This window comes from Anguilla rostrata, chromosome 9, assembly GCF_018555375.3.
Source record: "Anguilla rostrata isolate EN2019 chromosome 9, ASM1855537v3, whole genome shotgun sequence".
Taxonomy (NCBI): Eukaryota; Metazoa; Chordata; class Actinopteri; order Anguilliformes; family Anguillidae; genus Anguilla; species Anguilla rostrata.
In genome coordinates this window covers 46,546,413-46,618,501 of record NC_057941.1, presented here as the reverse complement: position 1 = coordinate 46,618,501, position 72,089 = coordinate 46,546,413, and the positions used below count along the sequence as shown (strand labels likewise).

At 49.0% G+C, this 72,089-nt stretch overlaps 2 protein-coding genes across 2 annotated transcripts in view; one reads left to right on the top strand and one right to left on the bottom strand.

The window, feature by feature from the left end:
- The window catches only part of LOC135264310 (V-set and immunoglobulin domain-containing protein 10-like 2), a 14,561-nt gene extending 4,921 nt beyond the window's left edge, over positions 1–9,640 (top strand). The window contains exons 5-12 of the mRNA XM_064353175.1: positions 1–131; positions 831–1,091; positions 3,028–3,318; positions 4,185–4,505; positions 6,508–6,630; positions 7,499–7,523; positions 8,123–8,271; positions 9,037–9,640. The exon at positions 1–131 is cut by the window's left edge and continues 139 nt beyond it. Of these exons, the coding sequence (XP_064209245.1) occupies positions 1–131; positions 831–1,091; positions 3,028–3,318; positions 4,185–4,505; positions 6,508–6,630; positions 7,499–7,523; positions 8,123–8,271; positions 9,037–9,143 (1,408 nt within the window). The 3' untranslated portion in view covers positions 9,144–9,640. The remainder of the gene's footprint in view (positions 132–830; positions 1,092–3,027; positions 3,319–4,184; positions 4,506–6,507; positions 6,631–7,498; positions 7,524–8,122; positions 8,272–9,036) is intronic.
- Positions 9,641–15,526: 5,886 nt separating this feature from the next.
- On the bottom strand, positions 15,527–63,482 carry LOC135264309 (cell adhesion molecule-related/down-regulated by oncogenes-like). Its single transcript, XM_064353174.1, has 20 exons — positions 62,979–63,482; positions 38,278–38,398; positions 37,472–37,759; positions 35,491–35,637; positions 35,136–35,279; positions 34,232–34,522; positions 33,575–33,844; positions 31,905–32,243; positions 30,184–30,461; positions 28,407–28,581; positions 27,454–27,549; positions 24,450–24,656; positions 23,975–24,156; positions 23,112–23,217; positions 21,327–21,449; positions 20,821–21,024; positions 19,935–20,236; positions 19,399–19,478; positions 16,418–16,680; positions 15,527–15,678 (listed from the first exon to the last, which is right to left on the bottom strand). Exons 2-20 carry the CDS (start codon positions 38,345–38,347, stop codon positions 15,527–15,529), a joined length of 3,717 nt encoding a protein of 1,238 aa, XP_064209244.1. The 5' UTR covers positions 38,348–38,398; positions 62,979–63,482.
- Between the last annotated feature and the right edge of the window lie 8,607 nt (positions 63,483–72,089).

Below are 72,089 nucleotides of genomic sequence, written 5' to 3'. Positions count from 1 at the left end.
CGGGTGGGAACGGTCTCCGGGCAATGCCACCCTGATGCAGCCTGGCGCCAGGACCGCGAACCGCGCCACGTTCACCTGCCTGGGCACGCACGTGGCCCTGAACACCACCGCCAGCTGCAACGCGACTGCACGTGAGTCACGCAGCCCAGGAGCTACGCTACGATTAGACAATCCTTTATTATCCGTTTTACAGATAATGTGTTTCACATTAAGAACCCACTTTAGTCTCAACACAAATAACTCACCTACTACTACAGGCAATACATTACATTACATTACAGGCATTTAGCAGACGCTCTTATCCAGAGCGACTTACACAACTTTTTACATAGCATTTTACATTGTATCCATTTATACAGCTGGATATATACTGAAGCAATGCAGGTTAAGTACCTTGCTCAAGGGTACAACGGCAGTGTTCTTACCCGGGAATCGAACCCGTGACCTTTCGGTTACAAGCCCAGTTCCTTACCCACTGTGCTACACTCTGTCCATACGATTGCTAAAAATGTTGCAGTATGGTGGACAACATCATACATGACATGCCACCCCTCCTCCTTTTTTTAGCCTTTACTAGATAAAGTGAAGATGGAAGTAAAGTTGTTAACTGTTAAGTAATTTAACTGTCAAGGTTGACCACTGAAACCATGTTTCAGGAACCAGTGATATACTCCAAGCAATCAATCAAAGCAATCACAAGCTATCGCATTAAAATCAAAAGCAGCGTTTTTGTAATGTTCTGCAGGGTTATAGCATGTCTATGGTGTACGGCACAGAATTTGAAGGTGCTGATCATCTGTCCGGTGCGCCTGTTTTTCCCGCCTACTCAGTGCTGCCCCCTGGTGAGCCGCAGTGCTCCGCGTACGCCACGCGCAACAACATGTACCTGATGCTGTCCTGCTCCTGGGAGGGGGGCACCCCCCGCGCCCTCCTGTGGTGGGCGTCCAGCAACGGGGCGCCGGAGGGCAGCTCCGAGGAGAACGCCAACATCCTGGTCCTCCGGTCCAGCGCCACCTACAGCGGGAAGGCCTTCGCCTGCAACGCCAAGCACCCGCTGGCCAGCCCCAACAAACAGTGCACCTTGAAGCTGGGTGAGGCTCTTACATCACGTCACACATAGCGGACATCAGACCTGGAAACAAAGTTAAAGAGTCAGCAGTGGTTTTGTCCCAGGAGGTCATTGGTTCTCAACCCTGATCCATATACAATAAAATGTCCTGTGTTACTGTAATCGGTCTCTAACAGTGTTAATTCAACTCTTACTGTAACAGATAACATTTTGTCCCACTCATCAAGTTGAATAAACACTGTTAGAGTTGAATTTACACTGGACGTTTTACTGTGTATGGGCTGCTTTACTTATCAACTGAGTAACAACAAACAAAAACAACAGAATTTCAGCAGTAACTCACATGTGATATTTCACATCTTTATATAATTTCAGCTGCATAATTACAGATGTGGAGACTGAAGGAAACTTGCCCATGTAGCAAGGAGGAAACAGTAGATAAACATGCAAACGGTTTAAAAACTCCTGTGGCAAGCACGCCTGACTTCCCTCTGTTGACTTTTATTATGCAAAAACGCAAATCAACATTTCTATCAAGATTTTCCTTTATTCAATACCGTAAGGGAACCCTGTAAAAAATAATCTTACAAAATAACACAAATCAACAAAAATGTTGATATGCGTTATTGCATAATAAAAGACAACAGAGAAAACTTGAATTTGACGTAGGAATTTTCCATTCATATTGACATTTGAAAAATGAAATAACATGAATAATGAAGCACTTTAAGTTGAATCCTCACAGAGGATTGAGGTGATATGGTAAACGTATGGTGTTTAATGGTGCATACAGTACCATGGTCCCATGTGCAAACGCAGGTTGTACATTACAGCTGGACGGTGCTGAGCTACAAGTGTGAAGTGACCTGTGGACAGGACGCGCTATCATAAAAATAAAAAGAACTGTTACTCCACATCCAGTTTTCTGGAGAAGAGCCAGAATATCGCAATACAGTAAATGCGTCTGAATATGACGAAATGTAAACTTTCCTGTGCTACCCCAAAAAAACATTCCTTAAATATGCGGCCCATCAAGATATGGCTATAAACCCGGTGTGATTTGAGGATCGGTCCTGTTGCTAGGAGAGCGGGCATGTTTACCTAGCAGCAGATTGGCTTGAGGTAACCTAAGGCCAGAAGGAGCCACAGGGTCTGCATATTTTCCTTGTTACTCAGCACTTAATTTATCAATAAAGTGCTTTATTATTACACAGTTAGCCTCGCCCTGGTTTCTTGCACCTGAGTTGGTTTTTGATTGATAGATGAAAACACCTGAGAAAAACACACTAAAGGTACAGTGGAGCCATATTTTTGTTCTTTAGGGAGCTAATTTTCCAAGTGTACCCTGAAAGTACAATAACATTCTATTTGGATACCAATAAGTACCTTTTACAAGCAAAAAGGACACAAATGAATTATGGAATGCGGCTAGGGGTACAATTTTAAGTACCTATAGCAGGGCTGCCCAGTCCTGTTCCTGAAGATCTACTGTCCAATGGGATTTCACTCCAGCCTTAACAAAACACACCTCATTCAACAGCTAGGGATCTGGCTTGAGTTGCTAATCAGTAGCACCAGTTATGCTAAATTAGGACTGGAGTGAAAACCTACAGGATAGCAGATCTCCAGGAACAGGGTTGGGCAGCCCTGACCTATGGGGTACCACCCCAGTGACAAGCATTTGTACCTTTAAAAGCAATTTTTCATACCTTTTTACATTACATATTTACATAGCATTAACATTGCATTCATTCATACGGATGGATATACAACGGCAGTGTCCAAGCAGGGAATCAAACCTGTGACCTTTAGGTTACCAGACCAACGCCTTACCCATTACACTACAGCCCGCCCCTTTTATTCGAGGGTGCAGACCCCGCGGCTCTCTAAGACAGGGCCGAGGGCCCCTGGCGTGGGGTGGGATCGCCGGGGCTGACGGATTTAAACTTCCCTTCCAGAGGCTCCGGTCCTGGTGACCCAGCGCAGCGTGGTGTCCGTGTACGAGGGCAGCGACGTGCAGCTCGCCTGCGTCCTCAAGGCCAACTACCCGGCCACCGAGATCACCTGGTACAACAACCTGCGGGACCAGGTGTGGGACACGCCCAGGAAGTACCTGCTGCACAGCGAGGCCGCCTGGTCCAACCTGACGGTGCGCGAGGCCGACGGGCTGCGGGACAGCGGCCAGTACTGGTGCTCCGCCACCAACGCCCTCGGGGGGGCCGAGATTCCCATCATGCTCTACGTCAGGAGTACGAGACGCGCGCGCCGGACGCTAACAGAAATGCACAATTCATAGGATTATAAACAACATAGGCTGTAGAAAACATTGTTGATCATAAGAGAGTAGCTACAGTCATACACAGCTGGATAAGTCACAGAGAGAAGAGTAGCTCAGGAAGACCATAGACAAAAGAGTAGGATAGGTCAGAAAACAGCAACAGGGGTCATCAATGAGTAGCTTAATCGTAGATTAAGGATGAGTGTGAATTGTATTCAGAAACATAATATGTCAGTTACTAGGTTATGTTCTACATTAGTAAATGTGTAATAAGACATTTATAAACGTTAGTTCCACTGTAATTATCCTGTTGTAAAATGTATTTAACATTCTGTACACTTATAAGTAGTTATTAGTATGTGTTTTACATCACTAACTTTATCACAAACATGTATATTGCAAGTATTGCATTAACAATGTAATTAATATACATTCAAAGTTATTTACCCATATAATTAAAGTAGTATTAACACCTTCAATCTCAAGACACATCTTTTATTGAAGATATAATTTCGGAAAATATGATAAATGCAAAACCATTTCTAAGCCATCTGTGAACTCACATAGTATGTGCTGGAAAGAGCACAGAGCGCATTGTGGACATATTCTACCAGCAGTAATATAATGCTGAAAAAATAGTCTGGTTATACCACTTAGCAGAATCTTATCTTACGAAATGCAAGAGAGATACTGTTTGTTTAAATTTCGAAATACATTCTTTACCAACAGAAAACTGGACTGTAAGCCCACTGAGGCGTAGGTTTCATGGACAGAAATGATGGGATGTGCCTTCTAAGCTGAACTCACCTGAAGTTGTCTCGTTGTGTGTGGACCCAGAGTACCCAGCCCCGCCCAACGTGACCATCAGCAAGATCGTGTACAACAGCCGGCAGCGGACCGAGGTGGACCTGGAGTGGCAGACCCAGACCGAGGGGGACCTGACCGGGTTCTACGTGGAGCGGCAGCGGTCTCGAGCGCCGGGCGGAAAATCGGGCGGCGCCACCGCCGCCCCCGCGCTCTGGCAGACGGTGGCCGACCTCCAGCCGGACGCCCGCAGCCACACGTTCCCCGGCCTGGACCCCGCCGCCACCTACGCCTTCCGCATCACCGCCGTCAACCGCCGCACCGTCGGGCACCCGTCCGAGGTCAGGACCCCAGGTGAGAGAGGCGGGGGGTCGCGGGGGGGACAGCAACGTTTCGGTGGGAGGAGCAGACGCGGAACAGGGAGACGTGCTAGCGTAGCGGGCGTAGCTCGGCTAGTTCGCTAGTGAAGCGCAGTGAAGGTGCGGTAAAGCGAAGGTCTCGTAACAGGTTACCTTGACAACACCCTTTGGTGGCGTAACCCTCAAATTGAAACATAACAACGTTTCCATTGGCTAGGAGCGATTTTTGCCTTTAGCTGTAATGTGTTCGCCTAAGAAATCTATGGACGAGTGCGAGGCCCGGGTTCAAAACCCCACCTCAAACCCAGCCAAATCTCTAACTCTAACTTTGTCACTCTGACTCCAGACCAGCAGGCTGCACAGAACACAGAGGTGTTTAGAAACACATACGAGCACAGGTACAAAAACACACCTGCGGTGCGGGGAACAGCTAGCACCGTTGCCCGCACACGCGCGGAGAGACACGCGCGTGTGTTCCCCAAACACGCGGTTGGGATGAGGTAACTCGAAGTGAGTCATTCCCTCCAGCTGAGATTGGCGGTCGACCTGTTTTGTCACGGAGGAAGCAGCAGCTGGTTTCCTCATTTTATAGCTACGTGTATTATAGCTATTCGGAAGAGCATTAGCGTATGTCTCCAAGCAAAATTTAAACCAGTGAGAGAAGTGGCTTCAGGGCTGTGAGCTTTCACGGCTAACTTCCTGTTTTTCCAGCATGCTTCACTTTTATTTCAGTTCTTTCACATGGAGACGTTGAGAACTGAAGTAGATAAAGCTAAGTTTATGATTAGAATTAACTTTACGTGGAGAGAACTATTTATGACTCATTTGAAAGTACATGCTCTTGAAACATGATGCTTCTGAGTACAATCAAGTAAAATGAACCCACTGTGCTGTACATTAAGACTCTTTTGACCTGTATTGTCTAACACATGAGTTATTCTAGTCTTAATATGTTAAAGTGAATACTTCATCATTTCATAATGCATTGTGGTATGGTGAGGATAATGTTATTACTAACGACAAAATGAAAGCAAAGTGATCTCTGTCGTTTCCCATTTCAGAAGGATTATTGCAGCTGCTTTAAGAATCAGTGGTCTATTGATCGCCAGATTTCTAACTGTGATGTTTTTTTTCTGTTTTTCACTCCATTCAGGTGAAAAAGCACAGTCGACACAATCTGACACCCCCCCAAACCTAACCCCTCCCCCCACAAGCACACACCTCCACCTCATTTCATGCCACCTCTTAATTAACTGTGCCTTCGCTCCACCATGTCACGTGACCTCCCTCCCTGTCTCCTCTCACGATCTTCCTGTCCCCTGACCTTCATCTGACCTTTGACCTTTCCTGACAGTTGTTATTGCCATATGAAATATCAACCTTAATTACAGCGTAATATAGAGAACTGTAAACAGGGTCTTCGTACAATCTTTCCTCTTTAGAGTCTTCTCTTAGCCATTGTGCCTACCTGCTCTTGCTAAGCGGGAAGTGCTTATTGACAGTTTGGGCAACAGTCTCCTAGCACATATTGTGCTTCTGGTCACGTAATGGAGGAGAGCAATTTGTCTGTAGCCACATTCCTCAAAGGAGACAGACAGCACAGCAGCTAGAGGGAAAAAAGGGCTGCTTTGTCTTCGGGGAATGATTGACAGCACTGACAGAATGAGTCACCTAAAGAGGTGGTACCTTCGACAGACAGCCAGCAAAGGCTTGAACCTCCCAAAGATTCACAGAGCTAATAAATCAAAGCTCAGCAAAGGGGGGGGTGGGGGGTCAAGACCAGCACCAGAGCAGAATAGGAGGAGGGGCAGGGGAGGGGAGGAAACGAATGAAATTAATAGCTAGCTGCACAATGCCAGGATGACAGACCCGCCCAGCAGGGCTGTGATAAGCTAGCGAGCGAGCGTCGCTATGATAAGCTAGCGGCGAGCGAGCGCGCCCGTCGCCGAGCCGCGAGCCCGGAGGGGGTGGGCTGAAGTGGCTGTGCTCTCTTTCAGCGGACCCGCCCTTCAGCGCGTACCCGGCCGTCATCGGAGCCGCCATCGGGGGCATGATGGTGGCCATGATCGGCACCATGCTGCTGTTCGTCTACATCGTGAGGAACCGCAACAACAACAGACGTGAGTGTGGCCCCTCTCTCCCCCCCGCTCCTCCCGAGTCCCCGCCCCCTCCACCCCCCCACCCCCCACCCCCTTCACCCCCCCCCCTTACCCCCTCATAACCCCCCGCCCGCCCCGTCCCCCCGCGCCAACGCTGCTACCGTTCGGGTATGCCCCTACGGGCCTACGAGATCAGGGTTGGCACAGGAGCGGGGCGGACATGTCTACGCACGCTCCCAGCTCTCTGGAGCCACGCGATGATCGCCATGGTTGCGGTTTCACTGCACCTCAACGCTGGGCCGGATCGACAACAAAAAAAAACATCAAATTCAGACTGTCAACATTTTTACTCAAATCCCACTCAATCATGGGATTTTAGGGATTTTTAAAAATGCCAGTTAAGCGATCTCAGCCCAGAATAATTTGTATGGATCAAACATACAAATAATGATCTGCTTCAAAATATTATTAGAAATATATGCCAAATGCAAACACGGCTTTGCAAATTCAGTTTCGTAAATCAATAAACAATTTTTTAAATGTCTGTCAGACTGGTCTGGACTAATACGTGGGTGAAAAGTATTACAGTCTGGAATTTTTTTCCTATTCACATTCACACACAATGCTGCTATGCTATCAAACACTCATACTCCAAGGACAAATAAACCCATGTTAGCAGGAATAAAATAATTCTGTAGAGTTAAAGAGACACTCTGGGCTCTTGATGAAAGGATCTTAGACCGGTCAAATGTCTGGGTTCCTGAAAGAGTGATGCATTTTTAGTCAGTCATATGCAGAACTACAAAACAAAAACAATGCAAATTCTCAAAATTGGACATATGCATGTTGTACAAGATTGCACACCTATTGCTTATGCTTATTCTTTTAGGCCTTCACGACTTGATCTTTGGAATGTAAGTATGTTATTATTATTGTTATATGTTATTTATTTTTAACGATTATCTTGTTGTATTTCTTCTTTGATTAAATAAATATATAACTATCATAACACACTGATAGAATATAGTTGCTATCTTCAGTTAGTTACTATCTTCAGTTTTCTCTGCTTTTCCATTTTTGAAAAGGGAATATTCAATTTTATTCACTGCCTTTGCATGTAGTAACATTTGTATGTGATTAAATACCACAATCAGAACTTTCATGGAGGCAGTCTCTTAACAACAAATTCAGTTATTACAAGTGAACAGTAAGCGATGACTGCACACCAAGTCTGAAAAAGCACACTACCTTACCTGGCTTTTTGCAAACCTAAAGGTCCTTTGCTTGGAGCATGGCCACTTGTATTAGAATTAGAGATTTGTTAGTACAAAATGTAACAATGACATCAATAGAAAATACACAATAGCGAGAATGGGCCTGTAGATAGCCCACATTTATTTATAATCACACATACAGTATATGCAGGAATAGTCATAACAAACAAGAATGGTTGATTTTTAGAGTAAATTATACTCCACCCTGAGTTCCATCACAGATAAATACCTGCTTCCAGGCAACACAGCCAGTCCAGGGAGAACATCAACTTCCCGGAGGACGAGGCTGCTGGGGGGATAGAGGGAGATGAGGGTGCGGGGGAAGGGGGCCTCCCAGTGGCCGGGCAGAGCCCCCGAGCCACGAGACCCAGCTCTCACGCCAGCGCAGGTACGGAATCCACCTGCGTCTCTGACAGAACCCACCTGTGTGCCTAACAGAACCCGTCTGAATCCGTGACAGAACCCGTCTATGTCCCTGACAGAACCTGTCTCCATCCCCAGTAGAACCCGTTTAGAACTCTGACAGAACCTGTCTGCATCCCTGACTGAAACCATCTGTACCCCTGGCAGAACTTGTCTATAACTCCGACAGAACCCGTCTACGTCCCTGACTGGACCCGTCTGCACTCTTGACAGAACCTGCACCCCTGACTTTGACTCCACATCCTCTGATGTCCCCCCTACAGTCTTACCACATACAACCCTCATACAGTATCTGCCAACAAAGAGGTGATCTGACACCACCAGTTCAGTTCATTAATACATATGAGTCATCAAACTTAGCAGGAGTAGAGCTGTCATAAGCACATCAGACACATAATAATGAAACAAGGGTGTTCTGCCCATTTAGGTTTGTCATTTAAGTACAGTATGGAGAGTATCCAGTATCAATGTGTCAAGCCTGGACTTGATGGGTCTCTGCCTCTACCAGGCAAAGTGTTTCAAGAACTGACAACTCACTGTGTTAAAAAAACACATCCTGTTAACCGTGCCAGATTTACCTTTAGCTCGTTTCTACCCATGACTCCTGTTCTACTGACAGGATTCAACTTGGGAAATCTTTCATAGCTCACTTCATTAATTACTTTTTAAAATTTAAAACCGTCAAATCTACCTCAGTCTCCTTTGAGATGCACTCTGCTATCTTTTCCAGGACTAGCAGCGTCATCGGCAAGCCCCGCCTCCATTTCAGAAGGCCTGCCCCCTGGAGGTGGCGACGAACCCGTCAACGTCACCATTACCGTCACGGCTACCAGCTGAGGACCCGCCCCCTCACAGACTTGTGTTTGGTTTGGGAGGCTCAGAGGAGGACTGAATGAACATTGGTCCTGCAAAACATCCGTTTTACAGATTACACGCATTTCATTGGCTGTTTCCACAATGAAATGCCGGTCTCCCATCACACTACAACAATATATTTTCACTTCAGTTTGACTCATTTCTCTGAGAATTTCTAAATACAAATATATTTATTCACAAAATGAAAATAATGTTTTAGGGAAAAATTGGACAACACTAAAGTACACTAGCTCTTTTTTAATATGATTCTGTCACATTTCATATAACCCTTTTGTTCAGGACACCATTTCCATGGTAGGATTTCAGATAGCTACTTTGAATTGAATATGACACCTCTCTGAGCATTGGCTGTAACACTACAATGCACTTGCATAAGCCCAATTCAGCCTTGTCAATGGGGTGTGTAACGTGAGGAAACAGCTTATCTCGAGATGAAAGAGTTTTTGTTTTTGTTTTTTTTTTAAAATAAATGTGGAGTTTATCTAGGGGACGAATAAACCGTGTGATCTCTTTGATTTGTTTAAAGACGTGCCATGACCCTCTAAAATAAGACACGCGGGGGATAGGTGGGGAGGAAGAACCAGCCGAACCGGCAAACTCAACCTCCGGTTTGTTGACCTCTCCGATACGTCGTTTGCACCGGAACCCGACTCCCATTCTTACCGATACGCGTCTGTTGCGCGTGGGCTTTCGGGTCTGTTTTACAGGGGCACTGTGGGGGGGGGGGGTCGAGGGCTGGCACAAGAGATGTGTACGCATGCTCAGGTCTGCTAAGACCCTGACAAAGGCATCCGACTGTCCTGGAAAATGCAGAGTGAAGACTCCGGTGTTGAAAATGGAAGCTAACATCACAGCAGGTGACACAGAGGATGATTTATTAGGAATTTTATCCAAGCTGTTATAAGTGTACATCTTGACTGAACATAGTGGATGCAAGAGCAGTCCTCATTACCATAAGAACTGGGTCAATGTATTCAAAATACATTTCATATGCTGGTGAAATTTACTCCTGCAGATCCCTTGATATTTTCAATTAAACATATGCAATGTTGAAAAGAATTTCGTTCTGAATAATGGTGGAACTAGATTGTATTCAAATGTTCAACACTTTTCAGGATCTCCACAGGTGTCTAAAGGGTTAAACATATTTAAAATAGCATTTGATCCAGGTCTGTCAGAGAGAGGTCATAATGGAGGAAGACTGGATAAAGAACAACATAATGTCCAAATTTACATTTCAAACTTTTGCCTCACAATCAAACTTAAAACTTCAGTTTCACTTCATTTATGTACACCTGCTTCAGAAGTGATTACTTAACGTTATTACTCAACAGATTTCCTCAAGCAAGACTGTCTATATAGTATTGTTGGTTAGCAAGCTTGCAGAAACATGATGTTATTAGGACATAAGCTACATAGTTGGCTATTGGCTAACTATAAACATTGATTTAATCTTGACATACTGTAGGTAGGGAACAAAAGGGAACGCTTCCAACAGTGAGCTTCAAACAGTAGTTGCCGGGTGCACAGCCCTGGCATGGTGACCTCGTACCCCTTGAAAGCGTGAAGGTTCACGTCAATCATCATCATCATCACCACAGAGGGACGTCTTTCAAGACGCCAATGTCGACATCCTCAGAGCGAAGGGATACGGTGCATGACACCAAAATTATCCAGATATCACGGCCTCCTCGGTCAACAGACCCAAACCCAGTCAGGCGTTTTATGGGATATCCTGGAACCTCGCCCCAGACAGCGTTTTCCAATACCACCAATTACACGCAAGTTGAATGAGTTTCTCCTAAAAGAGTGCCGTCCTTCAGAATTCCAGGCACGGGGTGTATATCACAGGAAATCGCAGCCCTCACTGGCCACATTGGCCGTCACATGGTAGCCCAATGTCCAATCAAGTGACTTTATATTTGCATTCCTTTTGCTCACTCGCAAAGAGAGATAGAGATAGATATTGGTACACGTTTCTGAAAGCTGTTGTGTAACTGTTACGTATAGTCCTGGAATTATTAAAATGCCTCAAACCCGTGATAAAATAAATCCGTGTTTTATTACTGCATCTTATTTACATGAAGACCCAGTGAGGTACGCTCTGACCATTTCCATCAAAACTAGCACATCAGCTATTTCTCATTTTTCAAATGGATTTACGGTCAGACCATGGGTACGATGTAGAAGATTAACCGTCCTGTTGGTTTTCAACTCTTACAAAGCACACAGCAGCTAGAGAGTTGCTAATTAGCGGAGTCAGATGTGCCAAATTAGGGTTGAAATGAAAACCTACAGGATGGCAGATCTTCAGGAGCAGGATTGGTTACCACTGCACTAGAGTGAGGCGAAGAGCCTCCTCTTCATCTCTCTTTCCACAGGTTCATCAGTTCAACATTTGCTTTCAGACTCGGGGGGCAACGGCGGGAACACAATCCCGTCTCCTCTTGCTGGAACGAGAATGAAGAACTCCCATTTTAAATGGCCGTCATTACGGACCGACAAAGCCGCATCATTCATAAGAGCATCTGTGTGATGGCCCGTCGTTCCCGTGCCTGCTGGGAAATATGGAGAGAAAGAGAGGGAAGAATAGAGTGTGGGTGAAGAGGACTGACAAAGCGGGAGGAATGGTGTTAACAGGTCCATTCAGGGGAAGAATTTCGGGATGGACAAAGGGCCTGCTTGTTTCCTGTAAGTTCTTAATGAAGGGGGGGGTGGGTGGGGGGAGGGACACACAGAGGCAGAGATCACGCGGGGCAAGGGACACTCGGGGCTGACAGACGAGAGGAGAAGAATCAGATCTTTTAGAGACGGTCCTGATCGTATCTCCCCCCCCGTCACCGTCAGCAGCCACGGCCCTCTGTCATCGTCCCCGCCCCCCTTTCTTTAAAAAGTATTTTGGCACTTCTTTTCTGTGCCCGTCGTTTTTTTTTTCCCTCTTTCATTTCTTTTTCTTATTCCCCTCCTCCTTTCATTCCCCCCCTTGTCCGGTAGCTCCGTAATCCGAGCCATATCTAACGCACAAAGGTCTCCTTTTAAATCCCCTTAATCCTTCAGCGGCGGGACAGCAAACGCCCGGCCCTGACGCGTTCCTACCGGCGGCTATCGGCTGATCTCCCCCGCGGACGAGACCGCGGCCGCTGAACCTCCCCAAGCCGACGACAACAGACGAGGGCCGCGGATAATCTGGCATCTCAACGTCGCCCTGACGACGGCGCGGTGCAGCCCGGGAGGGGCGGGAACCGGTCGGCAGGGCTTCAGACAGACAGACAGGCGCCGAGCCAGCAGAACCGTGCTCTCCAAAGCCAACAGACAGACAGACGGGGAAACAGACAGCGAAATCTGGGACATCAGATCAGCGCCAGGCGAGCGGCTCAGCCAACAGACAGACATACAGACAGACAGACAGCGTGTCGCAAACAGACGGACGACAGACAGGCCGTGCTCCTGCCAAAACAGACAGACAGACAGACAGACAGGCGCTGCAAAGACAGGCAGGCAGGACAGATGCACAGAAGCCTTTGGCCAAACAACAAACAAAACAGACACATGCGGCAATGTCACACGATGAAAAGATGAACGTGACAGGCGAGTGACAGGCAGCAAGGCAGGGACGACCAGGAGCAGCTTGAGTATCACCGAGCAGCAGAACACTGGACAGACCAAAACACCAAAGAGACGGCACACCAGCCTGGCGTAGTCACACACTGACACCATACGCCGAGCATCACAGCAGCTTCCCGAACACGCTACAAGGCTCGAGTCAAACGCTTCACTTAAAATAATTCAGAAAGGTGGACAGTCCAGGGGTCAGAAAAGTAAAAGTCCCACAAACTCAGCCTGCTGATTTCACTAACTAGTTCTACCTCCTGGCTGAGGAATTGTGCTAATTAGCAAATCCAGGAACAAAATTACTGGGGAGGACTTTTTACTTTCGCATCCTGGATTTTCCACCTCTGAACATTTGACATCAGTAATATTCTTGCAGATTGCTGACAAGTTAAAAAGAAACAAATTTCCCACCAATACGCAGAACAATTCCCATTTCACGACTATTCATTTAGACTGGCGATAGTTTTTTTCTTGCTGAAAACCCTCAGGTCTCTGCAGAAGTGTTTTCAAACGCTACCGACATCCAAACGGAAGTATTTCACATTATGTACGTGAGCCAGGTCTGATCCACTACCGCGCTGAGCCAGTCCTCCCCCTGCCAATCTGATCTCTGCGATTTGGTAAACTCCAGCGACGGCGGCGTACAAAGCCCGACTTCAAAAGCAGCACGTTCGGGAAAACCCGACTGCCGCTCAAAAGGCCCCGGTGAAACCCGATAAGATTTCCTTCGCAGGATTGCATCTCCGGTCCTTTGAGCTCAACTGGAGCTCGCAGAATTGTTTGTTTACTCGTGAAAACCGGAACGATAGCTGTTGTTGCGTATATCTTGGATTCCTCCATTCACCTTGATTTTTTTGTTTGTTTTTTTTTTGGGGGGGATACAAAACTTCCTTTCAAGACAGTGATCCCACACCCTTTCCCTGGCATGATCTGAGTAAATCCTGTTCCAGCATGGCTCTGCACTTTACTCTCATCCACAAATCAGACCACGCAAGTCTTCGGAAACCCCTCCACAGACACACAGATCTGTTAAAAGCAGAGTGACAGATGTACAAACACCTACAAAAGTTACCACACAGGTATGCACGTTATGTTATGTTTACTATTTTATTACACTTAGTGCCATTTCCTTAAGCATAAATCATTTGGAGACAATGTCACATGTCGAAGCTAAGTGCTCCCCAAGAGATACAGTAAGTTATTACCATCGGAGACGTGACCTCAGCAGATCAGGACAACATTCATTGGATGAGGTCCTGATCTCCAGAGCTCCAACGCTCCAAGCAGGAACAAGCATGGCCGGGGTGAGGCTTCGGGGAACATTCAATGAGGGATGCTATTGGCCGCTTGTCTTGTCAATCATTTTAAGCTATTTGCTAGAGAGGAACTGATTGGTTTCACGGCAGTCAATAGTCTATAGTAAATACATGGCAGCTTCTCTCATGAAGCATATCCTGGAAGCCTCACTTGCCCCCGGGCCCCATCTGTATGCACAAAAGCCCAGCAGAGTTAAGAATCACGTCACATTTGCTGGGAGGGTCACCTCCATCGCCATTGGTCATAGCATAAGACGAACCAATCACAGCGAAGGTCACGAACATAGGCTTTTTACACAAACCAATTAAACATGGATTCTTAGCTGCTTCACTTCATTTCAAATGAGTAAATTCAATAAACAGACTGCCATGCAGGACTAGCATATGTTTCTGGGAAAGGTCACCAAACGAGGACAAACGAATAGAAGGCATCGTATCTTCCATAATTTCTCTTTATATTATTACAAAACTTTTTACATAAAAAGGGCTAAACTCCACACAGCGTGGAAAGCACAATAAAGGAAACAACAAAAATAAAAATAAAAAAGTATTTCTCATCAAAAAAAAGCATAAATAATATAAGACAAACTTTTTTTTTCTTAAAACAAGATACATTCATATGAAATAATATTTTACTACTACAAAAAATAAATAAGTTGTCTAAAGAGTTTTTTTGTTCTTTTTTTAGATCCTCATTTTCCCCCCGGTTTGTGGGCTGAGGTTGCAGTTCGCTCTCTCTCTCTCTCGTCCTTTCGTCCTCTTGTTCTCTCGTTCTCTCGTTCCCTCTCTCTCTCTCTCTCTCTCGGAGTGGCGTTCTCCTCCCAGCTCAGACCACAGGCAGCTTTGTGTCCTTTGTCACTCTGCCATAAATCGTCTCTGACTGCGCCGGGCCGGCCTTCTTCTTCCTCACTCGCGTCCGCTGCTCCTTGCCCTTTGCCTTCGCTCGCTCACAGCGTGTGTGTGTGTGTGTGTGTGTGTGTGCGTGTGTGTTTACTCACTTTTGAGTGATAAAGTGTGAATGTATACCCATGTACAGTACATGAGCATGTGTAAGGTGGGTGTGTGCGTGCATGTATGTATATGTGCTTGTGTGTCTATGTGTATGTGTGTGCATGGGTCTGTGTGTGTACATGCGCGCGTGTGTGTATGAGTGTGTGTGTGTGTGTGTGTGTGTGTATGTGTGGATGTATGTACGTGTGGATGTATGTGCATGTGTGTGTATGTGTGTGTGTGTGTACGTGCGTGTGTGTGTATGAGTGTGTGTGTGTTTTTGTGTAGTGTGGAGTAGTATTGTGTGTGTGTGTGTGTGTGTTGTATGTAGTGTGGTGTGTGTTGTGGGTTTGGGGGGGCGTGGGCATAGGTTTTGTAGAGGTGGTGTGTATGAGTGGGTGTGTGGGTGGTGATGCTGTGGTGACATCATGGCCGCTTTGGGTTTGCACAGTCCAGGTCCGACAGACTCAGCCGCTCCCAGCGGACACCCCGCCGCTTCAGTCCGTCACGACTCGCCTCCGCCCTCGCTCCTCCTGCTCCTCCTGCTCCTCCTCCTGCCTGCTGCGGCGGCTCCTCGTCTGCGGCACAGGGGGAGAGGAGGCGCACCCTCGTTACTCAGCTCTCCTCCTCGGTCCTCCTCGCGTTTGTCACACCGCCAATAAATCACTTCTGCCGCACCTCCTCACCTAGCGCCTCGGTCAGTAAATGGGACTACGGTGTTAATGGATTTCATCCCCGTTACTAAACACCATGTCCCTCCGTTTGTCGAATGAGTGACAAACATGCAAAAATAAAGATATTTATCAACAGACGATGATTACCGAAGCAGGCAAATAATATTTACCGAGAGCCTGCTGCTGTTGTGTTCAGATGGATAGCATAACCTGTTTGGGCCAGTTAGAGGAAGTTGCATAGTGCAAAGTCGCAGAAAAATTCTATGCAAACTATATTGAAGTTACTTAAATTAAATTGATAATTAAATCGGCGCACTCAGAATGATTTGAAATGAAACAATAGGAAGGAAAACGGCAGAAACCTCCAAACTTACAGAGTAACAGTGGTAACAATTTCCCCCACAATAAAAAAATAGATAAAAAATAAAAGCTGGCAGGAAAAAAGAAACTAATTACAGGCCCTATATAATTCTAATAATTATAGGTCTTATGATTTGTCTAAGAAGCAGAAATCAGGACATATCTGCAATCTGCTACACTGTGGGAAGCAGCACTGAAAAAGTTTTTAATACTGAATCACTGTACTGAAAAAACATTTTACTTCAGGGGTTGGGAGCCAATAGAAATCAGCCGATTAACACACCTCTTTCCTCTGATTGGTAGTGCTGACATTCCCCTGCTTGACAGCAGGAATGCTGGGAAAGGGGCAGGGCTTTGTCCTCTTCTGACTCCTCCCCTTGCTTGGCAGACTCCTCCCCCACGCACTGCTGGACGCTGGGGGTGTGGCAGCGCGGGGTCACGTGACCCAGGGGCACCATCTCCAACCCGTCTGGCTGGCAGGGCGCTCCGCGGTGCATCATGGGAAGGCTCCCGTTCGAAAAACTGGCGTTGGCCTTTGTGAAACACCTGAGAGGAAAAACAGATATTTTAACACTCCAGTCCAATGTTAATTCAACTCTAACACAGTGTATATGGGAACACTCGGGCCATAGTGGCCGATTTAACAGTGAGCATTTTACTGCTTAAAACTCATTTAAAATGTGCTGAGAATCAAATCCTCTGATTAGTCAACACACACTTTACCTTAAGATCCATTTTATGTAATTACACACCGGATACACAAAATTACCTCAAATTACACCAATAAATGCAGTCATCTTTCTCAAGGAATAAAGGACTTACTCCTTATCTATAAGATATTCATACCGAGTACATCAGTTTGTAATAATCAACGTTACTGTACATGCTAGTTAATATTACAGAGTACGTTGAAATCACTTGCACAGATGTTAGAACACATTAGTAAATGCGGAAATTAAGGGGTTAAAATTATGTACATCATTAAATATGAGCAAAAATAGATATTTTAATTTATAATCCAAGTCGCACACAGAAAACTTCAGATTTTAAACAGATTTATTAGATGATTTTCCACACAGTGTACGTGCAACAAATTTCTCAACAGGGCTTTGGTTCTTGCGGCCGCAGTTGACTGACACTTCAGTGGGACACTGCCACATCATCTGACATGGAATCCCATCAAAGTAGAGAGAGGAAGGAGAAGAAAAAAAAAACTAGCATTCCGAGCTAATCTGGGAAAGCACAATGGAACCTGGCGTGAGTCAGCCGAGTCTGTGTGAGTTCTCCACCGCACTCGACTGCGTTCAGCAGCTGGCAACAGCCAGCTGTTTCAAACACACACACACGCACACACGCACACACACAAACACTTACAGACAGGCCTCGAAAATTTTCCATTCATAAAAAAGGGAACATCTAAACCCAGAAGCAAGTTAGAGCCCCGCCCCCCTCTGGTCTAATCAAACATTCAGACACAACCCCCCACCCCCCCACCCCCTACCAAACTACTCCGTGAGGTAAATAAACACAGGGCTCGTTTAGGCCTCTGGCTGGCCGCACGCAGAGTAAACTGTTAGGGCCCGAACCACCAGAGTACATAAACAAGCCTGGCAGTCTGGAGAGAGAGACAGAGAGGGAGAGTGAAGAGGAAGAAGGGAGAGGGAAGAGAGAGGAGAGAGAGAGAGAGAGAGACAGAGAGAGGGGAGAGAGACAGGGAAGAGAGGGGAGAGAGAAGAGAGAGAGACAGAGAGGGAGAGTGAAAGACAGGGAAGAGAGGGGGAGAGGGGAGAGAGAGAGAGGGAGAGAGAGACAGAGAGGGAGAGAGAAAGACAGGGAAGAGAGGGGGAGAGGGGAGAGAGAGAAGGGAGAGACAGAGAGAGACAGGAGAGAGAGAGGGAGACAGAGACAGAGAGGGGGAAGTGGTAGAGGGGGAAGAGAAGAGGAGAGAAGTGAGGAGAAGAGGGAGAGAGACAAGAGGAGTAGAGGGGAAGAGAAAGGGAGAAGGGAGAGAAAAGAAAGAGGGAGAAAGTGGGAGGGGAGAGGAAGAAAAAAGCGAGAGGAAGTGGCGGGAAGGGGACCGGCTGACAGACTCGTGGCCCGGGACAGACGAGCCGTTCTGGGACGTGAGGAGAGAGGGGTCTGCCCAGCTCGTGGAACATGTTTGCTCAGCTGATGAATAACGAGCTGGTCACTGCGAGCGTGAAAACCCGGGATTCAGCACGGGAGCCGGTCATGCTTCGGACCGCGTTACGGCAGCCCTGTGACTGCGTAATTACACGCGTAAGTGCTGCGTAAACACCGATGTGCGCGTGCGTAATTACATTTAACGCACTTTTATTTACAGTGTCCGCAGCACTTGATTAAGTGCACTTACATAACGCTTCGTACAGTAGCCCTAATGTGTCGAGGAATAGGACCAACGCTGTGCAAAGTGGGAACCAAAATGATTTGAATTGCTGTGTGTGAAAGTGATATGTTGTTTCGTATGAACTTAAGATTCCTGTTAACGTCATGATTCCTGTTACCATATGACCATATATGAATTCATCCCCTTTTGGGAAGTCATTCACAATCAGAACCACACTGAATAATCAGAACTGCACTGCGTATAATCAGAACCACACAACACAATCAAAATCACTGTGCAATCAGAATCTCACTATATAATCAGAACCACACTACAATCAGAACCACACGGTCTATAATCAGAATCACACTGCACAATCAGAACCAAGCAATCAGAATTGCACCATGTAATCAGAACAACATTACAATCAGAAGCACCCAGTCTATAATCAGAATCACACTGCACAATCAGAACCAATGTGCAATCAGAATTGCACCATATAATCAGAACATTGCAATCAGAACCACACTACAATCAGGACTGTGTGCAAATCAATGGCAGACCACTGTACCCTGTAAAAAGCATACGTACATAAGGATGTCTCTTAGATGACTAATGCACCACCATTTTACATCACTCGGTCTAGAATGGTTAAAAAAGTTCTGTTTAACAATTCACCACGATAAAATAACCTTGTTAAATTTACAGGTGTAGTCTGTAGACTGCCTTTACTGTGTAAATACACGCTTGCTAAGAATGTCCAAGCAAAAAGTTTGGTGTCATTTCTTGGTGTCATTTTTCAGAGAAGAAGCCTAGAGTAGAATTTTTTTAAATGAAATGATGTGGAAGGTTTTTTCCCATAATGCAACATCATATCAAATGTGCAGTTTCATAATGCAGGTCCTCTCCCGTCTCACCTGTTATTGTTGCAGAAGTTCTGGCAGCTCATACAGTCAGAGGGATCTGATTGGGGTAACGCAGTGTACATTCCACCCCCCTGCCAATGAAAGGAAGGTAAAAATGGTTGGCAACACCCCTTTTCAAATTCTGGCCAATGAAGACACGTTATAATGAATGATACCCAAATTTGCTGAGTCCAGAAATATTAAACAAATGCTTTTGACACATGTCAAAAGAACACTGTTCTGCTCTATAACAACTGGAGTTAATGTAACAGAGGCAGTGCTTAATTGGACAGGTGTAAATATCAGCACAAAGTTTCCTGTTATACACATAGTACAATTTCCAGTGTTACAGTGTTAATTCAACTCAACCAAAGTACATATGAGTCCAGTAGTGATGTACTCCGTAAGAGTTGATTTAACACTGAATATTTTATTGTTATATAATAAGTTATATTTTCACATTTCCTCTCCGAACCCAACTCAGGGTGTGGGGGGGCCCAGGGGGGACCCCCAGCATAAAAGTGAAGCGGAGGAGGAGGGGGGCTCACGTTGTGAGGGTGGGGGTGCGGGTGGGGGTGCTCGTAGTCCACGGCCGCGTGGGGCAGGGCGCCGTCGTGGCCGTGGTTGTGGGCGGGGGCGTAGAGCCCGCCCGTCCCGTTGAGCAGCGCCAGGCCGTTGGGCAGCTTGTGGTGCAGGTGGGGGCAGCCGGGGGGCGCCATGCCGCCACCGCCGTGCCCGTACCCGCCGTGGACCCCCCCGTTGACCCGGCTGGTGCCCGGCAGGGTGGTGTACTCCAGGACGTGCCCGTTCATCTCCGCAGGCTGGTACAGGTACCCGGGGGGGTCGTACTCTGAGGGGGGGCAACAGAGGGGATGCTCAGATTGGGATTTGGAGTCGATTCCATTCAAATTCTGTCAATAGGGGACCGGAATCAAGTACATTACAGCTGTAAGCCTACATCAGGTCACTACTGTGCAAGGCAGTCAGGACAGCAGTGAAATGCTCAAAAATCCTTAATAACGCATCCGCTCACTCAGTGAATCCGACAGTTCAGCACTGTGAGCTCGATTAACTGAAACTAATTAACTGAAGGACAGAACTGGGACAGACCTGGGTCAGGTGCTTTATTTGAAATACGTCATCACTTTAGACATTGAAAATTTGTATGAATCTGCAGGTGCATTTTCAGTGTTTGTTCTGCCAAATAAAGAGCTACAGAATCTCAAATAATTACTTAACACGGGTCTGAACGAGTCATGAACATCATGGATAACTTTTAAAATCTAAACAAATTGTTCCGGCCCTCCAGAAATACTGATAGGTCTGCGACACTAACACGGCTCTGTGGAACACGCCCCCACCCGGAGGGGGGGCGGGACTAGGGATGGGGCAGGGGGCGTGGCATGGGGCAGGGGGCGGGGCCCCGCGGCTCACCCCGGGACTCACTGTGCAGCCCGCTCTGCTGGCGGTTCCTCCACAGGCACATGGCGATGAAGACGAGCAGGATGAGCACCATCACGCCCAAAACGCTGCCCACGATCAGGTACAGCAGGCCCCCCGGCGCCGAGGGGGGGTCCGGCGGGTAGGGCCCGGGGGGCGTGACCGGGCTCTGGGGGGGCGCGCCCGGAGCGAGGCGAGCTGGGGGAACAGGTGGGGGGGGGGGGAGGAGGCTTAAGACAACTCTAAACCCAGCAGAGAACGTTACGCTCACATAACAAGGCCTGTCTTACATGGCTCCCCGTGCAAGGAGATAAGCTTCACCAGCATGGAAAGAGATAAAGGTTCACCAAGATTTTCAACTCACACTGACACATTTGGGCCAGGATTCAAGTACATTCTGACAGTTGGGAGCTAATGGTTGCCATGGTTGTCTGTTTCCCTGGTCTGTTTTCTTTGGGGTTTTTTTTTTTAACCTGAAGCGAGCACCTCCTCTCTCTCACCTTTAGTCTCGCAGATCATGACGTTGCTGTACTCGCTCTCTCCTCCGTCGTTGAAGCACTGCATCTTGATGTCGTAGGAGGTCTCTGGCTGGAGCTGGCCAATCAGATGCCACTGCTTGATGCCTGTTGGAGGGGGGGGGGAGGAGGGGGGCATGGCAAAGTAGATTGTGACATCATCTCAACATTCCAAACCTGTCCCTTAACCATCCCATCCTGAATTTAACCGCTTACTGCTCTAGAGCAGTCACTCCCCCGATTACTCACTGTCTGTCTCTCTCTCCATCTCCCTCACTGTCTCTCTCCTTCTCTCTCTCGGTCTTTCTCTCTTCGTCTCCCTCTTTCTTTCTCTCTCCTTCTCTCTAAGTCTTTCTATGTCTCTCTCCATCTCTCTCTCAGTCTCTCTCTCTCCATCCCTCTCTCTCGCTCTCGCACCAGACGGCCTCCTTATATGGCCTCCGAGCGTTTGTCCTGGCCCGGTTCCAGCGGCGCCACTGAGCGCGCTCACATGCTCACACGCTCACACGCTCGCGCCGACACCGCGGCCCCTGAGACACACAGAACGGCGAGCGGCAGAACCGCTCCGAGCCGCCGCCGCCGACGAGCGCACCCAAACCGCCGCCGCCGCACGGCCCAGACACCAGCGGCCCGCAGCCACACACCCGCACGTCAGCGGGACCCCTTCAAGGTCACATGACACCTCCTCGCCCCTCCTCATCTCTTACTAGACCCGACACGTCCACTGCTGGACCTGAAACAGGCCCCTTTTTTATCTGCAGACACGCATTTAAAACCAGCGTTAGGATGTAAGCGCGGGGGACAGCTAGACAGCGGATGAGTCCTGTTATCCGTCTCCCGAATGTTTGCGTTAGAGAGCGCTCTGAGAAGCGCGATCCGGGGCTCAGCGAGCGCGGGACGATTAGAACGCTACGGGCTCATCCGCGGATTACACGCCACATCACCTGATTACGTCAGACCCGCCTCCCTTCCCCCGGCAACGCAGCCGCTGACTGATGTAGTACAGTAAGCCAGGGGGCTCAGCAGGTAACAAATCCCTCAACATGCACAACACACACACAGACTAACAGAGAGACACAGACAGAGAGACACGCACACACACGCACACATACATACATACACATACACACAAACACACACACACATATGCACAACACGCACACAGAAAAATGCAAACAGACAGACAGGCACAAACACACACATGCACACACATACACACACCACTACATAATTCAAAGGGTTCTGACATCACTTCCTGTAACTCATCTCCAGGAGATGCCCGTAACCCGTAGCTCCCTGACAGCGAGAGGGCGGAGCCCGGCTGGGAGGCAGTTCTTAGCATTCCTGCCGGAAACCCGAGCCCCTTCACCCACCCCAGTTTAGGGTTTCAGTTCAGGGGCCATCAGCGAGCCCACCGCTCATTAAAGACACATTCTACGCGGGCCTCATTTCCCCGGCAACAGCGGTTGCCGCACATCAATCGCCAGGGCGACCCCCTCACCCGCCCCGCCCCCCCTGCCCCACACGGACATCCATCCCGGCTGGGCTCGCCTGTGGGATTACCCCTGTTGCAACAAAAAAAAAAACGCACTCACCAAAAAAAAGAAAAAAAAACCCACAAAGATTTCTAAACACACCTGCTCTCCGCAAATTGTGCAAACGCCAATGACAGCCTCGCTAATTTTTTTGCGGCCCGCTAAAAAAAGCTGTCCCAATTCACAAGGGTGTCCCAGTGAACTCTGTCCCCCTCCGATTGTCGGAGAAGCTCACCTTCCACAACGTCCCTCTTGTAGTCGCTGTCGTTGTCGCTGTCCGTGGGCCTGTAGTAGATGTAGAATCCCTGGATGGGGGTGTTGTTGTTACTCGAGGGGGTGTACTGGGGGGAGAAGTGGGGGGGGGAGGGGGGAGTTTAGCCAAAAACCCATATCAGGTTACGGGATGATGAATAAGGGCTAGCATGCTATAATAGCGTGTGATAGTAACGATCACAGGACCAAGTATGAGGTCTGTGGGTAAACAGCATCAGAAGGGCTAAAGAATGCTAACTGCGGAGGCTGCGTTTAAGAGAGCCGATAAGGTATAAAAGTGCCTCCGCTTCCCCTGCTCTCCCGCGGGCTAAATTTAGCCCCGGCCGTGTCCGCCGCCGAGCCGGCTAATCTCCGCGGGACGCCACTGTAATCACTGCAGGCCGGAGCAATCGGGACGCCTAATTGGGCGCGATTTTTCCCCCCGGTCCGCGTGAGCGTGTTCTTAACGGTAGCGTAATCGACTGCATCATCGAGACCGGAATCAGACCGGCGTGGAAATAGAGTGGCTGGATAGAGCTGCCAGCCCGTCTGCCTGTGCTAAGCACAGACCTGGGACAAACAGGCACTTCCAACACTTTAACTGCCAGAAAAGTTCAAAATACTAAAAAATACTCCTGCTTTAGTTATTACTACATACGTACACTAATATGAAAGAATAACGTTCTGGATATTAGTGAAAATTAAGGTTTCTTTTAAAAGATTTGGTGCTCTGCAAGGATTTTACCAGCATCTAAAGGGATCAAATAACCTTATTCAAGCCTAGTACACAGCCCTCGTTTCCCCACCCCTGTCCACCTAGTGGCGGATGCTGGCATTGCAACTCACGGTCCACCGGAGCATGATCTGCGTGTCGCTGACCGCGTCCGTGGACGAGATGTGGGGGCCGGCCACGGGGCGGTTGGAGAAGGGCGGGCTGACCGCGGACACCGGGTACGGCCTGGAGGGGGTGCTGTGGGGGCTCTCGCCGTACATGTTCACTGCGATGACGCGGAACCGGTACGTGGAGCCTGCCGAGAGGGGGAGAGAGAGAGAGACAGAAACAGACAGAGAGAGAGTGAGAGAGAGAGAGGGAGAGAGAGAGAGAGAGACAGGGAGTGAGACAGAGAGAGAGAATGAGAGAGGGAGAGATGGAGATTGGAGCAGGAGATAGCAGGAGCAGGAGATGGGGGGCAGGAGCCAGGAGAGAGGGGTGGCTGTGTGGGCGGGAGGCAGGTCCAAGGCAGGGCGAGGGCCGGGAGAGGGGCGGTCGGTGGGCGGGGCCCAAAGGAGGGGCGGGGCCAGGAGGGCGGGGCCTTCTCACCTGGCTCCAGGTTGCGCACCTCCACAGACAGCTTGAGGGGGGAGATGTTGTCGGCGGCGGTGGCCCACTCTGCGCTCCGGCCCTGCCGCCGGTACTCCACGCGGAAGGCGGTGATGGGAGAGCCCCCATTGGCCCGGGGAATCCACGTGACGTACACCGAGCTCTCCGTCGCCATGGAGATCGTGGGCCGGTCAGGGGCCTCTGGAACTGGGGACAGAAGCATTTGGAATCTGAGCTTCTCACCCAGTGAGACACATAAAATCTGAACCAATCAGACACCGAGCTTCAAACTCATTGTGACACATAAAAACCAGAACCAATCAGAAACTGAGCTTCAGACTCATTGTGACACATCAAAACCAGAACCAATCAGAAACTGACCTTTCATCTAATCTAATCAAAGCCAATCAGGGCCCGACCTTCAACTCCATTGTGACATGTCAACCAAATCTATGGAAAGGCACCGTAGCATAAAAATCTTGGATATACTGTGTGTATACAGCATACACAATCCAGAAAGAGTTAAGACATTAAAAAATTCATATACATATTTGACCCAGGTCAGTTTGATGCTAGCTGAAGAGGCTATGTCTGCATTCCTTCCTGGCTATTTAAAGCAGCTGTGGTCCCTCTTTAAGTTGTTGAGGGTTTAAGGAAGTCTAGCGATGCGTTCAGTTTCTCCGCATCTCCCCCAGGACACCAATTCAAGTGTCACTTGCCTCTCATTTGCTCCATACAACAGGGAACATCTGTGACTTAAAGACAAAACTGCTCCCTTTTTTTGTTGCAGAAATACTGATATTGCATACATAAAGGACGACCCTCATGTAGTTTGATGACTTGCAGTCACAGACCAGAAATGTCTCCACCCCCATTGCTGCCTCTAATGGATAACAGTATCCGCTGTAACACTTATTCTCGCATACCTCGTGAAATAATAAGGGTTTGCTTTTTACTGAACGCCAGCAGCTGCCTGTCAGCCGAATCCTAAAATCGCCCTGAGTAATGTTCGAACCCGGGTATGCGGGAAAGAAAAATAATCACGCTAATTCCGTGTAGAAATCTCAATCTCACTGAGGCAAGGCCAGAGAAGAGAAGGCCGCATGCAGAACGGTATAGCGGTATAGCGGTATAGTACCGCGACACCGCGAGTTTACTTACTGTCCAAGCTCTGAGCCACAGAGAGGGGCAGGGAGAGAGAGTGTGAGAGGAAGAGAGAAAGGGTTAGTGAGAAGATTAGCAACACGGGCATCAAGATACCAGCCCACGACAAACACAGCCCAAACACACGATCACGCAGACAAACACACATTACAACAAAGAGACCAGCATGCACACAGTACTGGCACGAATCACGAAAACGCTGCATTTATAAACAGATTTTGATGATTAATGCAATATTTTTGACATAATAAATGGTATATGTAATAAAAGTAAAATCAACATAAATTAAAAATGAAGATATATTCAGCATTTGCGTTAAGCAAGTAATAATCATCACACTTTCCTATATGTATTATTCATACCTACATAATTGAGCAGCTGAATGTATCTTGTTGTTGGAAATGTTATAATCAGCTTGAGCATGTAGTTCTTCGTCCAATATTTTTCAACATAAATTGTAATAGTCAAGCAATATTTTAGCTTGTATGCTTTATTTAAAATTACTGATGGTCACATAATGTCGTTACCACTGGTGATGAAGAAGATAACTGTCTCAAATACATTTTTTTTCCCAGACAAAAATGGCTCAGAGAAACAATTGGCACAAATACACAAGGTTTTTAAGAGTGCTACTTATTCTTTAAGGACAGTGTTTCCATAGTCTGTGCCAGTACCGTACATCCTGTGTGCATGCACTTCCCCTTCCTACATGAGCACGTCGAATCATCTCTCTCTCTCGCTGCCCGGCCAGCCTAAGCGCGCACAAAAAAAACCCGAAGCGAAGCTTTCGCTCGGCGGAACATTCCGGCAGGGACGAGAGACGAAACAGACGCTGTCCAAACATTTCGCACCGTACCACCCGCCCGAGAGGAGCTGGCAGAGCCGACGGGGGACCCGGGGCCAAATTCCAGGGGAAGAAGCAAACTCCCTGGCACCTTAATATTTCATACAGGAACGCGCAGCTAGGCAACCGCTCATCTTAACCTTATTCTGTCAGCGCGACGTGATGTACGGGCGAGCGGCTGCACCTGGGGCGGCAGTGTAGGGTAGCTGTTACACCGCACACAAAAAAAATAGCCTGTCTTAACAAGTGTCCTAGTCTTGTAATGAGGCTTCAAATCTTTTTTTTTTTCCCCCCCTCTCAGGTAGAAAATATTAGCTTGTTTTAAGTTCCTTTTTTTTGCTTGACGAGCGATATTGTCTTACCCTGTCGGCAAATCTTGAAAAACAGTAAAAAATTGGCAATCTTTCTGTCTTATTTAGCAAAAAAGTAATAAGATATTAAGTCTAAACGTATAACTAAAATACTTGTTAAGAGTAGACTTATTTGTTGCTTTTGCAGTGTGGACAATCAGAAGGTTGTAGGCTCAAACTCCACGAAGGCGTGGTGAAGAGGAAGTTTCCGTGGAAACCTTAAGAAAGGTGCATACTTCAGGAAATACAATGCACCACAGCATAGAGAATATGAGCTGTACAAATCTGGATAAAGCCATCTCTCGAGCATGTAAGTAACATAATCACAGTATGACCTTTAACTAGGATTGTCCTACATGCAGTTTGGCTTATTGTGGTCTCGTTCCCATTAATACATCTCTTGAAGGTAGGAGGAAGCTGCCATTCACACTGATACAGCTTAAGACTGAGCCAAGATTGATCAGCTGACAGGGGTCTGGAAGGCACACTTTCTGCTCATTGGCTAATTTTCTTTCCCATGGCAACGCGTTGAATTTTCAGCAACACAAGCGTTTGACAAGGTTTACTATTAAAAGCTGAGAGGGGAATGACAGGAGTGGATTGTGGGAGGTAACGAGAGAGCTTTGTTGGGTAACCGGGTCCTTACCGGTGTCGTGCACAACCACCCCAAAGTGAGTGTTGGAGCTGTCCGGGAGGGACAAAATCGGGGGCTTGGAGGGGTTCTTGCTGGGGGAGATCCTCTCTGGGGAGAGACAGGGAGGCAGAGAGGGAGGGGGCACACAAGATTAGTTTGGAGTCCCGGAGACGAAAAAAAAAAAGACACCAACTCAGCCGTGATCTGTAAACACGCATTTGATTTAGACCCTGCAGGAATTTCGAACCTTCCGAAGCCGGCCGGCCGTCCCCCCGCCTCGAGCGCCGACCGCCGCGGACCGGCTCAAAGACGTTTAAAAACTGAAGCTACATAGCGGCCATTCTGGCTCATTCCGCAGGGCTGTCATTACATTATATTACATTACATTACATTACTGGCATTCAGCAGACGCTCTTATCCAGAGCGACTTACACTTTTCACATAGCATTTACATTGCATCCATTTATACAGCTGGATATACAGTATACTAAAGCAAAGCAGGTTAAGTACCTTGCTCAAGGCTACAACGGTAGTGTCCTACCCGGGAATCGAACCTGTGACCTTCAGGTTACAGGCGTGGCTCCTCACTCACTCACCCACTCACTCACTCACCCACCCACCCACCCACCCACTCACTCACTCACTCACTCACTCACCCACCCACCCACCCACCCACCCACCCACTCACTCACTCACTCACTCACTCACCCACCCACCCACCCATCCACCGACCCACCCACCCACTCACTCACTCACTCACTCACTCACTCACTCACTCACTCACTCACTCACTCACTCACTCACCCACCCACCCACCCACCCACCCACCCACCCACCCACCCACTCACTCACCCACTCACTCACTCACTCACTCACTCACTCACTCACTCACTCACCACCACCACCCACCCACTCACTCACTCACTCACTCACCCACCCACCCACTCACTCACTCACTCACTCACCCTTGCCCGTGCGGAAGGTGAGCATGGCGGGCTGTCCCTCGCCGGCTGAGCTGCGGGCCACCATCAGCACCTCGTACAGGCTGGAGGGCTCCAGCTCCGACAGGCGCAGCGTCTTCTCGCTGCCCGGCACGCGCACCGTGTGCCAGCCTCCCGCCACGTTGCCCGCGTCGTCCAGCTGGTGGGGCGTGGGACGGGGCCCAGGAAACAGCGAACGGGGAGGACAAAGGAGGGGAGCGTTAGAACCCCGTTGTTTGTCGCTGGCTCGGACGGAGGAGGCGTGCGAGGAGGCGGCGGCGTCCGGAAACAAAGGCCCGAGAGCGCCTGTGGCATTCCCCGGCCTTCCCCGGCCTTCCCGCACAATGGGGCCCGCTGTCCGAGCGGACCGTGAACGAGAATAATAACTTGGGTCACGCTCCACGCGCTTCTGGAGTAAACAGGCCTAGAGACAGCCAACTCCGCCCCCAGAGGACCCCCCCCCTCCCCCCCACCCCCAAAACTGCACCCCTCCCATTAATGACCAGACTGGACAAACCTTTTTTTTCCTCTGGGGTGCTCTCAGAAGTCACGCTGACCGATCGCTGCCCCCTGTTACATTATTACTCACCCGAAGACCGGAGCAACTTAAAGCGCAATTGTTCACATACTGCGCATTCTGGAGCGCGGCAGGACTCACGGCTTTTGGAATTTACGCCGGCGACGCGCCTCTAGCCCGCGGCAGAACAGCTATGTCCCACCTGGGATCTGAACCCGTGACCCTCTGTTTCATATTGCAGTGTAACTAATACGCCGCGCTCTGCCCTAAGGATCCATTTTTGTCTCCGAGTATGCCTTTTACAAGCACTGCTTCATTCACTGCAGCCCTCCTTTCCCCCTGTTTGTTTTCCGCCTATAACCTGACGGACTGTATTTTTTCACTTTTAAAGGCTAGATGTTTAACTGAAGCTATGCTCACGGTTACGCACTGTAGCTCCCTCTGCGCCACTATGCAGTTCCCATGCAACAATGTAGTCACTGTGCAACTCGCTTTTAAGGTCTAATGAATCAATTACAGTCGGAATATAAACTCTGCACATTTGAAAAGTATGTTTTTTTTACTCACCTAACGCCGTAAGGAAGTAACATTTTAACAGAATTCTTAACAATAGATTTGTTTAAACTAGATGAACTAGCAGGCTATTGTGGTTGGCTACTGTGTTTATATGCTTTTGCAAAATCAATGGGCTTTAAGCACTTTGCGAGATCAAAATCGTGGGGTGCACTGCCGACGTTAGCTTTGTGATTTCTGTTATTACGACATAATTATTTTGTCAGAGACGAATGGAAGTTGATTCTCACTGATGCGTACCATAAATATACAGAACACATTCAATTCATTTAGTGAGCCAGGACAGCTGGTCCTTTGCGAAAGCTGTTCTAATTCAACATTCAGTGCAATCGCATACAGACACTTCAACTGGCTTTAGTGATTGCATTTTTTACTTTTTTTGTGGTTTTTTCTTGTTTGCCTCATTTTGTACCAACCCCATTCCCCCCCCAAGACCCCACCTCCTTCAAAGCCTACTTCCACTTCAGCCCACTGCCCTAATTCAGCCCTACAGATGCACATTTACATTTAGACACTGAACAGACACAGCGATCAAGCATCAAACCCACAACCTCTTTAGTTATAAAGGCCAGTACTCTGACCATTATACTACACTGGGACCATAGGTAGACGGGCCAAGATTCAGCCACTCAAAAGCAGGTTTTAACAGATGAGCGCGCGTCTGTCGCTCACCTTGCGGTATTTCACGAAGTAGGCGTTGATGGGACTGCTCCAGTCCCTCCCCGGTCTCCACTCCAGGTCGTAAACGTCGGGCTTGTGTGTCTGGGGGGGGCTGGTGATGATCGGCGCCTCGGGAGGGGGCAGGTCGCTGGTTCTCTCGCTGGGCAGGGCGTGGCCCTCTCCCGGCTCCTCCTCTTGTAAAAACGGCTCCTCCCCCTCGTCATTCTGGATCGGGTGTATTGACAGCGTGGAGTCCGTCGAGGTGCCCGCAGAGGTGCTCTCCACAGGTTCTGTCGGCGAAAAACAGAGAAGAAGAAATCTTATTCGATTGGAGAGAAGTGAATCCAATTACTCAAATGTTTCAATCCAATTACTCTCCAGTAATTGGAATCAAAAGCTTAAACAAAAGCGCAGACAGCAACCAACTTTATTTCTTTCCAAATGCAACGACGCCGAAAAGCAAACATTCTCACTAGAGACGCATTACTCTCGTTTTTTTTTTTTTTTCATTTTTTAACCACAGTGGACCTTGGAAAAAAAAAAAAAACAGATGATGAATGTGAATGTAAGGAGATGTTTTTTTGTGTGTGCTCTGCGAACACTACTCCGGAAGAGTCTGCAGAAAATCTCCGGATTATGACGGAGTGCTCGGCGCAAGTCCCGCCAAGGTTATTCGTTCGGGGTCACGGAAACGGACCGCGAGCCCATGAATCAGCCCGCTTCCCAACTTCCCCGAATTTCCAGAGCGTAGGGGAGCACGACATTCGAGGAACGTAAAACATAAAATTTAAAAATCGTTAAAAAAAAAAAACCCGGGTTCATACGGCAGTGGACAGAGCATAATAACGCTTTTGTTTGCTTTTCTCATTATAAATACGCCAGAGCTGGAACGGTCCACCAGGGAAATTTTGCAAGATGGGAACTATATTATGTCTGACACTGGCTTGCTGGCAGTGGAGAAATGGAATTTTTCCGAGGCACTTAGGAGATAGTATACGTGCGGGCCTCACGGTGGGGGGGGATGGGGTAGGGGGTACTTATGGTTCCTTGCTGCAGTCTTACCAGCTACGAGCGCGAATATATAATTTTGTGCCGTAAGCGGACGGAAGAGGAGATCGGAGTGGCCAGGCCTTGCCGTTGGGTGCGAGAGCCCCGGGGCCCTGGTTTTTTGGTGCACGCCGCCGGTTTATTTTACAAAACAAACAGCCCCGGAGCCGGTAACTCTAAACCAGGCCTCGGGCCTACGTCCAGCTGCCACGCATTCCACACACCGGCCATTAAAATACCAGAGGGACCCAGACCGCTGCACAGCCTCCACCCCCACACACACACACACACACCACAACCTCTCCATCTCCAACTCCCTACGCACCCTCTTCCTCGCCCTTCACCTCCTCCTCCTCCTCCTCCTCCTCTCCTTCCTCCCCACCCTTCATCTCATCCTCCTCTCCTTCGCCTCCTGCCAAACTCGAGGCTCAGCTATTTTTTATTTTTTCCCCCACAGGGAGAAAGGTACGACAGGCACAAACAAGCTAAACATATTAGCCATTTAGCTGATATATTTATTATGTTAGCAACTAGCTAATTATATTAGCTAATTGTATTAACACGCTGCATCATTGCTGAATATTCAGTTAGCGCAAACGCTAACAGGGCCAGAAGGCTTAAAGGCAGCTTATTAGATAGACCAACAAATAATATAACTAATAAACGGCAGTTTGGAGCTGACTTACCAACGGTGAGGACTGCCTCGGCCTTCACGGAGCCCAGCTCGTTGGAGGCTTCGCAAATGTACTTCCCGGCATGGGCCGGGGTTACAGCCTGGATGTAGAGTGAGCTGCTCCCAGGCCGAGACATGGTGAGGTGGGGAGGGCTGTCACCGGGGGCCCTGGCTGCGGCCTGCGGGGGCTGGAGCAGGCGGGCGGGATGCGTGGCGATGGGGCCGGCGGCGTTGTACCAGCGGATAACCGGCAGGGGCTGGCCGCTGGCGTTACAGGACAGGAACACGTCGTCCCCCTCCTGAAAACTGCCGCTTAAAGGTGGGGACAGGATGACGGGTCTGGAACTTGGACCTGAGGGACCAACACAGATGGACAAACAGACACAGGGAGACACACCATTCAATTTATTTTACAAATTTTGGATGCTACTGCAGCAGGTCCTCAGTCAGATTAAAGATCTGAACCTCAGAACACGAGTTAATCACACAGTGAAATCAAAACAAAATAATTTTAATGAGAATCTGGCTTCAATATTGGTTACTAACTGAAAGGTTTATCATAGCTACAAAAAGAGACCAGCTGATTTTAAACCACTACAGCAATGTAAGTCATGATTCCTGATCTGTTTTAATACTCCTATGGCAGATTTCTCCTGTTTTATTTGAACAGTCTACATTTTTGTGCATTAAACATGGTAAAATAAGCACGGAGGAGTAGAGTCGGAGATGTAGAAACGAATGCACCGTCAAGTACACAAACGTTGGATAGCAACCAATACGGCGAACCTGGGTATATTTAGCTGGTTTTAATTACAAGGGCATGCCAGCGCTTTTCTACTGCATGGTAGGGGGAAAAAAAAGTAGCCCACAGACATGGGAAAAAAACAGCATGTTCTTTCCAGAATCTTCTATGATTAAGGGCCAGTTGACTGATTCCTTTATTTAATCACTTGCCAGATAAGGACAGCAGTTTGGGCTTAGCAGCGCAGATGGAGCTGATGTGTTAGTAAATCAAAGTGGGGTGGGGGGGTGGGGGGGTGCGTCTGATGTTGACAGCTGGGTGGTCTGTCCTCCATCATAACCTTGCAGAAACAGCTCCCAGCATTCCGCCGATCGAAGGCTTCTCCCGAAACGGAACGCACGGTGCGCGCTCTCATGGTCAGCGTCCGCACGCCCTCCCCCCCCCCTCCTCCCCTCACACCCTCCCCAACTCCCTCTCTGGCATTCAAAACAGAAATCCATGCCTGAGCTGGTCAGTATAGCTTCTCCTACACATGAAACATTAACCCTTGACTGTACTGACTGAACAGCTTAACTGTCTCTATAGGATGAGTGTTTCATCTTAGCTGAGAAGGGTTGGTGTTGGTGCAAGTGCTTGTTCCAGCTCAGCGCTAAAACACCTGACTCAACGAATCGACTAAACAGCCAATCACGGACTTCGATCGATGCCTTCGTTTGCCAGATTGGTAGCCTTTGTGCTGGACGGCAACAAAAGCCTGTACCCACACCAGCCCATTTCATGCAAGATTGAACACCACTAATTTAACTGGATGAGAAGACCCTATGGGCCTGGTGATAGACGAATGCCTGAGTACTGGAACGCTTCCAAATGAAAGGGGTCTCTCTCATTTGCACTTCCAGGTATCCATCCGGCACTGTCTTTGAACCGTTAAGGCTGCGTACCTGATTGGACGGTGAGTGTGCCGGCAGACTGGGCCCAGCCAATCCCGTTGTCCAGCAGGCACTGGTACACGCCCTGATCCTGCGACGTCACCGCGGCGATGCGGAGGGAGGAGCCGGAGACCTGGCGGCGGCCGGAGGGGACGACCGGGTTGGCGTTGAAGAGCCAGGTGATGTTGGGGGCGGGGCTTCCCTTGGCCACGCAGACGAATCGGGTGGAGGAGCCGGAGGCGACGGACTGATCCGACAGCCCCCGCAACACGAAGGGAGGCTCTACAAAAAGAGAAGGACAGCGCTGGGTTTACACACACATACATGTAATTACGGTACAGGTACATGTACTAAGATACCAACCTCACCCACTACCCATTAAAAACACAGAATGCAAATCTACATCCACCTGAAGAACATCTCACTTCAATAAATCTCAACACAGTTTGAGGGTAACTGGTATCCAGTTTTGAGATAATCATTTAATAGACCCCACCTGTACCCCTTTCTTACTCATATTGCTTATCCATTTCTAATAAACTCATCTCATTCTTTCATAAAGAATCATGCACACCTCTGGTTTTAAGTTCTTCCATATATATATTCTAACATAGAAACAGGTGGATTCATAAAGGAATTCTCATACCGAGCATGTTAAATGTGACCTACCGAGCACGTTCACAGTGTAGTTGGCGCTGACCACGTCCCTCTTCTCTGTCGGGACCAAGCATTTGTAGTTCCCAGCATCGCTCTGCTTCACAGATGTCAACAGGAGGTTGTTGTGCACCAGCGTGTGGCTAGGTCCCAACACCACGTCCTGTCCGTCTTTCACCCAGCGGGCGATGAGGTTGGGACGCCCTGCTAGGACGCACTCCAAGGTTAAGGGCTTGGACCGTACCACGTTGAGGGTCTGCGGGGTGACGGGGAACACAATCCGCACCTGGGAGGATCCATCTGAACCTGCAGAATAAGGAGGGGGGGGGGGGGGAGATCAAAGCTTAGCAGGGGTTCTTTTGAATCAGTAGAACTTCTCTTCCTGTATTCCGTTGGTGTCGGTTGGTTTCCATGGCAATATTACAGCACGGAACATCCTTACGTAAAGGGTGTGACCAAGGAGGACTGTTCTTGGTCACACCCCTCGGTGAATTTTCGGAAGATGCCTCAAAGATGAAGACAGTACCTTCAATGTTAAGAATCAGAAGAGAGGAGCATCTGGCTAAAGAGTCAGTGGAGTTAGCTGTATTTCGGGCAGACGTGAGGACACAGAAATGGAAAAAGTGGATGAAATGCGGCTGCCTTTTCACTGTGTGTGAATTCCACGGGGAATTTAAAACACCTGTAATAACTGCTAAATTCACAAGCTGTCAAAACCGCTTTGGGCAGCAGTGAATAAATCCGAGTCGAAAAAAAGTCATAACTGCGTAAAACATTACCTCAGCTAAATGCCCAATTTAGGTAAATTACAGTTGGGGAAAATGTGGGACAGCTGAGCTGACACACCCAGAATTGGGCTGGGTGGGGACGAGGGGGGGGAGAGGGATTGTGTGTCACAGCAAAATGCACCCTGACTCACGTTTTACAATCAGCCTCGTGCCGTGACCCTCCACCTTGGCCTCCCTGGTGACGGGGTTGTACGCGCCGCACTTATACGTCCCCTGGTGCCGAGGGGACACGGACACTATCTGAAGGTTCCCGGACGGGAGGATTAAATATTCATCTGAGGAAAAGACAGGTGAAAAAGAGAAGAGGAAAAAGGAGAAGCAAAAAAAGACATTACACGCAGTCAGATTGAGAGTCGTTTCAGGTTAACTTTAAAGCATTGTACAGTTCCAGTGACCTTCGACCGAATTGAAAACAGAAAGAAAGATATTGCTTAACTGTCATTCTTGCCATGCGAAAAATCAATAGAGCAGCCATGCCGTACATACCTGCGGACTGCTCCAGCCACTCTCCTCGAACCCGCAGCCGAGGCAGGGCGGGGGGGTCGCTGTGGGGCAGACGGCACTCTACCAGCGCCGTGCCGCCTTCCTCCACGGCCAGGGAGCGCTTCCGGGACTCGCCAAACTCCGAGATAGCTGCGGGCAGCGGGACACCCCGACCTTTAACCCTCTCGAGCGACGGAACGCGTAAATACAGACGTCCAACACCCACCCGGGAACATGTATTATCTCAGAATCGCTTATTAACCACATTACCTCTCGGTAATGCCAACACCAGGTCCCAGTTTGAGTAGGTAGCTAAGGTGTTGTAACAAAGTAAAATGACACAGAGCGGAATATCGGACAACAGCAAGCTACACAGCTTGTCCTTAAATTGATAACCACTAGGGAGGAAGACTGCTCTTCACAAGCAGGACAAATTGTTACAGAAGACTGTAAAACATTTTAGTGACCTAAAATCTTCAGGCTCGTCATAACTGTACTATGGTAGCTGAGCAGGTTGAGTCTCTGATGTTAGGTTAGTCCACCCAACGTTCCTGGATGTGCTTTGCTAATAAATCAATGGTGAGTTTTGTGTTCTACTGAATTATAAGCCTGTGTAGGTAGGCCTCCAGGAGGTGGTGATTCAAGCTCAACTAAACATCAGCTAAAACTAAAACGTTAGCTAAAACAGATTTTTTAGCTGGGTGTGTAGCGGAAACTGATGTCACAACCTGAAACTTCCCTTTCGGCACTAATATCATATTACTGTCAAGGTCCCGCTAGTTTTAAAAAAGCCCCATTTCTGGGCAAATCAGGATTCCAAGAAACAGATGCTGTATCTATCTCCAAGACTGGGGTTCAAGGACACTGGCTGAGGAGTGACCAGTGCAGAACCCCCCCCCCCCCCCAAAACCACACACCCCCCACCCCTCCTTCCTCCCTAGCAGCAGTGCACTCAGACCCACAGGAAGCACACAAGATCATTAAGGACCCGGTCTCAGAGGTGTCTGGCACTTTGCCCGAAAAAAATCCTACCACTTCCTCCTAACCTTAACGCCCCCCCACCCCACCCCACCCTCCTAACCCCCCTGGGCAGTGCTGACAACACGTGTGACTCTGTGTCACAGGCTCAACACATAGATACCCGCTTATCACTGAAACTTCCCCTCTTTCCTGTGTGTGTGTGTGTGTGTGTGTGCACGTGTGTGCGTGTGTCTGTGTGTCTTCCCAACCAATTTTCAACAAAGAACAAAATTTCAACATTAAACACATTAATATCACAAAATGTTCAGCAAAATGACAAAAAAACTAGAGCGAAATATTGGCAGCCTGTTGGAATTTCACAGGTGTCCAAAGGATTTAAGGTATTTAAATTATTTAACCTCATTCTGGAATGCAGCCAGATTGCAGGGAAGTCATACTCCATGGAGTAAGACAGACAGAGCAAGAGAGAGACAGAAAGATAGCAAAACACAGAGCAGAAAGTGGCAGAGAGAGAGACTGAGAGACAGAGAGTGAGAGACAGAGCAGAAACAGACAGACAGAGCAAGAGAGAGACAGAAAGATAGCGAAACACAGCAGAAAGAGAGAGAGCGAGAGACAGAAAGACAGCGAAAGACCGAGCAGAAAGATACAGAGAGAGAGGTAGAGAGACAGAGAGCAAGAGACAGAAAAGAAAGAGGCAAAAAGAGAGGCAGAGAGAGAGAGACACAGATAGAGACCGAGAGACAGACAGAGAGAGACAGAGAGAGCGAGAGACACAGCAGAAAGACTGAGAGAGGGAATGAGAGAGACAGACAGACAGACAGAGAGAGAGAGAGAGAGACAGACAGACAGACAGACAGACAGACAGAGAGAGAGAGGGAATGAGAGAGACAGACAGACAGACAGAGAGAGAGAGAGAGAGACAGACAGACAGACAGACAGAGAGAGAGAGAGACAGACAGACAGACAGACAGACAGACAGAGAGAGAGAGGGACTCCGTACCGGCGATGGTGACGCGTGCGGGTCTGCTGGCGATGGCCCTGGCGTCGGTCTGCGCCACACACTGGTACAGCCCCGCCTGGTCCGGCTGCAGGGAGGGGACGGTGAGCGAGCCGGACCTCACCCTCACGCCCGCCGCCGCCGCCGCCCCCGCGCCCGGCTCCAGGGCCCGCCCCATGAACCGCCAGGACAGCCGCGCCGAGGGGGGGCGGGCCGAGCACAGCAGGTGAACCGCGCCCCCCTGCCGCTGTGCCGTGGACAGGGGCTCCGAGCGGAAGGACAGGGGTACGGCTGGGGGGAGAGAGACATTCACCTTAATTTACACCTCACAGACAGAAACACATACACACTGTGCTGTATATGCACACTCATACACGTATAAATGAACTCTGCAGTGCTGTGGTTACTGGAACTGAGCTTGCAGCCAGAAGGTTGTGGGCTCAAATCCCAAGTGGAGACTGCCACTGTATCCCTGATGTCAATGTCTGAGTAAATATGCAGGTAATTTTATAACCCTATAAACATACTGTAGCAGAAGTATGTCAATCTGCAGGTTCTTTCCACATCAGTCACAGTCATAGACCCCAAAGGAGTCCTGGCCTGGTCACAACCCAGTTTTAACCCAGTCCCAACCCACTTTTAACCCAGTCCCAACCTAAGTGCAAACTTGGTCCTGAGCCACCCCTGCCCCAGCCCACTTTCAACCCAGTTGAAACCCAGTCCCAACTTGGCCCCAGCCCAGTTTTGACCCAGTCTCAACCCAGTCCCAACCCGGTCCAAACCCAGTTTTGACCCAACACTGTACTTACCTAAGCAGCAGACAAGCAAGGCCTGGCAGAGGTACAGGACAGTGGACAGGACCCTCAAGCTGAAGTCCATGGTGCACCTTCAGCCCTGCACCCTGCACACACCCCCTCCGCCCACACACACCTGCAGCACACAGCAAGAGGGCCTGATCAGCACAGAGCTCACAATAACCCCAAAACCATCAGACACAGCACTCACAATAACCCCAAAACCATCAGATACCGCACTCACAATAACCCCAAAACCATCAGATACCCCACTCACAATAACCCCAAAACCATCAGATACCCCACTCACAATAACCCCAAAATCATCAGATACCCCACTCACAATAACCCCAAAACCATCAGATACCGCACTCACAATAACCCCAAAACCATCAGATACCCCACTCACAATAACCCCAAAACCATCAGATACAGCACTCACAATAACCCCAAAACCATCAGATACCCCACTCACAATAACCCCAAAACCATCAGATACCGCACTCACAATAACCCCAAAACCATCAGATACCCCACTCACAATAACCCCAAAACCATCAGATACCCCACTCACAATAACCCCAAAACCATCAGATACCCACTCACATAACCCAAACCATCAGACACAGCACTCACAATAACCCCAAAACCATCAGATACCCCACTCACAATAACCCCAAAACCATCAGATACAGCACTCACAATAACCCCAAAACCATCAGATACCCCACTCACAATAACCCCAAAACCATCAGATACCCCACTCACAATAACCCCAAAACCATCAGATACCCCACTCACAATAACCCCAAAACCATCAGATACCGCACTCACAATAACCCCAAAACCATCAGACACAGCACTCACAATAACCCCAAAACCATCAGATACAGCACTCACAATAACCCCAAAACCATCAGATACAGCACTCACAATAACCCCAAAACCATCAGATACAGCACTCACAATAACCCCAAAACCATCAGATACCCCACTCACAATAACCCCAAAACCATCAGACACAGCACTCACAATAACCCCAAAACCATCAGATACAGCACTCACAATAACCCCAAAACCATCAGATACAGCACTCACAATAACCCCAAAACCATCAGATACAGCACTCACAATAACCCCAAAACCATCAGATACAGCACTCACAATAACCCCAAAACTCTCACACAGGAACTCACAAAAACATCCCAAAAATCTCTAGTACAGCACTCACAAAAACCCCAAAACTCTCAGAGCGCTTACAAACACCCCAAAATTCTCCAACTCAGCACTCACTCAAGCACCCCAAAACTCCCCAACCCAGCACTCACAGAACACCCCAAAACTCTGACACAGCGCTTACAAAAACACCCCAAAAGTCCCCAATCAGCACTCACACAAACACTTTCCAAACCAGCAGTTGTTCAAACACCCCAGGACACCTCACCAAACGCTCACACTCACACCTAAAAACTCCAGGAAACGCCTCAGTGCGTTTGGCCCACACAAACACCGCTAAACACTGGCTAAGTGACTAAGTGCAGGACACACAAACACACTTCGCAGGGAGCTCACCGGATCCAGGGAACTGTTTATTTTCTGAGGTCGCTTTGGACATACCAGGAATATAAAACTCGGCCTTTGTAAAGGCCTACCCACTTCTGCCTGCTCGGTACGTCACAAACACATCCCCCGCGAAAGTGTCTTTCAGAGGTCGAGGAACATGCCAAACTTTTTCGAGCCGCAAAGGAATCCACAAGTAGTTTTTGGCTGAAACGGCGCAAGGTCAAGTGAATTCAAACTCCTTATATGCTTACCCATTTTTTTAAATTTTAATTCCATATAATCTAATCAAAATAGTCAGTTTTAAAAGTTCTCCGCAATGAAAAAAAACAACTCAAATACTATGACAGTAAACTTGTATTCAGTCGAGAAAATGAATTTTTTTGTCCTAAACACGACGTGGTTCTTTTTGGTATTGGTCATTTGCAGACCATGTTTCTTTCCGAACATGACCTTTTTAATCTTAACCAGCCGACTAAACGCACATGACAATTCACTTCGATTCACAGTGCCAGTGCCAATCAAAAGTGAGCATGAAGTAAATATACACAAATATTCCACACAGAATCGACACACTGTGTCCGACCTTGAGCTCTCATCTTCAGAACCAAACCGCAACACACAAAAAAGAAAACATTATTTCACTGAAATGCACTTGAAAGTTTATTTCACAGCTCAATGATCGCTTCAACTGTCAGGAGAAAGGTGAACGCACAAGGGTCTTCAAGGCAAACCCTCTCTTCCATGGCCACTCTCCCCGAAAAGAAAGCGCCAATTTCCCCACACAGCAGTGAAGTCCTGTCTCTGTGGCTCTGCCCTTACTTTCATCCCACCCCCCCACGCCCCCCCTCCCTCCCCCCCCCCTCCCCCAGCGGGGGGACTCTGGGGAGCGGGTCGCTGCTCTTGATATCACTCATGTCACACTGCGCTGCCTCCTCACAGGCTCACAGGGTCACCGCTGCCAGGGGCTCGGCCGCAGGGACACAGAAGGAGCAGGGGAAGAGGGAGGAAGACCTGGAAGGGCCGAGGCATCTCCGAAAAAGACCCTGCCAATGGGCCGTAACTAGAACACATTCCTCTCTTCCTGCTGTGAAAGCCCTCACATGCATGCCACGCGCACTACACACACGCACACACACACACGCACATGCGTATACACACACACACGGCTGTGCAGACACACACCTACACACACATAGATACACATGCACGTGCGCGCACACACACACACGGCTGTGCGGACACACACCTACACGCACACCTGCTCCTCCCCTTTTCCCCAACCGATAATCCTGCCGGGCTTTGATCACAGGTTCCTGGTTTGTGACCGCGGTTTTGAGCTTGAGCAAGATGGACAATGGCCATCCAGCTGAGACATTCACACACATCCATCCTCTCTCTCTCCTTCTCTCTCTCTCTCTCTCCCTCTCTCTCTCATGCTCAACCGCCATTCAGGTCGCCCCCCCCCCCCCCCCTGGTCCGGGGCGGAGGGAAGGTGTCCCTCAAATTAAAGAGTCAAACGCCCCGAATGGGTTCTCTGGAGCCGAACAGATCTGGAGGCTCCCCCAGACAGCCCCAAATGACGGATCTAAACCGCACCGTTGACCCAGATTCTTCAAGCAAGGTGCTTTCAAATGCATCATGCAGGGGTACAGAGAGCGCTCCAATCATTCTGCTTTTTAACGCAATCATAAGTGCCACAAAATCAACCTGCAAAATCAACACTTGGTTTTTTTTTTTTAAATACCCCCCCCTTTTTTTTCCTCCCCAGTTAGGAATGCCCAATCATCGCAAACCCCTCCACTGTCGATTCTAGAGATGCATGCCCTCTCAATGTAGTCAGCGCACAGCACAAAACCGCGAACCCCAGCTGACCAGCAGGGGTCGCTGGTGCGTGACGAAATATCACTATCCTGCCTGGCGGATACCCTCCCTCCCTGGGCAAGGCTAGCAGTAACAGTGCACTTTTTGACGGGGGCTACTGGCTGTACTCGCCACAGGCACCGCTCACAGCTTAAACTGCAGGTACACATAACCCGACTCTGTCCGCGTTCAGGAGAGACTGACACCCACAAGTGCTTTTTTTTTTTTTCCTTTCTAAAAAGCTACACTTTTAAACCCTTTCAAAAGGTCATATGAAACAGGAGACCGTTTTCGGAAGCAAAGCGCTAATTGAAGCCTTTTTTTCCTCCCCTATTCACACAGAACACGGGCTGAGCCACGGTAAATGTGGGATATGTGGGTTGCCGTGTGACTCGACGGGTTACCACGTGATTGGACGGACTTGTTAAGTGATACTCAAAGTAGGGGAGGGTAGCTGTTTCACCCCTCCACCCCCCTCCTGCTCCCCCTTCTTCCCCCCCCCCCCCAACCTCCACTACCGCCCCCCAGGGATAGCAGCGGAGGAAGACGGAGGAGGAAACGCAGGAAATAATAAACTCTCCTGCCTCCCCCCTCACGCCCCCCCCTCCCTCCATCACCTGGGGTTCAAAGGTCAGCGCGGAGCACCGAGAGCAGGCAGGACGGCGGTTTCTGGAGAGGCCGCGCTTTAAGTGGAGGGGCGGGTGTGTGGGTGCGTGTGTGTGTGTGTGTGTGCATGTGTGCATGTACATGTTTGTGTGCGTGCATGTGCATGTGTGTGTGTGTGTGTGTATGTGTGTGCACATGTGCATATGTGTGTGTGTGTGCGTGTGTGTGTATGCGTATGTGTGCGCGCATGTGTGTGTGTGTGTTTCAATGCACTGTGTCATACTCACATTCATAGCATTCTGAAAACATCTCATTAAAAACACTGACTACTTACTGAATGTTAAGCTCCCCTGCATGAGGATCGGCTGAGGTGGCGCTGACAGTCCTGTGAACTGGGCTACCCAGAATGCAAGTGGGTTTACGGCGCGCCCGAGACACGAGAGACCGCCGGAACGGGGTCGAGAGCGGCCCCCACGCTGAGGTGCGAATTCTGCGCCCCTCGCTGCAGCGCCTTCCGTTCCCGCACACCGAAACTCTCTCCCTCTCCTGCGTACTGACAGTGCTCGCTCGCCCCGGGATCGAGCCCGCCGCGCGGAGGAAACCGTAGCCTCGTCCGCGCAAGCCCCGACAAGCCCCGCTACTCCAGCTCGACCCCGCCACGGGAAACCTACCGCCCCTCCCTCCCTCCAAAAAAAAAAAAATTACAAAAACAGTATACAGTTACAGCGATAATAACGAAAAACGACGCGTTAACACTGCAGCTCGCCGTCGCTCGGAAACGCCACCCCGCCTCCCCCCTCCCACCCCCCCCCACAAAGCCGCCAATTTGTAACCCCAGCCCCGGCGAGCTCAGCGAGACGAGACGGCGGCCCTGAATGGGCTCCTCTTATCTCGCTGCGGGAATCTCGCCAAAAGAGGAAGCGGAGGGCATCGTCCCCGGGCCTTATCGCCGTCTCGTCCTTCCGCCCCCCGCCACCACGGGCCTGGCCCCCGGGAGACGAGATACGGCGGGAAGTATCTGCGCGTCCATCAGGAGCTCGCATCCTGCAGCGGGCGGGGCGGGGCGGGGCGGGGGCGGGGCCGGCCCCTTTGTGGGAGGGGCCCCCGGCCTCCTCGTTCCGCCATTCCGAACGTGTTTAAGGGCCATGAAGCCGCGACAAGCTCATTCACAACACTGCAGTACTGAAGTAACCCAGCCTTCATATAAAAGCACAGCAGGACAATAGAGATCAGACAGAAACAAGGCGTCAGAAAGGCTCATTAGAAGGGGGTCTAACTGTCAGTGTGAGAAAGAAAGTAAACATACTAAAACAATAATAATAATAATAATAATAATAATAATAATAATAATAATAATAATAAATTGATTTTATATAGCGCTTTTCACAGTCTCGAAGACACAACACAGAGAAATCAAGGAAACACTCAACAAAAGAGTTTAGTTGGAAATCGCAAGCATTCACAGATCAGCCGTGAGCTGTAAGAGCCAAGCAGTGTGTCCTGAGTTTGCACAGCTATACCACTTTCTGAAGTTCTATTCAAAGCACTTCTGTCCAGCAAACACCCAAAACCGCTTTCGAGCTATAAGTGAACGGGAAGGGGAACAGGAATGGGCGCTCCGACCCAACGGCGGCGTCGGGCTGAGGTGGCGGGTCGAGGGTGAAGTGAAGTGCGGTGAGGTGCGGTGAAGTGGTCGCTCTCCCCCCAATGGAGGCACTGGGGGCGGGCGCAAAAAAAAAACAAAAAAACATCAAAAGCTTCATGCAGGAATCTTGTGAATGAGCCACTGTGGGCTACCATCGCTTAGCCTGTTGCGACAGAGGCCCTAAATCAATTGGTAGAGCGAGTTATTCACCCATGTCTGTCGTGACAGGGCCCAAAGCTGATCGTTAGAGCAGTTTGTTCACCCATGACTATCATGACAGTGCCCAAAAGTTAATTGATAGAGCAGTGTATTCACACATGTTTGTCATGACAGGGCCCAAAGCTGATTGTTAGAGCAGTGTATTCACACATGTTTGTCATGACAGTGCCCAAAGTTAATTGATAAAGCAGTGTATTCACACATGTTTGTCATGACAGTGCCCAAAGTTAATTGATAAAGCAGTGTATTCACACATGTTTGTCATGACATGGCCCAAAGCTGATTGTTAGAGCAGTGTATTCACACATGTTTGTCATGACATGGCCCAAAGCTGATTGTTAGAGCAGTGTATTCACCCACGTCTGTCATGACAGGGCCCAAACGTAATCGTCAGGGCAGTTTTTCCACCACGTTCACTGGGGCTAAAATAGCGGAGACGTGGATTAGCGGTTAGCCGGGCCCCCGGGTCGTTCCCCCGGAATCCACCAGGAGAAGAGCGGCCCGCGCCCCGACCGTCTCACACCGTCCCCCACACTCCGGAGCACCGCTCCTGGGCTCGGTTCGCCAAGAGCTCCCGCGGATTTACGTCCTCTGCGAAAAACGTCCAGCAACAAGTCCACAGGGCTGAGCTCCAAAAGGTACAAAAATCAGACACACGATGGAAAAAAGCTTAGGAAAAAAAATAATAAATAAATAAGAAATTCTTATTAAATCTCGCTTGACACTTGTGGAATGGAGGTGGGGGAGTAACAGGGAGTTTCAGACTGATCCAAAACTGGTCATCGTCTCCGCTTGTCCCCCGGTATCCAGCCCCCTCCCTCCAATGACGCTCACGTGGCCGCCCAGGTTCGTGCAGACGGTAACGGGGAGGGGGGGGGGGGGGGGCGGCACCCCTATTCTCCTCCGCGGAAAAAAGCGCCCATCAAAACTGTAACACAAGACCTCGCCGGCAAGAGTTATAACAAGCGCAGCCGCCGTCATCAATCTTGCTGAAGCACGAGCGGGATCCTCAGTGGCGACACCAGAGAAAACAAACACACCGGGAGCTCCCGGATGGATGGGTGGGGGGGGGGGTGAGGCACCTGCATCTCTCAAAAGCCACTCTACTACCCTCCATTTGTGGGACGGGGACGGGGGGGCGGTTAGCCTAGCCCCCACTCAGAACCCTCTCGTATTCAAAGCGAGCGGGTCTTCGCACAGATAATGGGGCCCCCGGAACAATGGATCAAAGACCAAAAAAGGGGGCACGGACCAAAATAGCCCCCCAGCTGGTGCTGGTGCCTCAGGGCCGGCCTGACATGCACACCAGAGGAGGGGACCAAACGGCATTCCAGCGGGCCACGGACGCAGCCGCGCGGGGAAAACACGCTAACTCCACCGTTACCGGGGCGACCGCCTTTAATTTATGCAAAGAATACTGTACATTGTCGCAGGGGGGGCGAGGGGTGCATTCCGGAGAATTTATTCTACATGACTGACTGGGCGAACGCTGGATTGGGGTCAGAATGTTAGCCCCGCGGCACCAGAACCAGGGAAAGGTGAATGACTGAATGAACGATGAGCGTAATGATGAATGAACTTTAATAACCGTGAACCGCTTAAGAGCTTCTACTCAACACACACATCTGATTGGGATCTGCAATTAAGGGGATCGCGGTCAATGGACCGTGACACCGTGAATAAAACGGTTTACGCGGGGTTATGTCCTCGCTAGAACAGGGAAGGTAGAGCGAGCGAGGGTGCGTGTGTGTGTGTGTGTGTGTGTGTGTGTGAAACAGAGAGAGAAAGAGAGAGGCCGAGAACTAGAATGAGAGACGGAGCAAAAGAAAGAAAGAGATGCATTCTGGGGAGCAGTGAGTCCTTGAGAGACTCAGTTAAGAGTCACGCACTGCCGAACAACCAGCCGTTGAGCTCGGTCACAGAAAATCCCTCTCTGCAGGCATGACACCTTCAGGCTCTGAGAGAGAGAAAGAAAGAGAGGAAAAGACACAGAAAAAGAAGAGAAAGAAAGAGAGGGAAAGAGAGAGTGAGAGAAAGAGAGGGAAAGATAGAGAGAGAGAAAGACAGAGACAGAGACAGAGACAGAGACAGAGAGAGAGAGAGAGAGAGAGAGGGGAAGACAGAGAGAAAGACGGAAAGACACAGAGAAAGAGGGAAAGACACAGAGAAAGAAAGAGAGGGGAACACAGAGACAGAGAGAGAGAGGCGCTCCACACACACACACTGGGTTAATCTGATCTGCTCGGCGGGCCCGTCCCAGTTTGGCGTGTTGAGTAACCCCCCCAACCTGTCCGCACTCGTCCCAGATCCCGCTGACAGCGCCGCCGCGCCGGAGACATTCCTCAGGGTCCTCGGCGGGGAGCAGGAAGAGGAAGCCGCCGCGCGGTGAACGCTCGGCCGAGCGCCGTCGCCGGGGGGGAGAGGACGCGGCGACGCGGCGTGAAGCTCTGCCGTCGCCCGGGCGCGAAACGCGAGGCGCTTCCTGACCGCGGCTGCCCCATATCGGAAAGCCAAGATTGGGCTGAATTCCCAAAAGAGAAGGCTTTTGAAAGGCTGTTACACAGAGGAAATGGTCCCGATTGGCTGTAACATAGAGGAGATCCTTCTGATAGGCTTTTACACACAGAGGAAGTGGTCCTGATTGGCTGTAACATAGAGGAGATCCTTCTGATAGACTTTTACACATAGAGGGAATGCTTCTGATAGGCTGTAACATTAGAGGGGATCCTTCTGATAGGCTTTTACACATAGAGGGAATGCTTCTGATAGGCTGTAACATTAGAGGGGATCCTTCTGATAGGCTTTTACACATAGAGGGAATGCTCCCGATAGGCTGTAACATAGAGGGGATGCTTCTGATAGGCTGTTCCACAGAGAGAATGTTTCTGAGAGGCTATAACAGAGGGGATCTCAACGTGTTTGGCACCCAACGTGGGGCTGTGCACATATACAATTCCCACCCCGATTTGGAACGTCCAGTTAGCTTCAAAGGCAGCTGCGTTCGACATGCGCGAACGTCACTACAGATTCGGGAAAGTGCAGACGTGTGGTTCTGCCCCGATACCTGTGGTGGCACCAGCTTCTTCTTTTCCTGTCAGAGACTACAGCCCAGCTCCCATAGAGTGGAGTCAGAGGAAGACCTTTCATAAAAGGTGGCTTTGGCACGCAGTCCACATGTGCCCCGTTGACCAGCAGGGGTCACTAGAGAGCGATGAAACACAGACCTCTAATTGGCTGACCACTCCCATGCCCTGGCCAATGCAATAACCAATTGCACGTCACCTTTTTTGGAGCTACCAGCCACAGCAGGCTTTAAACCTGAGACCATGGGGCTCGCCCACGCACCACAGCAGGGTGCCTTAACCCAACGAGCCACTCATGCTCTTGATAGGCTGCTAATTGGCATCTACCGGTCTGACTTAACATGACTCCACCCCCACTGGCCAGAGAATGACGGGGAAAGGAAACAATGAGGAGACCTCCCCTACTGATTAAAAGAGAGGGATATGATTCAGCACCTACTGTATGAAGGTATGAAGGGAGGAACGGGAAAGGAAATGGAAAATAATGGGCTTTGTTTTTATCAAACCAAAAGGCTAGTGTGTGTGTGCGTGCGTGCGTGTGTGAGTGTGAGAGTATGTGTGTGCGGGTGTGGGTGAATGTGTGGTATCGGACAGTTTCTCCTGCGTGTGATGGGTAACTCGAGAGACACTCTTCTCCTGTGATTGAAGGTGAGAATGGTAGCACTCTCTGTGCAAGAAAGCCCATGGCGAATGGCAGCTGGCGTGCGAGGAAGGGGTGACGGGGCGTAGTGCGTGAAGGATTCGTGCCTGCGTGGGCAGGGAGGGGTGAGGGGCGGGGCCCCCGGCCCACAGGAAATGCCTCATGCGTGAGAAGCAGGGTGGCGGCAGGGTGAGTCTGTCGCGTGGCGAGCAGCGGCGCAGCCAGGAGCGAGGGAGGGGGAGCGGAGAAGGGGGGACAGGGAGACGGGGGAGGGCGAAGGGATCAGACAGTCACATCCCACAAAGAGCTGTTTACCAAGGACACACACCGCCCCCCTGGCCTCCCCGTCCTCCTCCATCTCCACCTCCTCCACCGCCCACCCCCCCACGCCCACCCACCCCCCTCCCCCCCACCCGCAGAGTGCCCAGCCTGAGACCTGGGAGACAGCTCTAACTCCAGCCCCAGGCGAATTGGCCAAGGTCACAAACACTGTGAATTAATCTCTGGGAAGGGAGGGGCGAGGGGGGGGGGGGGTTGAATGGCGGTACAGTAAATAAGAACCATCTTAATTGGACATTTTTTTGTTGCTTTTCTGGAATGTGGGAGGAGGTAGAGGAGTGGGGAGGTGGTGGGGCGGTGCGCATAGAGAACGAGGGAGGGGTGGGGGGGCGCGATGGTTTTTTCCCAAGGTTTTCAACAGGAGGATTAAGGAGGAACTCAATGGGGTCTCGGGGACAGAAGAAGAAGAAAAAAAAAGAGAGAGAAAAACAAAAAACTGAAAACAGCACCTGAATCGGGTTCCCTTGTCCCCCGGCCCAGAAGGCCACCTCTCACGTTGGCTCAGAATCGGCCGCGCCAGACCGCTAGCGCCGCGGCGCGCTACACCGCGCCATTCGGGCTCCCGACACGCCGCTGCACCCCGGCCCCTATACCCGTATCGCGTGAGGGAAACAGGCCGCTCCGCTGGAGAGAGAGGAGGACACTGATATACGGCCTGTGCTTAACGCATGTGATTCACTGCCAGAGCTGGAGTGGGAGGAATCTGCAGGGCTGCAGCCAGATGCCTTGAACAGGCAGACAGACAGAGAGAGACAGACACACAGACAGACATACAGGGAGAGACAGGCAGACACACAGAGAGACAGACAGACAGAGAGAGACAGAGAGACATACAGAGAGAGACAGACACGCAGACAGACATACAGGGAGAGACAGGCAGACACACAGAGACGAACAGACAGACAGACAGAGAGAGACAGATAGAGAGAGACAGAGAGACAGACAGACATACAGAGAGCGACAGACAGACAGAAAGACAGACACACAGACAGAGAGACAGATAGACACACAGACAGAGCGACAGACAGACAGACAGAGACAAAGAGAACGAGAGACAGACACACAGAAAGGAGGAGGCTCAGTGCTAGAATTACAGACTCCAGGATACAGCATCACAGGCGGTGGAGAAAGCGGAGAGAAACAGACAGACGGCTCTCGTTTCAGGCCCTATACAGTGGGAACCAGAGGTGCCAGACAGTTCCCCGCAGATCACAAGCGAAACATCTGCAGAAGTTTGTTTTTAGCACAAGTCTGTTCGCTAATTGGAAATGTTTCACTGTGTAACTAAAAAAAACAACAACTCCATAATCAAAACAACGAACAAAAATAGCAAACGATAATAGCGTGGAAAAGAGGAAGCGAAAAGTGAAAAGACTGAATCAATGAGGCGCCTTTGCAAAAATTGTTTGATTTTTTTCCAACTTATAGGCCTACTTTCTGCTTATGTGTACTGTTCTAAATCCAAATGCACTGCTTCAAGCCAATGCAGCCTTTTCCGAAATGGGAAAAAGTTGCATTGGCTTGAGCAAAACATACAGAATATTCAGGACCTGTTATCATAAGATTTTAGGACAAGGGTGTCAAACTCCAGTCCTGGGAGGCTGCAGTGTCTGCTGGTTTTTGGCGCGTTTCAGCACGAGTGATTAATACAAGTCATTGATTGGCTAAAGGGTCCACACACCTTGTTCTCAAGGCCTTAATTGGCTGCTGACTGAAAGGAAACCACAAAAATCTGCAGATGCCGCAGCCCTCCAGGACTGGAGTTAAACCTGCAGACACTGCGGACCTCCAGGACTGGAGTTAAACCTGCAGACACTGCGGACCTCCAGGACTGGAGTTAAACCTGCAGACACTACAGCCCTCCAGGACTGGAGTTAAACCTGCAGACACTACAGCCCTCCAGGACTGGAGTTAAACCTGCAGACACTGCGGCCCTCCAGAACTGGAGTTAAATCTGCAGACACTGCGGACCTCCAGGACTGGAGTTAAACCTGCAGACACTACAGCCCTACAGGACTGGAGTTAAACCTGCAGACACTGCAGCCGTCCATAACTGGAGTTTGCTTTAGGAGGTAGGAGGCCTGATCTAAAGGCCTGATATAGGATGAGTCTGGAGTTTTTATCCCAGAGGAGATGGTGGGGTTATGGACAGGGGAAACCTGGCCCTGGACCAGCGTTATTCTGAGAGGCCTTGTGAATGCGGGTCCAGGTCTCGGCGAACTCTGAACAGTCCAGCAAGGTTACTCCCCCAACCGGAGGGGAGGGTATCTCAGCCGCACCCAGGGCTGTCAGCACTGGCTCCGCTCCAACCGAACCCCTCCACCCTGTCCTCACTCCCCACCTCCCCACCTCCCCACCTCCCCACCCCTTGCCTCCCCCTCCCCAGCCCAAACGGCTGCCAGAGCCTCCTGGATTCCATCACTCCCCTAAATCTCCACGGAAACCTCGCTGGACGTACAGACGGTCCCGTCTGCTCTTGCTCCGGTCCCGGAGAGCCGCCTGGCCTCGCTCCAAAAAGACTTTTTAACGAACTCAACTTAAATTAATAATTCCATTTTTTTTTTGAAAAAGCACACAAGCCTATATATATATTTTAAAAAAAAGATACGAGAAACGTCTCCAAATAAATATTTGCGGGAAACCGACACGGCTGAACTCTCCCACATACATCAGGGCACAAGTAAAGGGTCTGTGCTGTTTAAAAAATAAATAAAATAAAAGTAAAAAAAAAAAAAACAGCCAAACCTGGCCGGCAGTCAGCAGGCATGCCTGCGGTCGTTCTGGGTCCCGGCAGAGGTGAGCGCTCGCTCCACCAATCGGCAAGTTTTACCGAAGCCTTTGCAGCTACGCACAGCGACCGCTAACAGCGTTGATACAGACGGAGGAGCACCTTAACCAACCTCACAACCGGAGTCATCGCAGGCGCTCAGAAACCCGCTGCTCTACTGGGATGCGTATCACGGTAACTCTTGAGTAACGGTAACTCTCCAGGGAGCGTCTGAAAATAACGCCCGTCGGGCTGAAGAGGCAGCACTGAGGAAAGAGTCACTTCCCTACCACTCCCCCCACCCCCAAACAGCGCAACTTAAACCACAATAAGAATAAAAGAACGGCAATGCACTACACAAATTGCTAATTAATCAAGAACAATACATTCTGATGCGACAACAAAGCCCAGCACTTTCTACAAATAACACAAGTCCCTAAGTAGAGAGTACACTACAGTATAAATGATGAGCTACCATTAGCTAGTTGATGGATACTAGAACAAAACCCTCACTCAGGTATCAGTTCAAGATAAACTGCCAGATTAGGATACACCAAAGGTAGTTACATCACACCGACATATTTCACTCAGCCCTTAATGCAACGTGACAGCCACCACTCCGTCATTTCAAGAGCGTTCTAAACAAGGCATCCCAAAACAATCACAGAAAAACACTTCAGCTGAAAGGGTCGGGCTCATTTTTTAAAAAAAGCTGTCCAAATGTTTGCTTGGCTTGTTTCGGCAACACTTGGATCTCCGTGGCAATTCGAGCGCTGCGGCTTCGAGAGGTTTACCAAACAAATCGAGACGCGCGTCGAGGGCAGACAGCTCTGAGTGCGAGGCACTCCGGGAATCTCGAACCGGGGCCGTCCGGGGGCTCTCGAATTAAAACGGTTACGTAAACAACCCCCCGGTGTTTTGTGTAGCGCCGCGGACGACAACGTCGGAGATCCGAGCGGAGGATCCGGCAGGGAACGTACCGCGGTCAGCGGCGCCCGCGGCTAACGCTTTTTCCATGCCAGTGGCATTAAACAGCGAGAGCACTTGAGCCAAAATGGCCTCCTCGGCTCAACCACATCACCGACGATGGGCCAGCTTGCCAGCGTATCTGCTATCTTACCAAAGACCATACGCCTCTGCATTTGCGTATGGACAGTCTGTGAATGCTCTTCCACGCAGGTTATAAGCAGATAGGGACATGCATTATAACCAGCACTGGCTATTCAGCCTATCTGGCCTTGTCACACTGCATACAGTTCAGAGAGCATCCAGCGTTGTTTAAATCCCGGCCTTGAACGCACCCAAGGGTCTACGTTTCCACTACCATCTCCTAGCAAACGGAGAAGATACAGCTGATCGCACACAAGCGATCAACTGCCGTCAGATGGTTCAGCATTGCTGATTTACACTGCAAGCATCCGACAGCTTCTGCCTGTGCTGATCCCAGATCAGTTTGGGACTCACGGCGAGCCCGAGGCCCGTCTGCTCTTGTTCCGCCTTGATAAACTGCACCGTAGCTGCCGGACAGAAAATCTGTACCGAGAAATTCATTACAAGACGTAACTCACAGACAGCACAAGCCGGCAAACGGAAAAACCAGCTTTCACGTCCCCCAGAGTAACAGACTGCACTAAATCCAGTTCCCTTACATAAAGTTTTAAAAAAAGCCAGAAGCTAGCAGGCACAGTTCACCTTGGCCGTGACTGTTATTCTATTCCGTTCCTTTCGCATTATGGTGAACTCTAGTGGTGATCGCTGTAACTGCACGAGCCGGGTTGGTGAGTCAGTGAAGGGATGCCAGAGTCGATTTGTAGGTTTTCCTCCTCCAGACACAGCCTACTACGAAAAGCAATTACTTATACATGGAAAGAAAGAGAGAACACTAAATCTTTCTTCTGCTGAAATGCTCCAGAACACACTTTCACAACAGAATATCTCTCTCTCTCTCTCTTTTTCTCTCTCTCCCTCTCTCGTGGGAGCGGCAGAGTTCAGAGTTGACAAGTTTAGCCCCGAATTTTCCCTCAAGATGGAGCTTTGCTCTCTGATTAATAGTTTTCCTAAATGAAGACAGACACTGGGGAGAAGAAGAAGAAGAAAGAAAAAAAACCGTCTCCTCAGCGTTCGCTCTGAAAAACAGGAAAAATGGCCGTCGGGGCGGAAAATAAAACAATAAATAAGAGCCCTCTCGCAACTTCCCGGAGTACTGTGCTCCTCCGTGATTATTCTCTTCTTTTTTTTTACTTTCTCAACTCTAATCAAGTATAAGTGCCCTAATAGTCAGGATCCCCCAAGCCAAAACATCATGAATGCAATTTCAGTTTCCTGCCCTTTTTTTTTTCTTTTCTTCTGGAACTCACCATATTTGTGAACTCTTGTTATATTTTCTGTTACTATCCCCCCCACCCCCCACCCCCCCAGTGAAAATGCAATTTCCACATTTCAGCTGAACGAACACAGGAAGCGAACACAGTGTTTGTTGATGCAGTAGCACACAGTCGTGTCTTTTAATTAAAGATAAAATAACATATCTTAAAGAAACGCGCAAGTCCGTTTCACATTTAAAGGCCAAGAGCGGCCTGCGATGTTGGACGCCATTTTGGAACCCGTATTTGGGACTAATCCACAGTGTCATACTATCTCCCCTGTCCCACAGCCCAAACATCTGTTTCCAGTGCTTCCAAACTGTTTGTTTGTTTTAACAATTTCACCCTAGTGTTTTACATTTTACATAATCCGCCCCCCCCCCCCCCCCCGTTCCAAGACGTTATCCAACCTCGGGCCTGAAAGGTTAGGACGTGATTTGAAGTCCAGAAAGCGCAGGCCTGTTGAAACGTACTGTACACAAGCCGCGCGAGGGCGGGCGAGAGAGCGGAACGCGAGCGTCGTCGGTTCCCGACGTCCGCGGTCTCTCGCACGCGTACGCAAACCCGCCGGTACGATTTACACGCACATCTCTCTCGCGACGCGTTTCGAAAAACAGCCCCCCGCGATAAATCAGTAAACAGTCCTCGTTTAAAAGCGGGAGGGCGCGGACGGGCGGGCGGGCGGCGGCTGGCTTCTGTTCTTACCCGGAGGAGAGCGCTAAGGAACCGCGACGTGTCGCCGCGGCCCCGCGCCTCGACCTGAGCGGAGAGACGGACTTAGCCGGGAGAGCCAAAGCAGACGCCTGGCTAAGGAGCGCGGGGCCAGCATCACAAGCCGTTGCCTAGATACGGCACTCTCGCCTGCATCTGCAGTTCACACTGGACGAGGTTCTCGAACGGCTCCAATTAAAAATGTTGGCACCAGAACGCTACCTGCTGACTTTTCTTCTCTTCTTCATAATCGCAAATATGAGCAAATATGCAGGTTTTTTCTCTCTTGAGAGAAAAGCGAGCTGTTGAATTGAATGACTAAATCGTCAGTTCACTTTGAACCAGCTGTTTCCCTAACTGAATTTGGAACTAAGCAGTCAGCTGTAGCAGATATGGTTTTCCATTGTCATATTCATAATCACAATAGCCAGTTTTATTTGGTAGCAGTGCTCACTTGAATCTTTCTGCAAGAAAGGCAGTCAAATGGTCTTTCTGAAAGCATTGCTCAATAATAATTCAATAATAAAAATAATTCTGCCAGAAGGAAAACATTGTTTTCCACCCTAGAAGACTGAAAATGGTGCAATGGAGGAACAGAGATTACCCTGCCTGTTACCAAGCCTGGAGCTTGCGCTAGAGGGTTAAATCCTGCGTCTTTCAACCCAGAGTATTTTAAATGTCAAACTCAAAAAAAAATGATAATAATAATAATTCTCAGTCATCAAAAGCAGAAACTGACAAGAGTGAACACATGATTGTTACCAATTTGATAGTTACAATACAACTGTTTTGCAATTTTCAGTAAAAAACTCAGACAAAATCATCAAAACACAATGAATAAGGACCGTACGAGGGAAAAGAATACAATTACCCGTGGAAAAAAAACTTTCCCTAAAAGGAAAAAAAGCGATGTGTCCCAATCATCCTCTTATATCTGCTGATAGCAGAAAATTGAACGCCTATAACAAGCAAGGACAAGGACAAGGACATGCACTTCTCTTTAGAGAGCGTGCCAAGACATCTGCAATGTGCCCCCGCAAAAATGGGGGGGTGAAAATGCTTAAATGCCCCATCATGCCCCGCTTCTTTAACTGATCGCCACGGGAATTTCTCGCAACACTTTCAAATTAAACATCACGATATAAAAAAATGGATTCCATGAAAGTTGTGAGCCATTGTGAGTCGCCTCTGATAGATATTCCCTGTGCAGACTGATAGTGAGCCGGAGGGGTCTCATCACTTTCCCTTTAGCAAACAACTTGGGAAGAGATGGATGCTTCTCAGGAACAAATAAAGTACGCAGAGAACAGTAAGGGCCACACAGAAGCAACCGAGATCAAACGCTTCACACAAAGAGCAAACATTGCAATCCGTGCTCCTCGGTTTTCCTGTTGACCACCCCCATCGCATAGATGCGTACCTAATTCCCCAGCCCCCACGTTGACCCAACAAGGTCCACAATCCGCGATAAAGGGAGAAGCTTTCATCTGTCAGAGCCAGCTGACCGTAAGCACAGCAGGTCTTTTTTAAAAAGCTATCCAATGCGGTTTGATTCTCGGTCTCTCCGCTAGGGGAGAAGGTTAGGCCACACCCAATCAGAGCCTCTCTCTCTATCCAGCAGGGAACGCGTACGAACGCCCATGAGCCATTCTCCCGACTTCAACCCGCCCCATTCGCCCACCTCCTACAGCTTCTGTACATTATCACTCAGACACGCGCCTGCCCAGCCACCCAGTACCGCTAAGAGCTTCTCCAACCGACGGTGCCCGGGAATTTATCAACCTTCCCTAACACGGGAAATTAAGATGCCCAAAAAAGGCAGAGATGGATCCAGGGCCCCTTATTAGTAAAGCACCTCAAAGTAGGAGAGCTGGTCTGGGATCGGGTTTGCCATGTAGACGCCCTAAAACCAGCTAACAGAGAATGTCCTCGCAATGTTACCGAAATGTTCTGTCAGTGTTATAACGTTGCAGCAACGTTGTGAGAACATTTTGCGTTAGCCGTGTAAAAAGGCAAAACAGACCTTAAATCAACACTCTGCGATACTCTATGAACATTAATGGTGCCTTGGCTTCCCTTCTGAGAACATTTTACCAGACTAAGCTGATAACAGAACACACTATGAGCGACTAAATGTACAATTAATATTTTTTAAATTACCTACAATTTAACAGTGATTCATATTCATTACCTCAGCTTTCCATGCTAGACTACCCCAATATGAAATACTCACACTTTTAATGGTAACAGTGGTGGCAGAGGTGTTGGCGATCGGGGGGGGGGGATGGGTGAGAAGATTTCAGTATCGCTACATTAGGGGGTTATAATCACCCCCCCCCCCTCCCGTACTGACTCGAATAACAAATTATGCGGGCAAGGCAAACAAGGCATGGCTCGGGATCGGAAAACTCTTCTGGTCACGGTATCTACCACCGGGGGGGGCGGAGCACTGCAGCGCAGAGGGGCCACATCTGGGCAGAAGATTAGCGCACTTACGGCACAGACGCGGTAATCTTCCTGACAGAGTCGATAAAACGAACGGCCGGTTTCCACTACTGCAGCAACAGCCATTATTCGCTCTTTTGAAGACCGAGATAAGCACTCGCAGCCCCGCCACAACACAAACTGAACCTAATTGCGCAGGGAGAAGATGACTCCACGCGCACACACACACACACACACACTCACACACACACACACTCACACTCACACACGCACACACTCGCACACACACACACACTCACACACACTCACACGCACACACACTCACACGCAAACACACACACTCGCACGCGAACACACACACACACACACACACACACACTCACACACACACACACTCACACGCACACACACTCACACGCAAACACACACACACTCGCACGCGAACACACACACACACACACACACACACACTCACACGCGAACACACACATACACTCACACACTCGCACGCGAACACACACACACTCACACACACACTCACACGCGAACACACACTCACACTCACACACTCGCACGCGAACACACACACACACAACCATGCACATGCAAACATGCACACACGTACACACGTAAGCATGCACACACACACACACACACACACACACACACACTCGCACGCGAACACACACACACACACACAACCATGCACATGCAAACATGCACGCACGTACACACATGTAAGCATGCACACACACACACAAACACACATGGGCACACACACAAACACGCACACACACAAACACGCACTCACACATACAAATGCATATATACTCAAAACACACAGGGAAATTTCAGTTTGGGTAGCTGTTCTAATTCAGGACAAACAGCCCTTACTTTTATTTTAGTCTAAAACGTTCAGAAACTCAGCCGCGGCCAACAGCCAATCCTTTAATGGCAATGACACTGACAGCAGTAGCCTGAACCCAGGAAAACAGCCGGGACACCCCAAAATAAAACAGTCGCATCCTCTTTTTTCATCCCGCCTGAGGTCGCCGGGGAGAGGCTCGCCGCTCCTCGGAATCTCGTTGCTCCGGGACGCCGGACCGCAGCGTTCCGCGTTCGGGTGCCGCCAACGCGTAATGACTGCCTGCAGTCGGCTCCGCCTCTAAATCAGGGCCGCGAACACAAGCAGCCCGCGGACGACACTAAATAAAAACCGGCCGGATTCCTCTCGCGCCCAGCGTCCGCCGCTCCGCGAAACGACGTCGGCTCTTCGAGGCCCTGTCCTCTGGTTTTTTTTTTTTTTAAAATAGCTTTTTTTCAAAAATGCACCCAAAAAAACATCCAGTCAGTGACATGTTTTTCAGTAAACAACCCAGAGCTCACAGGGAGAAAGAGGGGGGGAAAAAAACCTCTGTAAGTTCATAGATGGCGACTAAATATAATCCCTAATGCCCGCGCTGCATCGGAAGGAGGAAAAAAGCTATTACGTGTGTATATATCAATGCACGTACTCACATTTAAATTGCTCCGCTTAGCATACCTCTCCCAAAACGCACATGTGTTTATCATTAGCCCGAGTAGCCTAATCGGCCAAACATTATTCCAGCGCACTTAATGGCGGGGCAGAGTTTTGCTCGGGCCCCTGTGATAAATACCAGCGCATTAATGATTCCTAAACGCCGCGACAGAGTCCTAAAAGGTCTGGAGCCGAACGCTCTCGAAAAACGTGCCCTTTCGGGGTGGGGGGGGGGGGTGGGGGGGTGGCTTCCTGACAAAGTGACTCCCACAATACCCTAGCGTACCAAAAGCCCTTTAATCGACATTCACGTGTGCGTGTGTGTGTGTGTGTGTGTGTGTGAGTGTGTGTTTGACACAACAACACAAAAAGATAAGTGCTTGCAGAACTCCTTTTATCTCTTAATCCAGCAGGTGTACGTCTGTGCTCTTAATTGTGGAGCCATGCTTTAGAATGACTCTCTCCTGACATCATGCGCCCATGTGTTTGGAGTAAAATGAACTCTGTTAGAGTGATTTAAACTGCAGCAGAGTACATTCTGTTCCTACCGGACTCAAATTTACACCGCCAGGGTTGATTTAACACTGCTGGAGTCGCTTCAACACAAGGCAGTGCACTAACAGCTGTATCGTGTCCTTCATAGGAACATGTGGAAGGCCTAGTGCTTTTTTTTGTACTTTCTCTCTCCTCTGGAACTTGCCCGGTTGGGACGGGCCAACGGTCGGACGGTTTGGGGTGGGGGGGGGTGTGTTTCTATCCCCCTACTGATTTACACAGGGCTGGAGCAGGTACCGGAGCAGAGGAACGCTCTGTTTAACCTTCTCCACTCTGGCTTGACGTCACGCATTTGCGAAACATCTCCGAGACTTTTTCCACCGCTCCTCGAAGCCTTCCTCCCGCATTTCGAACCCAGCCCGGGTGTAAAAAAAAAAAAGGCTCTGGGCAGACACCATCACGAAAATCCCTGAGACGACAAGACGAGGCAACTAAACAAGAGACGTCTGAAAAGCATGTGGTGGTGTAATGCGACAGTTAGCAATGCCGTGTCTTTCTTTCACTGTTCTGAGAGTCTGTACTGTACAGCTTGAGCTCAGCACTCAATACCAGAGCACCAAGAAGACACACCATAAAGGCAGATTCACAAAAGGGAAATCAGTTTGAGAACTTAAAACAATTTGGTCTATTCAAGCATAGTCCTCCTCTGCCCAACTTCAAAGAGAGTTAATAACTGGATTGAAAGCACTTTTAACTACAATAACTATAACATTATGATATAAATGAAAGAACTGTAATGCCTGCAAACATAAATGCTGCTAAATCACATGGGAATTTATTTTGACAATCAGAGATTTCTACTTACTATGAAGGGGGTTATAAGAAAGTTTTAAAAAGGGACCAAATAAATTAAGAACAGGTGGCCTACACTTCAAGCTCTGACCATTTAACATTTACATTTGAGGCATTTAGCTCTAATCCAGAGAGATTTACATTTTTTTTATTTAAGTATTGTTTTTTTTTTTGTTTGTTTTTTTTTACATACAATCCATTTACACAGCTGGCCATTTAACTGAAGCAACTCCAGCTCACTCCTTGCTCGAGAGTGCAGTGGCCATGCTCCACTGTGGAACAGATCCTACAACCCTGGAGTGGTTAGCCTAGTTCGCTAACTATTATTCTACACTGCCGTCCACAAATGCACAATATCTGCAATGTCGGAATGAATGTACAGGGACAGAAAGTGTAGGTATGACACTGATGTGTTCTCTGTACTGAAAATGTCTTCAGAATCAAATGCTTCATTTGGCAGTCTTTTAAGAAGATTGGGTGGAATTTAGGTATGACCAATGAGCTTACATACGAGAATTAACCAAATATAACAAGGAAATCAACAGGAAAACATATTAAGGCCACTCTCAAAAAGTGATCTTTGGCCAGTTCTAATTAACAGCATGATTTTTTTTTTCTTTCTTTGAGGGGTGTGGAGTGGGGAGAGGGAGCTGCTTCTTCCGCATGCTTTAAAAACAAGCGGATATAAATAATTGTCAGCCTTTCTTATTGGTTTGTCACTGTTACTAGTTTTAATAGTGGCCACAGTCTTCTCAGGCTAAGTGACCATCAGGTAAATACTAATTAAGAAGCAGCATGACTGAATTTGCCTGATGATAATCTCAATCACAAATTATAAACAGCAGAGTTATTTTCAACCCAGAAACAAATGTATATATGCATGGCGCACAAATGCCAGATCAGTATAACAGTGAAAATATAATGTATGCTTTAGACAATGCAGTTTGATAAAAGAAAGAGAGTATAGCTTGAACTTAAGTAACTAATAAAACCTTAGTTCATTAAAAATAATTAATTACACAGCAGTCAATTCAAAATTACCTCTAGATTCTGATACAGTAATTTTGCATTGAAAAGACTGTCTGAAAATATCTGGGTAGTTTGCCAAACTGCACAATACACAGTGTGACTCAAAGAATTCGACAGTTAAGAATTGGGCTCCATATTTTGGTCCAAAATAGGAGAAACTACAGTTGAATCCAATTTACTGCCATATTAACACCACATAACCAACCATGTACCACTTAAGAAATAATTATACAATGAATGATTTAACTTTATTGGTCAAAGTTATTGAAGCAGTGGCCAGTTCGAAAGAAAACGAAAATACACAGGCACATGTTGCGGCACGCCACAATGTTTGATGTGCGGTGGTTTTGTCGATTCCTGTCCAAAACGAAAGAATTTAAAAATTACTGGACAGTCTCTTCCACTGTTTTCCCCCAACAAACCAGTACCAAAGGAAAGTGTCTCATCCCTATATGGACAGTATCTACGACCCCTCGAAAATAACTTAAAAAGGTCCTTAAGAAGACGTCGCAAAGTAGCGTATAGGTACTGTGCGCACATGGCTGAAAGGTATTCAATTCGGTCTCGTGTTCTTTTTTGTATCTTTACCTTTATTAGTCTATTAATTCTACGGTAAGTCTGTCCTTTTACAACCTTTTCAATCGGTTCATAGGTTACACGTTTGAAACAGATCCTCTGAAAACACGAGGAAACAGACTTCAAAGGCAGACCGATCACACACATACTCGTTTTCATTTTACATATGCACGTGATTTTATTTTATTTTATTGGGAGAAAGATGAGCATCGCTTTTCATCCCCTAGCTCTGAGGACAAAACGGGATCAGAGGCGATAACCGAGGACGGTGAACTGCACGGTTCGTCTGCAGTGTTGGCGCAACACATCATTGACTCTGACAAAAGCTGCTCACGCGCCATGGTCGTCTTTTCAGCTTCTTTTCAAGGCAAACAATAACTGCAAGATGATTGCAAGTAGTTCAACTACTAGAAGACTTAATAAATTCATTCTTCTGTGCTTTCTATACACACTTTTCAAGGGAAATCATATGAAAAAGAATAATAATACTTTTCTTTATCATCCAATAAAGGGAAATCGAATTTCTTACAGGTCCACACAAAAAAAAAAAACAATAAGAACTGTATCGTAATGAATCTAAAAATAAATTGTCACAAATATGAATTGCACAATTTGACTCTTATGCCAAGGCTGTACAAAATAATGTTGGAGTTGTAATTCGAAATCGAAGAATAATTGTGGATCTTAACGGTCCAGGGAAGTGGTGTACACACCACTGATCTCTTATCTGTTGACATATCAGATTGACGAGATAAGACATTCCTTTGTTTATCTCTAACTCAACATTTAGATACATGAATCCACTTATTGTAACACTGCGGTGACAATAAATAACGGCTATTTACAAATAATGGATAACCAGTCAGCTAAAGAAAAGTAGGCCTGCTTCGTTGTATACATCCACTAAGATCAATAAAACAAGTGAAGCCAAGTTACCGTTAGTTACACTTTGTGGATAACTTTTCCAACGGGTTTTTACCATTGCTGTTCAGTCTGTAAACAAGTCCACTTTAGTCTTAATGATAAAATAAAAATGTAAAACATATTATTCATGTACCGCTTATCACACTTGAATTTCACACCGGACAAAATTGCAATCTCTACAACAGTAAAAATAAAATACTGAAAACACATTGCAGAAGACAAGCCACGACCCCTCCTAGGCAACAGATATAAAAATGGAATAAATATTGGTTGGCGATTCATCAGAGTGGAATTATTATTAGTATTATTATTATTAGCCTATTAAGTAGCAGTGGTAGTAGTAGTATTCGCAGTAGTAGTAGTAGTACGGTTGTTTTTAGCAGTACAAAACTAGTTCATCATAATTGTTAATAATAAAAGCTCATGAATTTCCCATTTCAATTTCATTCTAATTTGCACTTCAGTAGCCTACGGCAAGGCTGTAATGAAAAAAATAACGTGTCTACCAATCAAAAAGACCAAAGTTCCCGTTATTCCAACTGCTCGTAAAACGTCTTGGGCTGACAAACACAGTAAAATGACTGTCAAATTCAATTAAAAGGGAACTCAGGCGCGTGCAGCCAGCGCTTTGTTTTGAAACGGAATGAAAGAGACTGCTCCAAATTTAATGGTTATATAGACAGCGTAGGACCCGAATGATGTTCTTCATCTGCGCACAGTCAACTTTATAAAGACAAATCTCTAAATCTTTGTCAGATAGCGCAAATTATTTTGGCAATACTTAATACTAAGTTGTACATAAAAGCGACATATTTGCAAGTTATGCCCTTGTGCGCCCCCCTCCAAGAAAAAAACGCAGAATTTGAACCTCGTGTTAAGGTGTTTAGTTTCTACCAGGTTGGCTGTAACGGAAAATAAGTGCTAAAGTAAAAATACGTAGCAATGTGCACACGCATAGCTGTTTCAAATTAGCCTCCCAGTTTCCAAAACAACAAGCTAGCCCATTTCGCTAAGGTCGACCATACTAGCTCTCTGTCGACACTCCGGATCACGGTTCCCTTTCACTTTTTCAGTTCTTACCTCTCTCACAGGACGACTGGAGCTGTGGACAGCCGGGCGAACTGGAGAAAAAACGCATTCTTGCGGTGGAAAATCCGAACGGGTCCCTCCATTACATACGGGAGTAAAGTGCAAGAAAAAGAAAATGATATAACTCGTTTTCGGCTCGCTCAGCGGTTCGCAACTATGCAGCGAGTGAGAAGGCAGCGGCAAAATAATTTCTAGCTTTCAGTGCACGTAGTTAAGTCATACCGACCCACTGCCTAAGAAGTCTCTCTCTCTCCTACTTCTCTCACACACATACACTTGAAGTATCAAATTGCTCAGCAAATCAAGGCAGCGGCGCGCAGCCTAGTCGTCAAACTAGGAATGTTCATGCCCTATAGTTCAATACGTAAAGAGCGTAAAGGGGAGAGAGGGAGAGAAGGGGGAAAGGAGGAGGAGGGGTAGCCCTAACGCCGGTGTGTTAACAAGCCGTACCAACAAAGACCGAAAAACGCAAAGCTCGCACGTCACCCCTCCCATCTCATTGCAAAAGAAAAGATCTTAGTAAACGTGTTCAACATTGTAAACGCGATGACTTTAACCCCCCCCATTCCCCAAGCAGTCCCCATTCTCCTCCTATGTAATCTCTCTCCCATACGAACTGTGTATGCGACGTCGGATAGACGATAATGACTTTAGCACGTAAAGTTTTGTGATACTTTGCAGCGCTGTGTAATTAGCCTGATTATTAATCACTCACTCAAAACTTTTTTCTTTTTCTTTTTTATGGATGTTTTTGTTTGTTTGTTTGTTTCACTTCATTGAAAAATGAATTTAGTTCATTTCAAAAACTACTGTCCGGGGTCTTATAGATTGTCTTTCTGTTTCATCACCCTGAACTTGTAACTTCACCATAATCGACCCAATGCGGTGCACCTGACAGGAAACTAATATTCACATTTCTGCCAAGTTTAAAAGAAAGAAAGAAAAAAAAACTTACCATTCAACTCCGAAAGTATCGCCTCCGCTACAACAAAACCGAGGTTTGCAAGGTCGCTTGAGCCGAAGTGAAAAACAGCGCAGTTTTCAGGGCTTGAATTCACGCTTGAAATGAGGCAGCATTCAGGGACGTGTTCAAGCAACTAATGTTCATGGTTGTTTTGGCTTCGGAGTAAACTGCTGGCCTGCACTCATGAATCAGGAGTATTTTTTGGGGGGCGGTTGGGGGGGGTGGGGGGCTGGTCTGAAGTCAGACTGCGGTAATTTCCTCCGGTTTCGTTGGCACGTGGCCCTCGCTGTCCTGACGCAGGTGCTGTTTTCTCACACCTGACGAACGCGGGGACGGCGTGATTTAAAAGTCAGTCCCATCGGACGTGGGAGAAGCTGCAGTCGGATTTGGGTGGAGATGCCAGGAGCTCATACATGACGGAGGAGGGGGTGGAGAAGGAGGGTGGGGTGGGGGTTGGGGGGGGGGAGTGGTTGTTGTTGGCATCCATGCCTCCATCAGTAATGATGCCCCCCCCCCCCCCACCCCCTGCCCCCCCTCGGCCCTTCGTCATTACAGGCTGTGGGATGCCAAGTTAATCCAGGACTACTACACAGTGTGCCTTTGTGACCGGGGGGAGGGCCCAACCGGCTCTCTCTCTCCGGGGCCTTTTAATTGGCCGCGAACGCGCGCACCCCGCTTCCCCCGGGGTTTGGAAACAACGGACAAGGGGTGGGCGGAGCCCCAGAGAAACTCCCCCCCCCCCCCCCCGGTTCTCACAGGGCAGCCGGCACGCCGGACTCGACGGAGGGTGGTCCGCAGCGGCGTCGGCTCGCCAGCCAGCGGATAAAACGAACCTGATCGAGATCTCTCACGCCCCGCATAAAACCGGGGAAGTCGCCGGCGGGACGTGTTCGCCCGGGACGTGAACGCGCCGAGACTGCTCCGGGTTCTGCCGAGAGGCGCGGCAGACGCGTTCTTTCGCTCTTTCGTCATCGTTACTTTGAGGTTTATCCTCGCCATTTGGATATCAAAGCTCAGGTGCAAGTACAATATTTTGCCTATGTGTTCCTCCCTGACTGGTGTCTCTCAGACACTCTCTGTTGGGGAAAAAACTTTTTAAGGCCTGAACGAAATATGCCCGTGGAACAAAGGTAGATGGACTAGTGCGTGTCGTTTTTCTTCGCCAGTACGACCCCAGAGCGGCCCAGCGCGCTGGATGGAGCTAGCCGGGAGGCTGTACAAACAGAGGGCGTGTGAACTCTGTGCTCCTGCGGAGGTCAGTGCCACGACCACGCCAAAATGCCCCTTCCTCCAATCCAGCGCGAAGCACCCATGATTCCTCAGCCCTGCACTGTGTTGGCGGTGGACGGCTACGTGCAAGCGTGTCGGAGAGTACGTGTGTGTGTGTGTGTGTGGGGCGCAGGAGAACGTGTGTGTGTGAGCGGAGCAGGAGTACGTGTGTGTGTGTGTGTGTGTGTGTGTGCAGATAGGAGCTGATGTTAAAAACAGCAGCTCTAGTGCTGTGGCGGTCTATTAAGCAGCTTGGCAGATATGCAGTTTGCACTCCGGTGCTCTCTGCTTTGGCCCGGGTCCCCGGGGGCCCAAAAGCCTGGACCACACTGGGAATCATCAAAGCCTTTCTGCTCTCCCTCCCGACCTTTTTTTCCTCCCTCACGTGTTCCCCCTTTTCCTTCCCTTTTCTCACCTCCTCCCTCCTTCCTGTCTTCCAGCCCACCTGCCCTGATTGTATTTTTTTCATTTTAAGGGTATTTGAATGAGTAGGTGGCCAGTAGAGGAGATTGACATGGGTGCTATGGTACCATATACGCCCCGCCCCCTCGCGCCCTGCAGCCCGAGCAGGGAGCGCCATGCAGGAGGAAAGGTCCTCAAGACCTTTTAGGACGTCTTCCCCTCCCTGCCTTCAAGCTCCTATCCAAACTACCTCCATCTCCTACCCCAATCTGGCAGAGGCACCTTCAGCTCCAGCCCTTCCAGAGGAGCGCCTCCTTTTCCTGGGTGTAGATCAGGAGTGTGGGTGGGAAGCCAGCCCACTGCGTTCAGTTTTGAGGGAGGGAGAGGGGGGCAGGGGTGCTGATTGGACTCAGTCACACTGTGAAAGGCCAGAGAGGAGCAGTCCGTAGGGAGCACGGTCCACACAAAGGGGCGAGGGGGGTGTGGGGCGGGGTGGGGGGTGTGGGGCGGGGTGGGGGGGGTCTGAAGCCGCGGCCCTGGGAAACAGGAGCTGAGGAGCGAAGACGCTCGCGGGGTCTCTGACAGAGTGCTCCGCTGCCTCCGGACCCCTGGAGCTCGCTCCTCTGTGCCGCTGCACCAAAACAACCCAACCCCCCAAACCCCCCCCAAAGAATGCCAGAGCCCTCGCCTTGAGCTTCAGAGGAACACCAGGGGTGTAGATATCTGTCCGTGTGATGCAAACTGCACTGGCAAAGACAAGACCCAGGAAAAAACTAAACTAAAGAGAACTAAACCTGAAATTTTGTACACAAGACTCAGCAGCGAAATGGACCAACGGAAAACAATGGAGACGTTAGCGAACACGTGACTGAGCGCAGAGGCCAGCGCCGGAGTGAATGTAAAAAGAGAGAGTGGATAGTCCCTCGGGTCAGGACAGTATATCTCGCCGTGGAGACGGGGGGTGGGGGGGGGGCGGGAGGGGGGGGCATCTGCTTTGCGCATTACTGTAGCGGGACGGCCTTGTCCCGCCCCCGGGAGCCTCCCTGGGAATTCCATCAGCTCGCAACATCTCACTTATTCACACGTCTCCCGGGCGCTGCCGCGCGGGACGGTCTGAGCGCGCCCGGGGAGGCGGAGCCTGACAGCGCTGCCCTGACCCCTCCCCTCCCCTCCCCTCCCCTCTCCTCTCCTCTCCTCTCTCAGGAGGGGCCTTCAAACGCCCCCCCCCCCCGCCCCACCCCTTTCCTTCGCGAGCCGCCGTTCACCCCTCTTCTCTTCCCCTTCCAAATCAAACAGGCCTGCGTTTCCTTCGCCGCGGCCCGGGGAAGGAGCGCACGGTTGATCTCTCCTCCCCTCGCAGCCGCGGCTCCGCTCTCGCAGTCGCTCCATCTGTAAGAGATCTGCCTCCCCTTGTCTCTGCGTCCCGACTCCTGCACTTACACAGACGTGGAATGCTGTGATATATAACCTGGGAGAGGCAGAGCACATTCCACCAACTTCACACACACTCACTCACACACTCACACACACACACACACTCACACACACACATGCACACACACACTCACACACACTCACACACACTCACGCACACACACACGCACACACAGGCACAGAAACACGCACACACACATGCACAGACACACACGTGCACACATGAACACACAAACGTGCATGCACACGCATGCACACACATGCAAACATGTCAACAGTTGCACAAATGCATATTCACGAAAACACATTTATTATTATTGTTATTATTATTATTATTATTATTATTATTATGCATACATTCCTACCAGAGACTGATTCCTACCCACAGCAACAAACACGGTATGAAACATTAAAGAAACAGAAACAACAAAATCAGTAATATAGGAACAGTGCAGCCACAATTGCCATGAATGTGTGCAGATGTACGAAGATGTACGAACACAATAACACATGTAGGGCCTACAGCCCAATAACACATGCACTGAAGACCCAAACGCACTGCGACGACACAATAACACATGCGCTGAAGACCCAAACGCACTGCGACAACGCAATAACACATGCACACAAGACCCGCTTCGCACTGAGACTGAATTCACGTTGACAGCGCTCCCATCTGTCGAATAAATTTTGCAGTCAACACTTGAGTCTAAATCTATCGACAGCAACCCCCCTGCAACATGGAAGGAGCAGGAGTCCCACATTCGCAAATGACCTGTTACAGGAAATCCTTACACGCATAATGTAACCACAGCTCCTGGATCTGAAATGTATCCAGATGAACAGGATAGCTACGCTGGACAGTACAACATTGTGTCTTAGTTGGGTGCAAGGGCTGAGGTCATACAAGAAGGACCTTCAATAACCTAAATGACCTAAAATAAACATATTTGCATCAAAAATCTAAAATGTGATACGTTGCACTTTTCTTTTATAATAGTACATGTCCATATTACCAAAGTAAGGATGTGTGGACCACAATCTTGGGATCAGGACTACAATCTCTCTTTCCTTCAAGAGAAAGATGTTTTTCTGTAGTTTGCATGTGTTGGCTAGATCTTTATACTTTTGACACTTGATACTTTAAATCTATTTATCTATGTATCTGTGTCTGCCTGTAATTCGAACTACGGAAAGTTTTTTGCTCACATAATAAAGGAATGTCAGCTATCTCGCTCTCAGTTTCCCTCTCGCTCTCTCTCTCTCTCTCTCTCTCTTTTCCCCTTCTCCCCATCCCTGGATGCCGGTACCTTGAGTTAACCCCGTCGCCATGGAAACGGGAAGCATGAGGCAATCTCCCCAGACGGCCACCAGCTTTGTGAATGGGTGCATTCCTCTGCGGCGGGGTCCCCCCGCGCTGGAAACGGGGGCGAAGGAGCCGAGTGTTTACCCTCAAAGAGGGCTCTATAAATAGTAACGGCGGCCCGGGTTCAGAGGACTTCCTGTCACTAGGTATTCCATAAAGCAGCAGTTAAACAAACAATCGGTTTCCCATCGGGGGCAGCCCCGTCTACGCGCGAGCTCGTGGCGAGTGAGGCCTACGTAGCCGGTGCAATCCGGGGGCTAGATTTGAAGCCTCGGCTGCGTTTCGGCTCACTGTGCCTGGGCAGGGTGTTCGCGGCCTTCCCGTCTTCCCTCTTCCCCTTCAAGACCCGAACACACTGTACGGCCCTTTACTCAAAGGGTCAAGGAGCTTATCAGTGACACATTAATCTCGATGGGACATTTTGGGCAGTTTTCGATTCAATAATTAAATTTCATCTTATGTGCTTGAAATGCCTAAATTGAAACGTATCTAGGTGCAAACCTGACTGGAACAACACAGAACATTATCCATTCTTTTGTCAAGGCAGTCTCCTGCTTAACATAGACAGGCATTTTTTCTTGCCTATTGCGTAATAGGTCCTTAGCTTTCCCTCCAATTCTACTGGACTGTGTTTGGCACGACAACCTAAGCCAAGCAGGAACACAGAGACCGGGTGACAGTTAGAGAGAAGGAATGACATCCTCAACATTCAGGATCGTAGTAGCAGATAAACACGGTAGTAAACGACCACTGTCAAATCCAGAAGCATCGCCAAACTGCTCCTCCGTTTAATTTTCCACAGCTGGACGGCAGCCACTCACCTCTCAGACCGAAAGAAAGAGAGAGAAAGAGAGGGAAGGAGCACAAGAAGAAAGAGGACAGCAAGAGAAGCTCCCTCTCACTCCTTTCCTCTTCCAGTAGCCCCGACACCTGAAATTAGCCGGCAGAAAGTAGTCAATCACACCGTCACACAGTGAAGCGATCCCATAAAACTGTCATCCCAGCTGAATGCAGCTTTTGTGTGCGGCTCAACACAGCCAAGGTGCAGAGAATCAGACCCATAAAACCGACATCAATCTGCCCAGCCACTGAGTCACGAGACGTGAGGCTTTCATCCTACCGCACGTTCGACCGGGAACAAGAGACCACCTCGAGGAGTCGCATCGGCTATGACAAGCTCAGTAGAAAAATCAGGTGCGGTAACACTGATGGTGTTCCACAAGTGGTTTAATAGCCCCAGCATCCATTGTGCACCCTTGAATTCAGGTCTTACATCCGCCTCAGCCACTGATTGGTTGGGGACATTGGCTCAACTGTTGCTTCAGGTGTTAATTTGAGAGGTATGTACAGCAACCTTCTATAGGTTAGATCATCAAGACCAGGAGCCTCATATGAAAAGTTTTTGGATTTAAACTCTTCCAACTTTTCTAAGTTGTGCTTATGAATGATTTATAAAAATAACTGAGACTGGAAAAGGTTTCTTGCATTAGTTTACAGTAGTCTGTCTGCGTCTTATGCGCATGTGATGTATAAACCTCAAATGAACTTCAGTTTGAACATTACAACGTCCCTGTCTTGTGAATTTGGTCAATAACAGCCATTTCCCTAGAAAGAATATTGCATTTCTACATTTCTTGGACTCTTCATTCCTGAAATTGATTATCAACTAAATATTATTCTTAACGAGCAAACACAGTGAGGATTTACAGTCCTCAAATGCCTCCACATACCCAGCAGGTAATTAACTCACGTCTTGTATAAACTTTACGTGGAGATACGATCATATCCACGTCAAACTGGGATTTTATAAACAACTACTTAGTCTTAGTTTTCTACACAAGCCATTATTTAAGACATAATTTGATCGTAAGATCATTTTAGAAACGAAGCCTCAGGAGAGGACACGTCTAGTTCCTTGAAACAGTTTTCATCTCCAGCGATGATCCAAAACATGCATTGGATAAATTCAAATATGACTACAGGTGTGCAAAACTCTTCAGATGTAGGCCAAAGAGATCACAGAGAACTCTTTTTTCATTGTCGGTTGCTGTACGGAGTCTTTATGAATTATTGTGGATCACTGTAATGGATTTTGTTTGGTTGTTTTCGGTGTTGCACAATAAAGAAACAACAGGGAGTGGCTGTATGTATGTGTGTGTGTGATGAAGGAGCTGCTGGCTGATTCACACAGGGTTGCACCATGAGAAGATGCAGTCCAGGAGGTTCTGCCGGGCTTGCCAGGAATCTGTAAGTCAGCCTCGTAATGGGCATTAGGTTAGCATTAGCTTGGCAGCCAGACCCTTTTTCGTGGGGGCAATTTTAATAAAGAAATATTGCACACATTTTCCAGAAACATATGAATTGATTTTGAGCTCCAGTTTGGTACAGAACTGCTACTGTAAAGTTTCAACCCTTTCCCAGAGAAGCTCTCTCTCTCTCTCACACACACAGACACACACACATGCAGCTACACACACACAATTACAGAGACACACACACGCACACACACACATACACACACGCACACACACAATCTCTCAGCAGAGCATGACATTGCCTGGCATTTCCTATCACGCTGCAAACTCAGTGTAGATGCAACCAAACCTGCAAAGGGCGGAGCAACAGGTTCGGTTGATCCGTGTCCGGTCCTACGCGGTCACACACGGCCCTAATAAAGAGATCTGGCCGTAAACCTCAGCTAGACGTGCAGCCAAACCTGGAGAAATCTGAGGCAGGTGTGCGGACGAGCCTGAGGTAGAGACAGGACAACAGGGCGCTGATGTCTTCATAACACCCTCTCAACAGCCCCCCCCCCCCCCCCATTACACACACCCCCACCACCGCCACAACCACAGCCCCCCCTCTCTCCGCTCTCCGTCTCTCCTTTACCGTGACCAATCACCTTCACCCTTTGAACCGGGCTTCACACTCGGCCCATTCTCTCTGCCTGTTACTGGGGGTGTAAAATGTGGCTCCCGCGGGGGAGGGGGGGAGCGGGGGGTGAAGGAGAGCGATAGAGGGGGAGAAACGAAAGGACCGGACCGGGCTGGACCGGCCTCCTGTTTCACATTAGACCTGCCGGACAAAGGTCCACCAGACCCAGACCCTGGGGGAGGGGGGGTTGAGGGGGGGGAGGGTGCACGGAGAGCCCTCACTGGATGCTGTAAACCCTTCAGTGTAGTGCTGTCTATCGGGCTGCTCCACGGCCCAAACTGAGGGGCCAGGCTGGTCCCAGGTGGACGGACGGCTCCCAGCGAACGCCGTGTAAAATGGCGGGTTGTGCGCTACCTGGCTTCCGGAGGCTTCTCTGGCCTTCAGGGCTGCGCCGGCCGTGGGGACACAGGGACTCGGACCTCCGATCGGGGGGTGGGGGGGGGGGGGGGGGTTCAGTGTACTGAAAGGCACTTTACAGCCCAATTAAAGCGCAATTAAAGTACTCTCCACATAGGCCCAATTTCATGGCCTGTTTTCTCTGTTGTAAAGCCCACCCAGAGGCCTCTTCCCACCTATTTTCCTCGCCTCCTCTTCGGGCACTAACCCCCCCCACCTCCCCACCCCACAATCCCCCCCGTCACAACAGACACAACTCTGTGGTTGGAGGTGTCCCCACGGAGGAGCTAGGCTGGTTCCAGAAGTTCAAGTTCTGGTCTGGTTACCCACAGTTCAT

What these genes read in the sequence shown, in the direction of transcription:
- LOC135264309 (XM_064353174.1), bottom strand. Translation starts at nt 38,347, where the DNA reads ATGGACTTCAGCTTGAGGGTCCTGTCCACTGTCCTGTACCTCTGCCAG. An exon ending in CTACACTGTGAACGTGCTCG is followed by an intron (nt 33,845 to 34,231) that starts GTAGGTCACATT and finishes CTCTTTTTGTAG; the next exon opens with AGCCTCCCTTCGTGTTGCGG. An exon ending in CAAGAGGGACGTTGTGGAAG is followed by an intron (nt 21,450 to 23,111) that starts GTGAGCTTCTCC and finishes CCCCTCCAACAG; the next exon opens with GCATCAAGCAGTGGCATCTG.